We start from the raw sequence: 72089 nt of genomic DNA on the forward strand, positions 1-72089 counted from the left end.
ACCAGGGACGAGAGCAGTAGTGATAAAAACAAACTTACACTTAGAAGTCCAAATAAAAACATGAATAAAAAAGAAATTTTACTAGACAATCCTTAAGATTTCTGCCTAGCAACATGTTACTGAATATTTACTATGCAATGTAGCTGTATGATGAATTATGCTTAAATTTTAAAGACAATCTAGGGAAAGATATTTGAAGTATGCTGATGTAAATAAAACATCTGTACTCAATATCACATGTTAATTCATTATCTCTATTTTGAGACAATGTGTAACGGATGTTTATAAAGTAAAAGTAATTCCTATACTGTGYTCTCATGGAAAAACTGGCAGCTTATGGCTTAGACAGATGTACTTGTCACTAGGTAAAGAACTGGTTGGTTAACCAGGCCCAGAGAGTGGTGGTGAATGGAGTTAAATCCAGCYGGTGACCGATCAGGAGCAGTGTTCCCCCAGGGTCAGTGGGGGAACTGGTCCTCTTTAATCCAGGCTGGCTGGCTGGCTGGACTAAGTCCAAGCGTATGAGGTTGAACAAGGCCGAGTGCTGGGCCCTGCGCTTTGGTCACAACAAGCCCATGCAGCGCTACGGGCTGGGGGCAGAGCGGCTGGAGAGCCGYGGGGCAGAAAAGCCTGTGGGGGTGTTGATCAACAGGCATCTGAACATGAGGCAGCCGTGTGCCCAGGTGGGCAAGTAGGCCAACTCAGCCTGCTTTGTATCAGAAACAGAGCAGCCAGCAGGGCCGGGGAGTCCTTTTCAGAGAAAGGCAATGGAGCTGGTAAAGGGGCTGGAGCTCAGACCTTACRAGGAGCAGCTGAGAGAGCTCAGGTTATTTAATCTGGAGATGAGAAAGCTCASGGCTTAGTTTATTGCTCTCTAGAAYTACCTGAAAGGAGGATGAGTGTCAATCTCTTCTCCAGAAGAATTACTGATAGRACAAGAGGAAATCATAGAATCAGTAAGCTTGGAAGGSACCTTTGGAGATCAACCCCTCTGCACACGCAGGGTCACTTAGAACATGTGTCACAGGGCTGTGTTCAAGGGTGTTTTGAAGACCTCCAGAGGAGAAGACTCCACAACCTCTCTGGGCAGCCTGTTCCAGGGCTCTGTCACCCTCATTGTTAAGAAATTTTTCCTTAAGTTCCTGTGGAACTTTCGGTGGACGTGAAGGTGAGACCTTTACTGTAGCTACTAAACAATATTCCTGTTGAAGGCTTTACAGTTGGACTTAATGATTTTGAAGGTCTTTACCAAACATAATGATTCTATGATTCTATTCTATGATTGTGTATGGCCTTTAACTAATTTATGACTTAGCATCCTATTTTGCTGTTTCTGAAAACATGCTTTCTTTATCTGGTAAATTGTGGCAGACAGATAAGACATGAGGCCAGAGGCAAACTTTCTACTCTAAATTCTTCCAGTTAAAATGACCTTAAAGATACTTATAACAATAACAGCTTTTTTTAAAATAAGTGTTTACCTATTCTTTAAAATCTAAAGTTCATTATTTCTCATATTCTTTTTTTTTGTATGATTTTGTATGCATTCATGTAGATCATAAAGGTACAAAATAATTTACAGATGACTTGTTTTTGTGTTCCTGAAATTTGTATGTTAAAATAGGATATCTATGCAACAATTTGATACTAGCTGACCAATKCTGGTCCAAAAGAATACTGCCCTTTTAGCAAGTAGAAATAGCTCTCATCATACAAATTTAATTTACTTTGCTTACCAGGTTCATAAGTTGACTTTCTTTGTTCTGCAGTCCCTAGAATTACAGTGTGATTCTGGTTCAGATCCAAGTGGAAGTGTTGTCCCAAGCCTGCATGAATTAGAGGCCAAAATAAACCTTTTTATATTGTTAAGGTCTTGCTTGAGTCTCAGCTTCAATCTGCAAAGAGGCCCAAGCATTGTGTTAGCTCAGATCAGGAGTACCTTCCACTATCTGAGGCTCCTTGTGCTTGTAGGTAACGTGTGCTGAGGAGCACTGCACTCACTAGAAAATGTTGGACAAATTAGTCTTGCATTAGTAATGCGTAAAGCCTGTCAGGGTTTTYCTATTTGTCTGTTACTTTCCAGCCATCACCTCAGATTCTTCAATGGGTTGCTTGTGTTTCTTTTAGACTCCAGCTATAGCAAGCTTTTTCCTACAATTTGGCTTGAATTACATTTCTCATCTCCATAAAGCCTGGTCTTTCTTTAATTCAGAAAYGGAGAATATTTGACAGCTATAACCTATCATTACACTATATGAATGCTCAGCTTGAAGTTTTACTTGAGAATTCATTATCTAGGAAATTTTTGTTGCCTGGGTTTCCGATGCATTAGCTATAAACATGCAGGATGTTCCCAGCTGTAGATATTTTCTCCTGCTGCATACTGCAGCAAAACTCCATGAAGTTTTGTGGAGGTAGGACTTAACTGCAAAGTGTTGGTTTCAATCCAACATGTACATCTGGCTTGCTTGGTTAATGCACTTCTATAGCCATAAAACAATAGGCAGTGGGGGCAGGGATTGGAACTAAAAAGCAAGAGACAAATGACTGATTAGTGGTAAGAGAACTTGAAGGAAAATTCAGGGGTCTGCAAAAGGGAATTTTACTGACTAATGAGCATTTAGCCTCATGTGCATAAAGAATGCCAAGGCTACACACAGAGTAGTGTCCTGCCTTTTGTGTGTGTTGTATACCATATATTTTACTAGATACTTTTCCGGAGTCCTCCTGGCCCTCCCCATTGTTTATCTTAAAATTTAGATGCTGATTCTTTCAAAAGACAATAGTAAAATCATGTTCTGTTTTTCCGAAGGAGTTAATGTGTTGTGAAGTCATCKTTTTTTTCACTGCTGTTTTAAATGGAGCTTGGCAAGAATGGATAAATCTCAGTTGTGTGTCATTTTCAGTACTTTTTAGAGAGCAAGTTTAAATATGCTTCCTTTTCAGTGGTTCAAAAAAAAAGATTTTTATTATTATTATTTTAATGTAGGTGAATCTGCTAAATTTTGAGTGTTAGTTTAATTCTTAAAAGTCCCTCAAAGTCTATATATTAGATAAAGGCACAGAGGGCATCCTGAGCAAGTTTGCGGGCGATCCCAGGCTGGGTGGAGTGGCCGACACTCCGGAGGGCTGTGCTGCCATTCAGAGGGACCTGGACAGGCTGGAGAGTTGGGYRGWGAGGAACCTCCTGAGGTTCAACAAGGACAAGKGCACGGTCCTGTCCCTGGGGAGCAATAACCCCAGGCACCAGSACAGATTAGGGGCTGACCTGCTGGAGAGCAGCTCCGCAGAGAGGGACCTGGGAGTCCTGGTGGACACCAAGTTAYCCATGAGGCAGCAGTGCCCTGGTGGCCAAGAAGGCCAATGGGCTCCTGGCTGCATGAGGAGGATGTTGGCAGCAGGGGCAGGGAGGGGATCCTGATCCTGCCCCTCTGCTCAGCTCTGGGGAGGCCGAACTTGGGGMACTGGGGGCAGCTCTGGGCTCCCCAGGACAAGAGGGAYGTGGAGCTTCTAGAGAGRGTCCAGCGGAGAGCGACAAAGATGATTAAGGGACTGGAGCATCTATTGTATGAGGAAAGACCAAGTGACCTGGGCCTGTTTAGCCTGGAGGGGAGAAGGTTTAGAGGGGAGCTGATGAATACATATAAATATCTGAAGAGTGAATATATGAAGAAAGGGGCCAAACTCTTCTCRGTGGTGGCCAGTGACAGGACAAGGGGCAATGGGTACAAGTTGGAACACAGGAAGTTCCATCTCCATRTGAGGAAGAACTTCTTCMCTGTGAGGKTGCCAGAGGCTGCCCAGGGAGGCTGTGGAGTCTCCTTCTCTGGAGATCTTCCCAACCTGCCTGGATGCYGCCCTGTGCCCCGTGCTCTGGGTGTCCCTGCTGGAGCAGGGTGGAGCTGGATTAGAGGATCTCTAGAGGTCCCTTCCAACCTTAACTGGTGATTCTGTTAAATCAAAGGAACGATCAGGAAGTGGCATTGAATTACTTAGAGGTTGTTGTTTTTACATTGAGATTCAATGTACAAAGGCTACTTTGAGGTACCAAATGAAGTAATTTGCAGGTTTCTTTGCATGTTGCAAAACAAAACCATGGAGTTGATATAAGTGAACTCAGTCAATTTTGTAACTGACTCAGAATAGCAGCATGCAATTAATCCAAAAGGYAAAAAAATTCTGGTCTAATTATGGTAGCATGCTGTACTTATCAGTTGCTGGGAAGTCTTGAATGAATTTTATGTACACAGTGATAGGCTGTAAACTGTTGCCGCTCTGGGAATAAGATCTTGGCATTGCAATGAATGATACTAAGCAAACATCTGGTCAGTATTCAGTGGCGCCAAAAAAGTCACTGAAATTTACAGAAGAGAAAGCGTATTTTTAAATCTATGATGCTAGACACCTTTTAAATCTGGTTTAATCTGGTTCTTTTATCTAGAAAAAAAAAAAGTAGCAAAACTGACAAAAGAATGGTAAATGACAAAATATGACAGAAAGATATGAAATGGCTTTTGTGTGAGGAASAAGTACTCATACTTTATTTATTTAAACAGAAAAAGAGATGACTTGGGAAACTTGCATTAGTGACATGGAGAAGGAGAACAAGGAATGAGTCTTACTTTCCGGACAAGAGCTGTGTCAAAGGGGTGATGTCAAAGGAAATTAGTAGGAGGACATTCAAAACCAACCCCAATAATCAGACATTATTACTACAGATGYAGTACAGCTCTCTGTCACAGGACAGCATGGATGGGCTGAGTTTGCTAGAGTTCAGAAAGCAACAGGTCCTTTCAAGGGCTGGTGAATAGAAACATCCCACCTCTGGTGGTGCCAGAGGTGGAGGTCACTGAAGGCTGGGAGAGCAGACAACCTCATATCAGTGTTTGCTGACCACCTTCTTACAYCCTCATCATCAGCTGCTGTTGGAAACAGGCAAAAACCACATGAACCTTTGATATGCCATGTGGAAGCCCATATTAATATCACTACTTTTTTCCTAAGAAACAGACCAATTATGGTTACTGTGTTTTGTGCAAATGTCTCACCTCTCTCAGAATCCAAAGATGGATTTCAAATGGATAAAGAAAAGTTTCTCATTTTTATATTTGGCTGTCATTCACATGAGACACTTGAATTCCTGTTTCTGTAGAAAACAAAAGGTCAGGATGATATCCTATGCAGGGAACCCAACAGATAATTCTTCCTGTAACAGTGATTAGCCTTTTTATTTGTTCTTTCCCAAAAGGAAAAAGGTTCAGTCAGCCATTTGGTAACACACTGTGCTGACAGAAAATTACTGGAAGCAAAACACGTCAGTTTTACATGTGCATAAGATTGCTTTGGTACAAAACAAGGTAAGCAGAAAAACTGTGATATTTCACAATATTACTTAAAAGTGTGCTAAATGTGTTTTAATGCTGCTTCACAGAAGTTTTATATATGGGAAAAATTTTGAGGACTATGATCTGAATGTATATTAGAGCTGAAAGCCCATAACTTTTCCCCAAATTTTGCAATTGCAAGTATGGGAGACATCRCATAATACCTGATGGCAAATTCTATTTTAAACTTGAATTTAATGACCACTTAGTATGTGTTATCTTGAAATCTTTTGGCTGCAATTAACTTGTTACATTTTCAAAGATACTCAAAGTATTTTTACATGTATAAATTTCTTCCCAGCAGGAGCAAGCAAATGCAAAATTTCAACGCTTTTGACCAGTTGGCCTTTGGCAACAGTCTAGAAGCACTGTAGATTTCTTCTTTTTTCTTTCTCTCTTCCCATCCTTCCTGCCCACCCCAAGTATTTATTAATGCTTTTAATGMTGAGCTTTTCTATTTGTGAAAATGTTTATATGGTCTCTTATCAACTATTTAATAATGAATTAATAACGCAAACAAAACCCCACTACCCATGACCACTTGAACTGTTTTTATTGTTGTTGTTTTCTCTCTCTCTATGTAGAGTCATATGTCAGACTGCCCCTCGATCTTCAAGACAGAAAAACACCCTTTTTTTGTATGTATCTCCAGATCAGAACTGTGTTGTTTGTGCTGCTGATAGGATACTTCTCGGTACCTAAAGCAGAATCATTCTCAGTTAAGATAAAACTAAACACTAAAAGTTGCAGTGCACCAGTTTATTGCACAGAAATATAATGTGTGTGGTTTTAAAGTGATTACATTAAGCAAATTGGATGAAACACAACCATAATAGATATTCCAAATAGTCTTACTGAAGYCTGGTAAATAAACTTGTAGTAAATAATGGAGTAAGCAGTTCTCAGTTTACCTTATAGTTTGTGAAATATATTGTACGAGCTCATAATCCTTTATTTGTTTATAAAAGGAAAAAAACAGACAAATATATAAAGATCTGTACACTTCTTTCTTGAGTACACTAATCCAAACTCTCACAGGATTTATGTGGTTTATATTTGGTTCTGCTCCTTGAACAAATAAGGATAGTGCATATGGTTATGTTTCTGGTAAAAATCCTCAGTTACGCATTTAAAAATTACTTTCCTTTAACATTTCCATTAAATGAATGCCAAATTCACCATTTTATATTGCTAATAAATTCAGCATATATGTTAATCCAAACCATGCTAAAATAAGTATTAAAGAAACTTGGAAGGTGAACACCTTCTCAGGGAAAGCCTTCCCAGGAAAAATGTTTAAATAAGGAAGTCAATTGTATTACATGTTTTTAATAGCATTGAAACAAAATGTAAACACAACATGAAGATAATATCTATATTTCTTGATACAAGAGTACTCAGGGTTTTGTTTCATATGGAACTGTGACTTTGAAACTGTGTCTTAACAATTTCACTGATTCACTCTGAGTGTCTTATTACAGAGAAGAAACTCTAAAGACCACAGAAAAGTGTGCCAGTTATTCTTGCTGGATTTCAACAGTTTCTAATCTCTATTTGATTCTAAATCCTGAAATTCCAACATGTTTCTGTACTGTAAATTTCTGATAACAGCTGGAGTGAGAGGGGACAATATAAGATAGGATTTTGACAGAACTCAGTAACAGAACATTAGTCAAAAAAAGTGGTTTTGGCCTATAAATTTGTTCCTGTGGTGTGCTTATATTCAAGTAATCTTAATAATTATAAGCAGATGGAAAACATCCTTTGCCAGCTACCATGTAATACTTACCTCTCACTGACTCATGCCAGCAAACGGAACAGAGTGCAGTGTTGTGCATTTAATTAAAAAAAAATAGTGATTTGAGACTTCTATTTGTAAAGCTATGTCCTTCAAAGCTGTGAAAAGYCTTTGCATTTTGCAGTGACAGTAGATAAGTCAATATTTTACAGGTAAATTGGATTCAAGGATATTGCCACTTTAGATGTTGCAATACATTAAAAAAAAAAAAAAATCACTTTGCTAACCCCAGGAAATTGCTTGTTCAGTGATACCCCCAGCAGCTGAGTAACAAGCTGAGGATACTCTTAGCTGGCCAGCTATCCCTGTTTGCGATGTGGGGAATTTAAGCTGTGCAATTGRGGGGGATTATTATTCCTTAGGGAAAAATCTAGACTTAATACTGACCCCAAGCACAAGCATGTGAACCCCAGAAGCCCCCGGCGGGGGACACTGAGCRGTGCCAGTATCTCTGCCATGGAGAAGAGTCACTGCCACCAGCACGTGAGAGTTTGTGCCCGTGCAACAAGAACTGAGCTCCGAAAGGCAAGTGTTCGCCACTGCCGGGGACTTCTTGACTGGCTCTAAGGCTACTGATATCAATAATAGTAAATCAGGTCTCTAAAGACTTTCTTCACATTTTTTACAGACCTCTTATAAAAAAAGAAAACGGGTTGTGCGTTGCTTTGTTTTGACATATATAAGCAAAAAGGCATGCGAGCTAAGAAGTTTTGTATGGGCTAACAATTTTTCAATGAGCCAGGGAAGATTATACAAGGGGAACTGTCAGAGGGGAATGGCAAMAGATTGTGAAACAGGAAATTATGTTGAAAGAATTCTGTGCTGAAATCCGGTTAAAAATTATTCGAACATTCCTCAAAATAAGCATTTTAAACCTCTTTTTTTTTTTCTGTTCCTCGCTTTCCTCCTTCCCCCCTCCCCAGCTTTCTTTTATTTAAAACTTCTGATATGCTTTGCTAACTGTAGCCAGTTTTGGTTAAAGCTCAGTATTTTAAAATGTGAACAAGCTTAATTTCATTGAGAGGAAATCTTCCTTCAACCTAGGCAGTCTTTGTATTATTTCAAGAATTCAACTTTTCTGTGCCACCAGACATGCTAGACTCCCACAGATGTAATTAAAAATACATATGCTTGGTAAGATAATGTGAAACACAGCTACTATATGGAAAAGGTATTACCACAGAGTACCTGGGAAGTAAGCCAGAAAGTTTTAAATAAGGAAAAAAATAGGTATGTTTGTGATCTTTTTCACAATATGCCAATAGTAAGCTTTCCTGAATCACAGAGCTCTGGATAGTAATTCAGAAAATAGGCCATAATTTTGGCTAGTAACTGCTTCATACTTGCCAGTGCCCCCTAGTCTTCATTTTGTTTAGGAGTACAAAGAAAGAAAAAAAGGAAAAAAAAAAAATGTATTTCTTATTTTGACATGATCAGACTATAGCCACTGATGTCTTTTTGCTACATTTAAGGTACGYATTTAGCACAAGGATTTGTCTGTGTAGACTCTAAGCAGTATGTGTAAAGAAGTTTTACTAAATGTAATTCTTTGAAATTTCAGTTGACACAGAAATTTCGCATATTCAGGTGATCTTTAAATTAAATCTTTCACAGGCTTACAAGGTTTAGGAATTTTTTTATTCAAATGCATCTATCACTTTTAAGGTCTTGTGTTAGCTATAATTTTTCAACTTTATTAAATGACATTTCTGCTCCATAAGATACCTGACAATTTTACAGCTGTCCAGTATTTGTAATTTGCCTAGGATTAATTGGTCTGCAAATGCATGTGTGCTTGTATAGGTTACACAATAAAATATTGGACTTGCTAAGGAACAGTGGACTTGCAAACCATGCAAACCCGTGGCCAGTTCAAGATCCCATCTTAGATGGATAGTCACAGCAAAAGAACCTTCTTATGAAAATACAAGGAAATAAACAAGGATAAGCTTTCTGATAAAAATCTCTTTCAACTGCTGCTTTGTTCTGGCTGAAGTCTTGGGTGTATAGATAAATATAAATACATATATATATGAGCACACACACCCACACATCATATATATATATACACATATATATACACATATATATAGCTTCAGACTAACTTATGTACATACAAGTGCTTCTGCTCTGTTCCTCTTGGTACTCAGTGTCCACACACACAGAACCTGCCACATGCATCATGGAGATGAGCATTCTGCAGGCTTAGAACTGGGGACGATGATGATTTTATTTTGTGTTTCTTGATCTTTTATGCAGCTATAAAAAAGCAAATAATTCCTTGTGTTCATGGATCCAGAGCTTTCAAATGAAAAAACAATCATAGAATCATAGAATGCCGAAGGTTGGAAGGGACCTCAGAGGTCATTGAGTCCAACCCCCCTGCACACGCAGGGTCACCTAGAGCACGTGGCACAGGGCTGCATCCAAGCGGGTTTTAAAGATCTCCAAAGAMGGAGACTCCACAACCTCTCTGRGCAGCCTGTTCCAGGGCTCTGTCACCCTCACAGTGAAGAAATGCTTCCTTAAGTTCCTGTGGAACTTCCGATGCTTCAGTTTGAAGCCATTTCCTCTAGTCCTATCCCTGTCCACCACTGAAAAGAGGCCGCCCCCTCCTCCTCACTGCCTCCCTTGAGGTATTTATACACACTGATCAGGTCCCCCCTCAGCCTCCTCTTCTCCAGGCTGAACAGGCCCAGCTCTCTCAGCCTTTGCTCACAGGGCAGATGTTCCAGGCCTCTGATCATCCTGGTAGCCCTGCGCTGGACTCTCTCCAGCAGCTCCACATCCCTCTTGTACTGGGGAGCCCAGAACTGGACGCAGTACTCCAGATGTGGCCTCACSAGGGCTGAGTAGAGGGGGATGATCACTTCCCTCGACCTGCTGGAGACGCTYTTCTTAATGCACCCCAGGATCCCGTTGGCCTTCTTGGCCACCAGGGCACACTGCTGCCTCATGGTCAACTTGTCGTCCACCRTGACACCCAGGTCCCTCTCTGCGGGACTGCTCTCCAGCAGGTCCAYCCCTAATCTGTMCTGGTGTCCAGGGTTATTCCTCCCCAAAATATTGTCTGCTAATGAAAGGCAAAAGCATCTGAAGAAAAACATATTTTAAATTTAGTCCTAGTATATTCAGTCATTCTCTAAGAGCAGGAAGCAATCCCATCTGGCAAAGCTGGTTTTACAGATTTCTCTCTCTCTTTTTTCTTTTTTTTTTTTGGTTGAAGTGCCACATTAAGTGAAAATAATTTCTTGGAAGAAAAATTAGCCTTCTAATTATTTAATTGAAAGATTGAAAGTAGGTAGTTTCAAAAATTAAATTATGTGAGCATTGTGTGACAATGGGCATTCTTAAAGAATAAATCAATAATAATTTTTTTAAGAGGATTATATAAGAAGGATAAATGAAAGACAGGCTTGGCAAAGGAAAAAAAAAAGAAGAAAAAAAAAAAAGAATGCCCCAAATTTCAAAGGACCACACATACGTTTTTTTTTAAAAAAAGAGCGAATGCTACAGCATACACTCATTTTTTGCCCCTTTTTTTTTAAGGCATAGGAAACTAAGGCAATATTCCTATTATACTGAAGAATCTGAGCTAATAATCCATCATTCGATGGGCAAGCATTATATTACATGTGTAAATTGGATGTTAGGTTTTTTTCTTTTTCCTTTTTTTTAATAGACACTTTGTAAGCTGAAATGTTGGAATTTCACACCAAAGGAAAAAAAATTGTTTACAATTCTATTTGTTCTTCAACCTGGGTCATTCACAAAGGTATATGCAATTTGTATGTATGTATGTCAAAATGATGCAAAGATTCAGGACTTAGCCAGATTGAAAAAAAAAAMAAAAAACGGGGGAGTGAGGGGGAAGGAGGAAGAGAACACAGACACAGGACTAATGGCAGAATAAACCACTGTATTTGTGTCCATACAGACAAAATCTTGAGTGCAGCAAATACTCAGGCCTTCAGATACTCCAAGCCTTTGGCTGAAGCTGAAGCCTACAGCTTCAGTCACAACCTATGGCTCCAGGCACAGAAACATTGTGATTGGAAAAGACCTTCAAGGTTGAGTCCAAACACAAGCCCTTCAAAATCCTGCCTGCTAAATCATGTCCTCAAGTACCTCCTCTATACCTTGCTTGAACATTACTGGGGATGGTGACTCCACCACTTCCCTGGACAGCCCGTCTCAAGACTTCACTGCTCTTTCTGTGTAGAATTTCTTCCTTATGTCTGACCTGAACCTCCCTTGGTGCAACTTGAGGCCATTCCCTGTTGTTCTATCCATAGTTATTCTGGGGAAGAGACCTACCTCCCATCTCACTACAGCCTCCTTTCAGGTAGTTGTAGAGAGCGATAAGGTCTCCCCCGAACCTGCTCTTCTCCACACTAAATAACCCAGCTCTCCCCTTCACCAGCTTCATTGCCCTTCASTGGACTCACTCCARCACCTCCATGTCCTTCTCGCAGTGAGGGGCCCAAAGCTGAGCTCAGTGTTGGAGGTGCGGCCTCCCCAGCCGAGTACAGAGGGACGATGCCTTCCCTGGCCCTGCTGGCTGCTCTGTTCCTGGTCCAAGCCAGGCCTGCTTGGCCTCCTGGCCACCCGGCTGCCTCACCTTCAGCTGCCTGTCCACCAACCCCAGACCGACCCCCAGAGGCTTTTCTGCCCCGCGGCTCTCCAGCCGCTCTGCCCCCAGCCCGTAGCGCTGCAGGGGGTTGTTGTGACCRAAGTGCAGGACCCGGCACWTGGCCTTGTTCAGCCTCATACGCTTGGACTTAGGCCATCCATTCAGCCTGTCCGGATCCCCCTGCGCAGGCATCCTACCCTCAAGCAGATCTACCCTTCCTCCTAGCTTGGTGTCATTTGCGGAGGGTATATTTGCAGTCACGGGCTATAGCTGTCGTCACAGGTGCAGTCACGACCTATAGGCGCAGTCATGACCTATAGGCGCAGTCACGGCCTATAGCTGCCCGCCCGGGTGCTGCATCCCGAGCCCAATGCCCCGGCGGGTTTCCGCCCTGTGTTGCTTAGTGCAATGTGTTCCTCAGTCACTAGATGTCTCCGTCTGCTGCGCGCAAACACAGGATATGGCTCCTGGTAAACAAAGAAGAAATAGCTAGAACTGAGGTTCCGCGGGGCACTGTTTATAGGAATATAAATGAGTTATCACTTGATTCCCAGCTGCCTGGAGCACTTCCAAGGAAACAATTATGTAGGAAAATGTTGGCCGTTCTTCCCTCCAGAGCTGCTTCATTCAAAGCGCCTCGCTCGGGGCTGACGAGGGTGTTCTCCTTTCTTTTTTTTTTTTTTTTTTTTTTCCCCGGGTTTCCAGCGAGGCCGGCCCCGGCAGGGGTGGGAGGTCCCACTTTAAGAGCAGTCCATTGTCAGCGCCGCATCAAAGCGCGCGCGCGACCCGGGCGCTGCGCGGAGCGGTGCCCGCCGGAGGTAAGTCCCGCTCCGCGCCCGCGCTGCGGGGCCGCGCGCGCCCCGCTCGCTGCCAGGCCGCACACTGGCACCCTCCGGCCCCTGCCTGCATTTTAGACCGTCCTAAAGCGGACTTAAAAAAAAATACAACGTCGCAGCAGCCGGGATCGGCGTTTACAGTCGCTCCTCGCTCGCACGCGCCCGCGCTCCGGCTCTTGTAAGTAGCTCGCGCTGCATTCCGGAGGGCCCGCGCGGCGATAACCGCTTTCTACTTTCCTTCCTTCGCCTTTTTTTTTTTTTTTTCCTCTCGTTTTCCCTTCCCCTCTCGCCGGCGCTGCCTTTTCGCCGAGCTGTGCGCCCGCCGCGGAGACACGGGGCGCGCTGGGTCCTGCCTCGTCCTACGTGTCCGCGCTCCCGGGCGCAGCAGGGCAGCCCGCACCTCCCTCCGCGCACCTGCGCGCCCACTCTGTTAGTTTGTGTATATGTTTATTTTTTATTTTTTTCTCCATGCATCTGCACATCTAGCGCCGTCCGGGGCGCCCGCCGGAGGCCGCGCAGCGCAGCCTCCGCGCAGCGCAGCCTCCGCGCAGCGCAGCCTCCGCGCAGCGCAGCCTCCGCGCAGCGCAGCCTCCGCGCAGCGCAGCCTCCGCGCAGCGCAGCCNCTCCATGCATCTGCACATCTAGCGCCGTCCGGGGCGCCCGCCGGAGGCCGCGCAGCGCAGCCTCCGCGCAGCGCAGCCTCCGCGCTCCTCCCCCGCGCTGCGCGGAGCTGCGCGGCGCTGCGCGGGGCGGAGCCGGGCCGGGCTGGGCCGGGCTTGGCTGGGCAGCCGCGCTCAGCGCAGGACCCAGGTGAGCGCGCACCGCGTGGGTCCCAAAGGAGCTTTTCAGTCTAACTGAAATGCTTGAGGGCAACATTGTTATAAAAGATGCAGCAATCAACCTACCTACCTTGTGCAGTCTGGATTACTTGAAGCATTCTTTAATTGTGGATAATTTGGTTTTAATACCAAGTAGTCATTATTTGTGCATTCTCTATTTCTTTGTGTTAGAGGTGGTGGTTTTTTTTTTTTTTTTTTTTTTTTTTTTTTTTTTTTTTTTTTTTTTTAGTGCTTTGTACTTTTTTTTTTTACTGAAGAGCCATAAAGGAGGATGGGTATTAAAAGTGTCATGGATGTTGTGGAGTGAGTCAAGTATGTTTATCTGATCTGTTGAACATGAGGTAGCCTCATGCCTCTCCGCTGGCACTGAGCGGATCCCAGCTGTGCTGCCTCCTGGTGCTGCTGCCCTCCTCCCTGCAGCTCATCCCTGACTTGCGAGAGCCCTTCCAGCTTGGCCTAGCCTCCTCATTCGCACCCACATGGTGACCCATGCAGGACGGATTTTGCCGTTCCCATGGGAGAGGGGTGGCAGAACATCCCTGTCTGGCTGCTTTCCAGTGACTGCTGAGGCTTGGATGCAAGAAGGCTGCAGGAGCCTCAGCCTCTGCCATGGATTGAGGCATCTTCCCCTCCTCTGCCAGCTCAGGGGCTCCTCAGCTCAGTAGCTTGATCCTGTGTCTCTGCAGGGAAGCTTGTTCCACAGCTCTGCTCCTCACCTCTTATGTGATTAAGTCAGTGATTTAAAAACTAGTGACATAAATGGTGAGAAAATTATCAACTTGTAAGTCTTGCTCTCTGCATGCACAAAGGATATGATAGAAGCATGTGGTGTTACACTTCAGACAGCTCTCTATCTGTGAAGTTCATGCTTTACATCAGTGAAGGCAATTCCATTAAAACACAATACATTAAAAGACAACGAAGATCCATGTATATGGCTCAGCTTTTTGTTTGCTGGATCCAGTCATGATTACATATGAGGCCCATTTTAAATTGTGRTCTGAGTTTTACTGGGAAGGATTTCACTACTGATGTAGTGGCGATGTTTTTGGCAAGACAGATGGAGATGACTTGTTTATAGATGTGGTTTTATTTAAATATTTTCTGGGAATAGTAATAGTAAGACAGGAAGCTGAGGGGGAATAGAAGTCTGTGTACCTTGGCGAAAGAGGTGAAGAAGTAAGTCATGTAATTGCTGATATGGAAAGAAGATACTAAGGAGGTTGAAGAAAACCCACTTTAAAACTTGTAACTAATTTTGTTCCTCTGTTGTGAAGCAGGTTAACAAAAGGAAAGGTAATACTTATCTATCATTTTGTCACACAGAATTTAACTACACCAAAAAGCAGCAAAGTTATGAAAAATGACTAGCTGTACCTGGCAGGATAGTGCAGAGCCTGAGTGCGGAGTTCTTGGAGTAAATTCCCTAGAAAGGAATTTACCACAGTAATCCAAAATATGAGTACAGCCAACAGCTCGGCAGAATACACAGTCAATGGTGGATCTGAAGCCTTTGTTTTGCTTTTGAAGATTGAAGTGTATCTCAAAGACTGTGTGTCTGTGTGATATCCCAACACTCTGTTCTTCTTAGACATAGGAAATGTGTTTGTTTCCTACGGTTATATCAGAGTTTTCTGTGCCTGGAGTCAAATCACTGTACATTATTTACCAGGCTGTCCACTCTTCAGTATTTCTGTGACTCCAGTGACTGTGTAAAGCTACGCAGAACAAGAAGGTTTAGAAACACAGTCAAGTTACCGTGAATAAGCTGAGCTGTAACAACTATTTTTAGCAGAAACAGGTCCTTATGGTTTGGGGGCTTTGAGCTCTCATGGATTTAGATGGCAGTTGCCCTCTCCTGCTGGAGCCCTGCAGCAAATGGGGAGATGTTCCCATGCCTGTGTGTCAACCCAGGGTGTTAATTTAATTCAGCAGTTAAAGGTGTGTTTTGTGTCAAAGTTGACAGAGATTTTGGTATTTACCAAAGATTACCAGAGATATTTGGTATTTGGAGGTGGTGAGTTTGGAAAAGGATGGGCAGAAGATAATGGTAACTGGGAGTTTATGGTGCAGTACAGGAATGTTCAGAGCAAGTATCTGTCCAGACAGTTACCCATGTCTGGCAGTGGTGAGCAATAGATGTCTGGTAGGGATTGTACAATCATGATACTGCTTCCAGTCACTGGCAACTTACGGTTTTCCTAAGCTGCCAACGATGTCTAAAATGCTGCAATCTTTGTCTGACTGCTTCACTGTGACTTGGTTGCTTTTGAATCTACTTAACCCCTTAAAACCTAAAAAATCCAGTGTTATGTCAGGTTGAAAAAAAAAAAACCCTTCTCTCTCTCTTGCTCTTTTTTCTTTTTTTTTCTGTTTCTCCTTGGAAAAGACATGAACAGACATTCACCTTTTCCATGCCCTTATGACTTTATGGATCTCTGTCATATATCCTTTCAGTCGTGGGGTTTTTTTGTTTTGTTTTTTTTTGTTGTTGTTTTTTTTTGTTGTTGTTGTTTTTTTTCTTTTTCTTTTTTTTCCCCCCCCAGGATAAAGAGTCCTCTGGGAGTTCTTGGTGCGGATATCCCTGCTGTTTACTCAGTGGGTGTGACTGGGAGCTTAATCTTTTAACGCAAACTCATGTAACTTAAGAGTTGCCTTGTGTTTGTATGAGTCCAAAGAATGAGGGTGTGAAATTACAACAGGGAGAAGGTAGTTTTTCAGCCTACATTGTTTCCTACTGCACAATTACTTTTTTTTTTGAAAAAAAAAAAAAATCTCCAAGTAAGAGAAATAAGGAGTGGCATATCTTCATGTGAAATCTGAATTGAATGAGTAAACTTGTAAGAGTAACATCTGAGAGCTTTAGTAGAAAAGAAAATCACAACAAGTACAAAGAACCTATGCGGGAGAGAAAAGCATTTGCTGATATGGAGTACAGCATATCATGCTAGCGATCAGTATTTTAAGTTTTGTGGCTTAGGACTTTCTTTTTTAATATGAAGACCCATTGAATGCTTGACATTGCCAGGAACGTTTTTGCCAGGAACATTTTTGCTTATGTCCATTGACTGAAGCTAAACGTAAGACTTAAATGTGCGTGTTTATTTCCTACTGTGTGTTATGTCCTGTACTATCATATATGATTATAAGTTTTAATAAGGTCTAGCTAATCATTATATTAAACAAGAATTAGATATGTAGCTTACCAGGCTCCTCTTGGCTGCATTGCAAACCAGAATTTAGACAACCTGATGTGATCAGTCACTCAAAATGGTCTCAGAAATGGAATTTGCTTCTTTGATATATATTACCATTGCATAGAAATTATTTCAGTTTGGATTTTTGTACTTTTAAAGACTTAGTGGTATTTTTTTGGTGGCATCTTCAGATTCTTTAAGATGAATTAAGTTACATTTATTTTAAAAGACCTCTTTATTTGCTTAAAAATTGACTTGTACTTAAATGTATTGCTAAGCTGAGCGAGACCCAAGCGTCTTGTAAACTTGAGTTCCATGGCATCCTAGTGAGTCTGAGGACTGTTTCTGCTGTGTTACAGCCTTGGCACTCAATGAACTGTGACTCATGCAGCAAGCTAATGACAGATGCATGATTAAAATGCAGTCTCCACTTTTGATCTCTTATGCAAAGCTTTCCTTTCTGAAAGGGCTCAAATGGGAAGGGTAGGAAAAATTATCCCATTCAGATCACCCGTTTTAGGATGCATGCCACATTTCCTAGTGCTCTGTTTCAGATTCCCTGTACTTGAAACATGGACAAATGCAGTTGTATGGAAAGATACAACTGGTTTCTGTGCAACTTCCTCCAGCAGAACGTTCTGCTCATCTGAGAGAAGCAGAATGAACATGAATGAAGACCAGAATACAGCTCCCCAAACTGATTTTTAAAGATCAACTATGATGAAAGGAAACAAAAGGAGAGGAAAAAAAATGAAGTCACTGGGAGTGTTAAGACATTCCTTTAGCTATCAGGACCATAGGTCAGTGCTGTGGCTTCTGGCTTTTGTTTTAACGGACAAGATCTAAAGATTTCGCTCTGTTAGAGCGGTCCTGTGCCTTGGCATGGGTTAAGAGCACTTGAATGCTTGCTGTGTTTGTAAAACTTAGTATCCAAGAACTAGAAAAGGCAGACGTGTCTCGGCAATCTCCACAGTAAAGACCCTTGGAAAAGAATTACAAAAATCCCTAAATCTCATACATGAAGTTTCTGAAGAGTTAGATGCTTCATCTGCAGCTTTCAAATATTTTCCGAGTGATTATATAAGTGAAACAAAATGACTGCTGCACATCTCATTCACAAAAACTGTTGAGGGGAAAAAAAGGACAAAGATGTACCCAGTTATCTTTGAAGAGGGGATCTACTTATTTTGTCCCCAAAGTCACTTTGCCCCTGGTCTTTCAGCGGTCATCCTTAAGGGAGATACATAGGGCGCTTGGAGAAGAAACCAGGAATTAAATTTGTAATAGCTCTGCTGTGTGCTACAAGTCATAAACATGAGGCTGGTTTCACCTGACATGCCATAATTTCACACTTGTTCCCACAGTTAAACTCCTATTCCACAGGCTATAAAYTATCGGCCTCCTTCACTTGGGAAGCAATTTTATCACCCTCTTCCTCCCCAAATCTTTTCTAATCCATAGATCATAATTAAATTGCTTCCCATATCACATGATATGTATGTTATTAAACTCAGTGCAATTGTTCCCTCCTTGAATAGAGCTTTCAGATTTACTCCTGGCTTGGAGAAGGTCAGTAYGCCCAAAGTTAGAATAGGTTTAAAAAAAACCAACAACAACAAAAAAAACACCTTTTACCTACATGACTTGTCTTATATGTAAATGCTATGCAATTGTGTACATCACTGCCTTGATCTGTGGTGCTTTGGGAGCCTTGTTTTTGGAGATAAGGTATTCAGTATGGATAGTTTCCAGCATTTTCATACCATGTAATTTTGTGTGTTTTCGATGTCTCAAAAATTCAGTTAAAATGAATAGGCACTATAAGGGAGTATAGTGTGGGACAATGTGACTTTGTTGTTTTTGAAACATGTTTTTACTTATTTGTCCTGCTTACATCTCTTTTTCTCACAGACTATTGCTCTTTCCCCTCTGAGTTTCTTTTGAAACTTCCAGGCAGGAGAGAAGTGGCATGCAGCAGTATATGTGGTAGAGAATGTCTCTAGCTTTACAATTTGTAAAGTTAGTTAGGTTTTTTGTTTGTTTGTTTGTTTGTTTGTTTTCCAGACTGTTTTAAACATTGTTGTCATTTCTCCCAGTTACTTTGTTAATGCATTTTGCTGTGTACCCATTCCTCCCAGTTTTTCCATTTGTGGATAGAAAAGTAGATGCCTATAAAGATACTGTCTATTATTTTAGTAGACCTAATTTCAGTTTAGACCTGCTTTCAAAACAAAGGAGTAGAACAAAATGTGCAGCTGTTTAGGAAGGCTTATAGATACCCCATTTTTTATTGCAAACTCTTCAGTTTCTTAAAGGAAAGCTCATGCCATAGAGACTGAGCTTGAAACTTCTAAGGTATTTGAAAGATTGCTCTAAAATTCATAACTCTTGTAGTTAGTGACCAGCTTGAGTGTGGCAGCAAGAAAAGATACTTGTCAGACCAGAAATTTGCTTTACGCTGCTTTCTATCCAGTGATGTCAGCCTTCTCATATGTGTTGGTTACCCTTTTCCCCTTTCCTGGGCATCCGCATCCTGCTGCCCTTTGATTGTGTACTGGAGAAGCCCATGTGCTAAGAAAGCAGCAGGAATTGGTATGGCATTATATAAAAGGAAGAAATATCTTTTCCTGCTGTGAGTTTTTTTTTTTCCCTCTTTTCCCTCACCCTAACTCACCTCCATGCACCCCTTTTCTTATTGGGGCTTTTTTTTTTCTTTCTCTTGGATAGGTGTGTAACCAGGAACTCTTAAAYGTATTTTAAAGGAAGTGTTAATTTCTTTGCACAATAGGGAAGTAAGCTTGCATTGTTTACCAAGTGGTCAGAAGATGCAATAAGTGAGGAGTTTTACAATAAGCTTGTGTTTTCCTGCAATAATAATTTCTCTTCAGGAAAGTGTGAAGTGTCTTAGTGTTTTTTCTCTCATTTTTGGGTGGTGGCAGAAGACGTTTTGAATTGGCTCCTAAAAGGGCATAAAAAAAGTTGTGGATGCCTTTTTAGGAATTATCTCTGTGCTGAGGAGCAGAACAGGTAAGTGTGCTCCTCACTGCTTGTGGCTCGGGACGTTCAACCCTTCTCCTATCGTTTTATGGGGCATATGTTTCCAGTTTGTGCCAGTGCAGAACAACGTAGGTCTGCATGAATGTGCAGTTACTTATTGCTGTAAAGACACAACTTGGAAGTGCTGAAGGAAGATGTAAGGAAACAGGAGAATTTTCTCCCTCTTTTGCGGTTGTTTCCTCTTTCCATAGCAGTGGTTTGCTGTCCAGCTCATCTAGCCATTGGGATGAAGCTGAAAAATAATCACTGTGCTTAGTTGCAGTGCAAGATAAACTGGTTCATTTTAAGGTAGTTATTTAAGCCAAGTTGATTGGCATGATGAATTTAAGAAATGCTTCCCTGTTTGCTTAATGTTAAGGTTGGAGTATAAGGAGAAATAGTAAGGAACCGTGTGGAAGGAAATAGCATCCTTTTGCTCCTGCAAGAGGATGTCATGTGAATTTGCTTAGTATTCCAGCACAAGGATGCTAGCAAGCACCAAGTGAGCTGCGGTATCCAAAATCCTCTACCTAGATATATTCAGAGCCTTGCTAGTGTCGGTGAGTTGGAAGGAGGGACACTAATTAAAAACTCTAGTGAAAAATGGATTTGCCAAAATTGTTCAATACTTTCTCAAATTATGGGTGAAGGCCCATAATTTCTAGAGTTTTTGTGTAGCAAAAATGTGATGGTACTAGGTTTGAACCAAATTCTGTGCAGCATTCATGGCAGTGTAGGTCAGTTGAGCATTATGCAAGAACTTGGCTTTTACTAAGTAACCTCTCTGAAACAAGCTGTAAAGTGAAATACAAAGTTACTGTATTTAATTCAGTGTAATTGTAAGAGTGGACTCCTGCTTGTCTAGGACTGCGTCATCAGGAGGTAGTGAGTTTGCAGAGCTCCTCCATGAGAGCTCCAGCTTGGTGGAGATCCTGGTGACAGGACCCAGCCTCTTTGGTTTTCATAATTGCAACCATTTCCTGGAGCTTTTGTTTTATATACCTGAAAGAATATGTAACTTACTTTGGCATTTTTAAAAGAGCGTAGTGTAGGCGTGGGTCAAAGGGAAGTGGCAAACGCTGATTGTGGGTGGAGAAAGTAAAAGTATTTAACTTGAACAAACTGAGATGAATGCAAGTTTGCGCAGAAATGTGGCATTTATAAAATTCAAGTTCCTTCTTGCTCTCCCTTCCCCTCCTCCCCTCCCCAGCCAAGTAACTGCACTGTTCCCTAGGGCATTACTGGTTTTATGTATACTGCAGCATTTGTGTTTGTGTTTTGGTGCTATCCGAAAGTTTCCACATACACTGTGGAAGGGGTCAGAAAAATCAGTAATTTGAGACAGATTATCAGTAGATCTCAATTTAATAGACAAAAATAAAAGAATGAAAATATCATTCTTTCAGTTACAGAATTTCGAATGACACAAAAAGAGGAAAGAACATGTGGAAATAGCTACCCCTGTTGTAATGAAAAGCTATATGCTATTTTTTGATCATGCTAAATATCTTGTTGTGATTGAATTGCTTCATTTTTATTCTGTATTGGGAAAGATATTGGTTCTGCAGGCAGCTTTCCACCCTTCACTAGAGTTTGTGCTTGAATGGGATTCTTAGAATTGCAGTTAGCAAAATGATGCTTACAAGGGAGGTTTAATGCTTTGTAGTATATAAACCCAAATACTTTTGAAGTGTAACATGAGTGCTTTCTGTGTCTGCTCTAATGAACAACTTTCAATTACAGTTGCTTTTCCCTTTAAAGTGGCAGCAGTGTTAAGATGAAGCCTTAGTAGATAAGCAGTGGCACAGTCATTCTGGATTTAGTTTATATTGCCGGGCAATCTAAAGGCTTATTAAGTGTGTTTCACATTTTAGTCAGAGCTACATATAAAAGCTGCATCTGAAAACCTTTTAAGCAAGCCTTAGAGATTTGCCATCCATTTATGGTAAGTCTTTGACTTAGTTGAAAAGCTCCTTTTCTGTTTAAGCTTTTAACCTTGCTTCTGAAACCTAAACATTGTGTGAGATTTTACTATTGGGAGATATTTAATTGAGTTTAAGAGCATGTGGGGTGAAAATAAAATGCATGACAGTTAAGTTTGAGAGCAGAGGATTAGGTTTATGGAATGTTTTCACAAAGCACAGAAGGGAGACGGGTGAAAATTGATTTGCGGCGAGGAACAGGTGCAAGGAGCACAGGGAGCCGCAGGGGATTCGGCATAATTTTTGCAGAGGGGGCTGTCTACTCCAGTTAACATCCTGGAGCCTTTATCCACATTGTGTGTACATCTGGAGTTCCATTGTGTCCTCTGAAAAGGAGAGCCAGCCCCTTGAGCGAGGACAACAGCACTTGCCCTGAAACAGTGAAGTATCAGATTTTGCAGCATGTGAGACAAAAGGCTCCTTTGCTGCTTCTGGGAATAAGATTACAGTTGTCGTGTTTCTCCTTCACCAGTGTGCCTGGCACTTCAGAGTAGAGCTTTAGACTTCCTTTTGCTAATGGGAGAGAAAGAGGATCTTTATGGCCTTTCCTCTTTGGTAGTTCTTATTTTTGTAAATCATTTTGCTCTTTAATATGCATGATTTCTTCTTAAGCTCAGTCAGGATTTAGGTAGAAGGTCAGGTTTCTGTTAGCTGAAACTTCAGCAACCTTCTTAAAAAGCCTATCTTTAAGAAAGATTGATTTAAAAAAAAAAAAAAAAAAGGCCAAATTTGTGAGTACTCCTCAGAATACAATGTAGCTGGAACAAAGCTTGAGGAATAAGTTTATGGAGTTTTGGATTGAATTAAACCAGGGAACTGTGGTAGGTTAAAGCTGTTGGGCCAAGGGGGGTTGGGGGATAATATCTATAGCAGATTTTTCTTCATGGTGGCTCCATAAATAGATGGAGCCAGGATAGTAGAAATTGAAACAAAAATAATGCCCTATTCCAGCTGATGAGCGTGAAAATCTGGAACGGTCACGTTGCTTCCAGGCTTGGCATCTCAGCCCAGCTGTCTTGGCCAGGAGATGAGCAGTGAGGCTGCTGAGTGAGGATGCGTGTGAGCTGCTCTAAGGATCCTTCCAGACACATCTTCATTGGCAACCAAATCCTGCTGCGAGCGGTTTGGAGCTTGCGGGCTCTATCTGCCTCCTGCACTAATTAGAAATTGCATCAGAGTGGAAAAGCGAATATAAATGAAGTGGTGTCTGGTACTCCTATTACTGCTTTTCAGTACTTCCCATATGAAATGAAGACTTCTCTTTCAGCCTCTTCAATGGAAGAAAACAATGAGGAGTTTGTTCAGCTTCTGCGTGCAGAAGAAATACATTTAAGCATTCTTTGCATAGCTGTGGGCGAGAGGGGGTTGCTGGATTTCTCATTGTTCAGAGAGTCAGTTCTTAATCTCAGAATACAAATTAACTGTAAAGACACTCAATTAAAAATACCTASTGGAAATGCTGAGAAGTGGCATGTGCTCTGCTGGGTCCCTGTATCAGCTTGTTCTGATTTTAATTTGGCTAATGAAATTTCGTGTATTGTTGCTTTGCTGTCTTACACCACAGCGGATGACGAGTAGCTAGTGTGTGACTGGTGCTACGGTCTGTTGGGAGAAAGCACGTGACTTGAAATTGATTTTTTTTGTGTGTGTGTGTTGTGTGTACTGCCATGTACTCTCCATTGTGAAAACCTCATATATATATTTATTTTCTTTTCCCTCCTCTGTGTGTGTGCGTGTGTCTGCTCCAGTGACTTTGTAACATGCAAGACRCTGATCCCAGGGGGAGCTCCCCTGCTTTCCTTCGGCCCCAGAACGGCAGCAGTCACAGGTCGTCCGGGTACATGCCAGGCAGGATCGCCCCTCTTCGCCCCCCGCCGCCCTCGCAGAGCCACGTTGCCGCCGAGTTTACCTCCGCACGACAAGAAGCACGGGCCACGTTTGCATCGTCGCCAGCCGAGCRGCGCCGCCGCCGCGCAGAAGCCAGCAGGCACAAAAACACGCTCATTTGCTTCGCTGTTTCCAGCTTTTTGCTTTTTGTTGCACTGGGGATTTTTTTGGGAATAGCTTCAAAATATGCTCCAGATGGTAAGTTCTTGTGCAAACAAACTCACCCTAGAAGTTAAAGTCCCTGTGAATGTAATTCAATGGTTCAACATCAGAAGAGTGTTAAAGGTTTAGCACAAAAATTTGATAGTCGTCGTAATTTTAGCCTGCAGAAGGCAGCAGACCTTGAGTGTTTTTCAGCTACTTTTTCTGTTACTGGTGTCACTTTCTAATATGTTTTCCTTATAAATAATTTGATTTGCTTGAAGGAAAAATGTATAGCAATAAATAAAGATGATGGGGGAAGTATGTGCTTAATAGGTGTAGTTGTTTTTGTATATCAGAGAAGCTCCCTGATATTTTTTGAAAATAGGATACAGAATGAGATATGCATTATTGAGCAGTAAGTAACTAGAGAAGATGGTAAAAATATCATTCAAGTAAACAAATTGGACAGGCAGCTCTTTGTATCAGCGCAGATTTTTAGCTGAACGACCTTCAGGGAATTAGCTATATGGGGGAGATAAATGTGCCTGTGGCAAAGAAGCATGAGCAGATGATCTTACTATGTCTGGCAATTAGCTAGACATGCCTCTGGCAAAATACTGCTAAGGCTCATTATGAGGTGCATCTGGTAAAGTCTGGCAGTATATTTTGGGGAGTGGAGTGTCTTTTTTTTTTTTTTTTTTAGGTTTGGAATCACATTTCCAGAAAATTTTCTAATTTGAAACTGATTGGCAATTACTGTGTGGCACTGAAGGCTTATCCTCTTGAATGACTTCTGATATAGTAAAGCCAAATATGCTTCCAAAGTCAAGGCAATGCATACCTYTACTGGGACAGGATTTGTGGTGGGTTGCAGAGAACTCTTCTTGGGTGAAGTTAGAGGACTTGCTTGTATTTCCCTAACAGCTGGGCAGGAAAACAGGAAATTGAGGAAGTGGTAAATGGCAGGTTCTTGCTACCTTGTGACCTGGGTCACTGCTGATGTGGGTACAGGTTGGCAGCGAGTACTCCAGCACAGCCACATGCAGGAGAGCTAATGGTGGGTTAGTCAGCCGACTGAGAAAGGCCTTGGGAAGAAAATCTTCCCATTCTGATATCCAGCCATTTAGGCTTGCCTGTTGCTAGTTAAGTAAAAGTTGCAGGTATTGAGGATATTTTAGTACAAGAGGTGAGGTTCTATTATGTGTTGTGGACTACTCTAAGCAGTAGCCCCTTCATGCTTTAAAATCTGCTGAGGTGAAAGAGGTAGTTTCCCCCCGCCTTTTCTTAATATAAATGTTTTTGGCATATGTCGGCATCATTTGTAGCAGTTTATTCCTGAATTGTACAGTTCTTTTGCACTGAATGTTTAGGTAGGGTTACCACATGTTTGACGGATTGTCAAAGATACTTAGGATGTTGCAAGAAGAGTTATTGTTATTTGTCAGATAACTTATTTTTCTTYTTTTTTTTTTTTTTTTCTTTTGTCCACTGTGACTGTAAGCACTAAGGAATAATGACTGCTTTTCAATATCCCATTGCTCCCCTATGGAAATTCATCCGTTTTTCAACACTAGTAGTTATATTGTGTCTTTCTGAGTTTCCTCTGCATTATCTTTAAAAGAAAAAATATGAACTCTTTGGAAACCTTAACAAAAGAGAAAGGAGAATTTGACAGGTGGGAAATTTAATCTTGTGGTACTGCAATTGCAGTGGCTCCCCAGGAGACAGGTGGGAATTTTCATTCCCGCAGCTGAAACCCAGCAGGTGCAGTATTAAAGTTAAGGAAAACAGTTCCAAAGAGGTGAAATCTCACAGAAGAGTGATCAGAAATCCATATCCTTGATATTTTTGTGGCTATTTTGTCTAACAGGCCATAGGGTGAACATGAGGTTTGATACCAATTGCCTATAAACTCTAACCCTCAAGGCATACATTGTCAGCAGGGAGAATGATGCTTGTCTGTGTTTCTGAGCCCTCTTCTCCACTGGCTTCTTTCTTCTCTCTTGTTTCCTGCTCTTGTTTCATCTTCAAGTTGGAGACCACTGGGGGCACTGAAGACCATGGAGAGTGCTGGAGACTATATGGAGACTTTGGAAGGTGCTGGAGACCATGGGGAGTATAGGAGACCATAGAGAGTGCAGGAGATCTTGAAGGGTGCTGGAGACCATGGCAGGAGTGCTAGAGACCTTGGAGGATGCTGAAGACCCTGGAGGGCTGGGGGAAGACTGTGGGGAAGTACTGGGGACTTTGGAGAGGACTGAAGACCATGCAGAGTGCTGGAAACCATAGGGAAATGTTGGAGGGTGCTGAAGACATTGGGAAACCTGGAAGGTGCTGGAGACCATGAGGCACACAGGAGACCTTGGAGGTACTGGAGACCTTGAGGGCTGCTGAAGACAATGGGGAGCGCTGGAGACCTGCAAGGCACTGAAGACCATCTGGGGCACTGGAGACCATGGGGAGACCCTAGAGAGTGCTGGAGACCATGGGGAGTGTTAAGAGTCCTTGTATAGCACTGAAGAGTGTGGGAGGCACTGGAGACTATGGAAGTGCTGGAGACCTTGGAGGGCTCTGGGGAGGCTTTTTCTCCTCTCTAGGCCCCAGCCGGGTGTACAGCATGGCCAGGGTTGCAAGGAGGAGAGGGTGTTCTTGAGGAGAGCTCTGCTTGGATGTTGTGGGCTTGGCTGGAGCTTGCCCAGGGTAAACAGGATCCTCAGAAGACATTGCTGCCAAGTTGTGATAAACTTCTGTTGAATATAATATAACACTGATAATTTTTTCCCCGAGGCCTGGAAAACTCCAGACTTGATGGCTAAGCAGGTAGAAAGCAACTATTTAACTGCATGTTGAGAACTGTTTCCTGCCTGTTCTCCTGCCAAATTTCATATCCTTGCTCCAACATGTGGAAGGTTCTAGATTTTTTTTTTTCTTTTTGGCAATGTTAACCACTTGAAAGAAAAAGTGGTATTTTTGTCTTTTTTTTTTCCTCTTTTTTTTCTCCTAGCCGTGTTAGGAGCAACTAGCAGCTGACCCATTTTTTTTGTAAAAATTTACAGAAATGCTCCGAAGCAGAGGCTTGACCTGGAAAGTTTTCAGCCTGAGTGGTTTGGCCAGSCTGTAACTGCCTAACATTTTCCATTGTGTGTTTCTGTTTTCATTTAACCTCAACTGTGGAGGCAAAGACTTCAGACTGTAAAAATCTAATCAGTAACTGTGGAGGTAAAATATGGTGAAGTGTTAAATATATGATGTTCCACTGCAGCCCAGTGGAATTGCTAAGGAAGAATTTCAAAATGCTTTTGCTGAGCACATCCGATTTGTTTGCCAGAAAGTTGATCCRTGTGCTTTAAGAGCCCACTCACATTGCAGTAGTGTCTAGTTTTGATTCTGGTCTGACCGTGTCATCTTTGTTAAAACGCAGTGTGCAATGGAGTCTCCAGGGTGTGGGGTTTTTTTGTGTGTGTGTGTCATTGTTGCTTATTTATAGCGGTATTCCTCATCTTAATGACTCGACAGAAAAAAAGTACAGTTACTAGAACTTACGTGAATCACAATGTAGAAATCGTCGAGTTGCTGACTCATGGGCACATTTCCCTCTGCTGCTGGCCAGGAAATATGAGTTTCTTCACAGCATATGTGTGGGGTGTCTGGGGGAAGGGACTTAGCAATCCTGCATAAATCAGACCTTGAAACTTGTGTTTTCTTTCAGCGGCTGTTCAGCAGTCTTGCAGATATCAATGCTTTTTGACTTCCAGCTATTCCTTGAGTTTAATATATTTTTTAAATGATCTCCTCTGAGGATCCCTTCCCAAAGTTTTTTATTTATTTTTTGTTATGTCTGTGTTACTTCTTCAATGCCTTTTGGCTCTACTCAGTTCTGCTGTTTTTTTTCCTGTTGCCAGTCAAGGTTTGGTTTCTGTGGGTTTCCTGCACTGGAAAGGTTTTGAAATATGGAGAGTAACAGCAAAGGAAATAGCATTTCTATCAGCAAAGTTAAGGTTTGTGCTAAGTGTGTAGATTTTGCCTTCTTTAGATTTTGCAAGAAGGGGCTAGGGCAAAGAAACTAATAGCTTCTTCCACAAGTTGCATTGTATCAGATATGTGGGTATTTATTTCTTCAGAAGATAGGATGTGAAAAAACTGTTCATAGACTCCATGGATGTTTTCTGTTTTGACTGCTACTCATAGCTGGGCTGCAAACCTACTTATTTTGGCATCTCTGGTTATTTTTTACGTTAACAACAACCTTTGTGTTCCTTTTTGTTTCCTTTTTTTTTTTTTTTTTTTTTTTTTTTTTTTTTTTTTTTTTTCCTCCAGTTTGTGTCCAGTGTGTTTGTGCTGCTATATTACAGCAGCAGTTTATGCCATGCCTCTTTTTCTGGCCTTTTTGGTATGACCTTTTACAGGGCTTCAAGAGCAATGGTGGGACTCTGCTTTGCCTGCTCATAGCCTAATGTTTAAGCCAGTTAGGAGTATGAAATTACAAATTTGAACCCACAGTTTCTCACTTCCAAGGAAACCTTCCTGGAGAGTGTTATGAAATATGCCCTGTCCCTATTTCTGAGCTGAAAACCCAACTGAAGGAGTATTTGGGATGCTTAAGAGCCAGAGGGGGTCCAGTCCACCTTCTCTTGCACAGGTGCCTGTGACCTAGAGCAGAGTGGAGTTTGCCAGTGCCCTACAATCGTGCTAGTATTTCGAGTAGGTGCCCTGGGATGTCCCATGCTCAGTGTGACTGTCACAAAAGCAAGCGCTCAGCACTTACGGACCTGAGCTAGATGATCTCCACACCTGATGGATGTAATCAAGACATTCTGGAAAGGTATTAAATTTTGCACTAGGGTTGGAAAGTGTGGTGTATGACAACAGCTGAGTCTGTAATCGGGGACTGTAATTTAATGGTGACAATTACTAGCTCATGCATATTCATCGTAATACTGCCTTGACTTCTGTAGTCCTATTCGTGATGGCTTATTTTTAAAAACTGAATTTCGTTGTATTGCAGAGAATTGTCCTGATCAGAATCCCCTTCTTAGAAGCTGGAGCCCTGGACATGATCCTGAAAAGAGAATTTTTATCAAAAAGGGGGATTTGTTTCGTCTGGATTCAGATGCTACAGTACACTCTATAGTTATACATGATGGAGGTAAGTAATGGCAAGATAAACAAGAAGCTAAAATTGATTATATGCTGCTGCTTATTTTGTGATTATGTGCAAAGTGCTTTGGAATTTTATAATGCAGCTTATGTTGCAGCAGATCCTCTGCTACTAAGACAGAAGCATCAAATAGGAAAAGGATGAAAGAAAGCTCTCATACACTTTTCAGTGGGGCAATCACACAGGTTTTTTTGTAGAATGTAGTAACCAAAGGCTTTTGTAATAGCTTTGTAAATTCTGGATCTGATTATTTTTATGGTGTGTTATCATGGTTGTGAGATATATGATCCTAGGGAATTTCTATGGTGTGTTAGCAATTCTACCAAAACGGGAGGCGGTGAGGGGGGAGGATAAACTCGGCAAATTCGTAGAAAGATGAATCACAATTAGTAGGAACTACTTTCAAAGTATTCTTAAACATATTTAAAAGCTTGCTTACTTATTTCATGGGGGTGGAAATTAAATCTTTTCTAGCTTTTATGTTGATCTTTTTGAAGAACAGACTTCTCTGAGTCTACCTTGATATCACTTTGACTTACAAAAATATGTTTTCCCTTAGGGTTACTTGTTTTTGGTGATGATAAAGAAGGTTCAAAAAATATTACTTTGAGAACTCGTTTTATCCTGATAAAGGATGGTGGAATGCTTCATGTTGGAGCAGAGAAATGCCGCTATAATTCCAAAGCAACTATCATTTTGTATGGGAAGTCAAATGAAGATGCTGATGTGCCGGATTTTGGCAAAAAGTTTATCGGTGTGGGCCCTGGTGGGATGCTGGAATTGCATGGGCACCAGAAGGTATCATGGACTCTTCTCTCAAAGACTATAAATTTCTCAGGGCTGGCCTATGGTCATTATACATTTAAAAAGAATTTTTCCAGAGGACTAAATGTGAGAGTGATTGATCAGGACACAGCAGAGGTTTTGGAAATATTAAGGTTTGATACTCATCAGTTTTCAGAAGAAAGCTTGAAACTCGAGAACTTACTAAAAAAAGGAAGTCCTGGTCGCATTGTTGCTATTGCTGTAGGAGATTCAGCTGCTAAAAATCTACTGAAGGAAACTAGATTGACTATTCAAAATCTTCTGGGGAGTAAGTTTGTCACAGGACTGAGTTACAGGTAAATATTTCATTTTATGTTTTGTATCGAGTAAAGTTTAGATAGACCTTGTACCTTCTTTGGGGGATTTGTCAAAATTTAACAGTGTCTTTCCTTAAAGTCTTTTAAGAATTGATTGTCAGCGTAGTGTTTTGATACAGTTAACTACCAGTCTCTGCAATATCTGTATGACAGGCTTTTATCAAACTGCTCAGTGCTTTCTATCCGTGCTCATACATGGTTGAAAGCAAAGTGTGTTACTCTTTCACTTCATGAAAACTGGTCTACAAAAATATTTTCTTACTGAAATACATTTGTAAGGTGTTCTTATAGCTTTTCCTGTTCTTTTAATTCAGTCTCTAGAGGCTCAAATATTGAGACAAATAATAAGATAAAACACTGCAGGTATAACGAGTTATAAGTTTAATGCAAGGTCTTGAAAGACAAAGCTTAAAATTACCATGTTGTTCTCTGTTATCCTAAATGACTCCCTGCAGTGTGTGTTCTGACTGTGGCTTGCTGCTGTACAGGTTGACAATAGGTGTGAAAAGGACATCAAATTGTCCCACTGTTCACCACTCTTACAGCCTCCGTAAAAGACAGTTTTGTATAACCTCTTTTTGTTTTCCAGAAAATCAGTATCTTAGATTTTCTACTCTATTTTTACTCATTGCTATCCCTGAAATCTGGCTTCTTGTTAGTTTTCCTTCCTCTGCTTTGGCAAAGCACTATCAGAATATTAGTCACGATTACGTATTGCAACTTTGATTCTCATTAGAAACATGTTCTTAAAAATAGCTTTATAAAGATGTGTTTCTGTGGAAAGTGCTTTTGAGTCTGCCTCTTAAGAGTTTCATTTGAGATAGAGAGACCTACATGGCCCCTTCTGAGAGCTGAAAACACCATGTGAAAGTGGTTCCTTTTTCAGTACCGTGTGCAACCTGCCCTCATCTGGATGAGGAGTTCTGGTGTTCACGTAGGTCTGTGACTGCCACAGCAGTTAATCTGAAATGAGGAGCTTCCTTAACCTACTGCCATGAAGTAGATAACAACAATAATAATAATAAAGTTATCATTATTATTAATTTTCTGCTTAACTGGGTCCTGTCCAGTTTTGTTAGTATTAAGAGACTCTTTAAACACATAAAATCGTATTTTTCTGCTCTGTAGCAGAAAATGGACAAGCCACTTATTTCTTGACAGTCAGCAAGGAAGAGCAAGATAGTTTTGTTAAACGTGTAAAGCTGGTAGAGTTCAGCATGATGGTAAATACCATATGATGTCCTTCTCCACTTCTGTCTCTTCATCCAAAATAGGACAAATTAAATTATGTGTTATTTATTTTAAATGTTAATTTATGGAAAGTACAACTTGTTTACTGATACTATGGAAAAAACATGCCTAGTATGTATTATTCTCAAAATATGTAAAACCAAACAATTTAATTTGGCCTTTTAGACATAATCATTAAGAAGAATACAAGAAGACTGAAGTAAAGGTATCTAGATTGAAGATGATTTTAGTATATGCAGTGGACTAAGTCCAGCTGTCTGACCCTGTTTTCCTTTGATTCAAACCTTAATGATACTTTTTTTTCCCCATTATAGTTACAGCATATGGAGCAGTCAAAGGCAACAAAATACTGTAATTTTTCAATTTGATGGCAGCTTTCAGCACCACGCAGTCCATTTTCCATTTTCAAAAACTTGGATGCATTGAGCGGAGCTGTAGGGAAGTGGAAACACATCAAGGACAGTTCCCAGCTTCCCGCCGGCACTCAGCCAGGATAACTGTCCAGCTGAGGAAAGGAATAGGGGAGGGAAAAAGTGAAATCCCTGGCCTCAGCCTTCAAAAAACCTCTGCAATCACTCATCCAAAGACTTTTTCTTTTTTTTCTTTTTTTTTTTTTTTTTAAAGTGAGTTTCCCAAAATATTCACAAGCTATTTCCAGCTAACACCCTGCTCCCCAGCAGCTGTGCTGGGTGCATGTGTCAGTCCCAAATCCATGCAAGGAGGCCCTGGGGACTCTTGCAGGAGCGTCGCTTCCAGGCAGYGCTGACAGCACTGCCTCCGCTCTGCCCCGCTCCAGGAAACCTGGACGTTTGTAAGCAGGAGCCAGAGCTGCATCTATCTCTCATCCCTTGGGATTTGGTTTTGCTTTTCCTTAAAAGAGAAAAATGTATCTTCTTGGACAGTGTACAAAAAAACGTACCTGAAAGGCTTATTGTCTAAATGAAGAAATCTCATAGTCATCAGTCTGTATGTAGAACATCCAAGTGTTTTAAACTGTTTTTCCTGTAGGTACGTCATTTTCTTCTACTGCTTTTTAAATTGAGTCTGGGAGAGCAGACAGGAAGGTTATAAATGCCTTCTGTGTTCCTTGTCTTGTCCTGTGCCTGTTTGTGAACAGTTTGCTGGAGGATATTACATTTAAATATTTACTTTGGGTTGTATTTCTCTTCTCTCTCCCCCCCCCCCCCTTTTTTTTTTTTTTTTTTTTTTTTTTCTTCAGGCAAGCTTGGGCTTTAGTTGGTGTGATAGGTGGTGGAAACTCTTCATGTAATGAATCAGTGAGAAACTACGAAAATCACAGCACTGGTGGGAAAGCTCTTGCTCAGAAGGAGTTTTTCACAGTGGATGGTCAGAAGTTTGTTGTGAGAGCGTACAGTGAATGGAACGATGGTAGGAGACCTTTTGGTGGGCCGGGGAAAAATAAGAGTCTGTATGTGCTTTGTTTTTTTTTCATTAGAATTGTTAGGTGCAATTCTAATTTCTGATCTTCTGTGAGTTTTGCTTTTTTTGCCACACAAGTAGCCTGGCTACTAATTCTAATAAATCACTAAAATAGTTACTTTGTTTCTTTTAGCAATGTCAGTCATATATTTTAAATTTAAGCTTCTGAGATGTTAATTATGATCCTAAACAGAAAACTGTACAAGCCAAGAGTAAAGATTAATCTGTGTCATGAGTTTCTATTCTTTGTAATGGTGAACTTCAGTTGTCATCAGCTTTAAGCAACTTTTTTTCAAAGCTAATTCTATGGTATAAAGAGCCTGTAAGATCTACTCATTTTGTTTTTATCCTTTAGTTGTTTTTCAAGACCTTTGATATGAGTTTTGTTGTTTATGGTCAGTCATCTTTTTTGCTTCTGGAATTACTGAACAATATTGTTTTGGCTCCTAAGACTTTTTAAGTTATTCCAATGCATGTCTTTAAAGCAGATGAGCTATATTCACTATACTTTTTACTGTCCTTGCGTTGTTTGTTATGGCCTTATGCAGTCATATTGGCTCACATTTAAAAACAAAGCAAACCTAGCCAAAATAAATCTTCTGCTTACTGGTACTATAAAGGTAGGCTCTGTTGTAAAGATAGGCTGACTCTGATTCAGTTCTTATTTAATAAATAAAATGTTAGAAATGTTGAACTTGGGCGAATGCATCAGAACACAGTGAAATCGTGTGTGTGTGTGTGTGTGTGTGTGTATGTATGTGTCTGTGTGTGAGATGTAGCCTGCCAGACCATTTTTAGTTGTGTGTAAAATATATCTCCTTGCTTTGGTTCACCAACTCCTTGTTTACATCTGCAAAGTTTAAAAATGCAAAACCATATCAGTTTAAAAACACAGAGCTAGTTGGAACTACAAATTTTTGCTGTCTGAAATATCAAGTTTTTAACGGATTTTACTGATGCTTATTTTTACTGATACTTTAATTGATAATATTGATAGCTTTTGCTATCACAGTCAATTCCATCTCTTCCCTTCTTATTTAAGGTCCTCCAGATAAGGAGATTGTAGTGGTATTTCACATTTGTTACAAATTTCTTATTAGATAGAGTTTAACCATCTTCTTGAAGATTATTTCATATAGAGATCAATATAATGGCTTATTGAATTTACTCCCTTTTTCCCCATTCTTATCAGGTGTCCCAATCTCGGGCTTCCAGGTGGAAGCCGTGGGTGGAGTGATCCTGAATCTCCTGGATGACGTCAGTAGCTGGGAGCCTGGAGATCGGATCGTCCTTGCAAGCACAGACTATTCAATGCATCAGGCAGAGGAATTCACTCTGCTTCCCTGCCCAGAGTGCAGCAAGCACCAGGTCAAAGTCAAAGGTATGGGAATGGTCAGCATTTCCCCGCTCTTGTGAGAGATACGTGGCGTCAGTCCAAGCAGCAGGACCTCAGCAGGAGCAGCTTGCTTGCCTTGGTGCCATGTGCAGGAATGTATGCTTCCCCTCACTATAAAGTTGCTCTGTATGATGTTGGATCTGTCTCTGACCTCTTAATACTTGTCTAATAGTCTTTCTCTTGCCCTTCTTCCCACGATCAGTGAATACTTTAGTATTCATCCAAGAATGGGTTGTTGTYTTGGCTGCTTTGTGTCATTTCGCTAATCTACTTAATACGTTTGCATTGTTTTGCTGTTTTGCATTTCCTTCACCTCTAGTGCTCTTCCAATCTTCCAAAACTTGTCATTAATTTTTCTCTTTCTATGAAAGGCAGGAGGGGGACGAAGGAGAAAATGGGAGTCTTTAAATCTGTCTTGTCACTTCCTCAGTTTTCACATCTGCTTTCCTCTCCCTGCAGTTATGAGAAAAAAGGCACCACAAAGCTTGCACCCGCACAGGATATCGCAGGCTAGCTGCAGTCTGTTTTCTCTTTGGGCGTGATGCACACAGAGCGATCCTGCCTGTTTTTGCCCGTTTCCCTTTTCACTGTGACTCATGCTGCTTGACTTCATGGCAGCTCCCAGGGGATCGACTCCTCCGCTGTGTGTCTTCTCCTTCTACTACCCTGCTCACCCACCATGCAGAACCTGATGGGTTCAGAGCTTGGGCCTTACTCCCTTCTCGCGGTCTTCGCTTCCTTCTCATGGTCTTCGGGGCTAGCTACCTCTTAGCAAGCTGCTTCACCTTCTGCATCACTGCCCCTCTCCTGTCTTCCTGGAGATGTGGGTTTTCCCACACCTCTCTAATGTGCGACTTCCTCTTCTTCAAACAACTCTTATCTTCCTCTTCTGCATTTCCAGAGCTTCACTGGGTASGCCCTTGAGCTTTCCTGTTGCCCTGTGTCTTCTGGGAATGTCCGTTTATATATCCGCTTTACAGTGTTGTTTACATCTCACGGCATCCATTAGTATGGAAAGATGCCCTCTACTGCACGGTGAAGTCCTAGACAGGAAAGAAGTCATATGTGAATATACTTTATTAGATAAAACAGATTGCAAACAGGCACAAAACCACAGAGCTGATGTGTGCATGAAACACCCTCAGTTTTGTTCTTACGTTTCTCACCTCATATATGTTGTTAAATTCTGTACTTCAAGGTGCAAGCTTGCAGTATGAAGTCTGAGAAGACTTTCTTTCACTGTTCAGTAGAATATGTGCAGACTGTTTTTCTTCCTGGAAATTCTACCATAAAAAGCAGCTGCTTAAGAATCTGTATACATTTTTTTTTAACAAGATTTACAATATGATACAAAATGTAAAATTTCATGATCTGTGAAAATAAATGCTACCAGAATTGTATCTAGATAATTAAAAGATGCTTTAGGAGTTGAATAGGGCCATCATATTTTCTTCCCCCCCTTAATAATACAATATTATTAAGTCTCCTTTTTCTAAATAAGAGAAGCCATTTTAAAAGATGCAAGAACTGGAAAACTATATCTGCAATGAATTAATTTTCTGTGGAATGACAAATTTGACATAATGAAGAACTCATTATCTTTAAAACATTTTTTTTCTTTTTTTTTTCTTTTTTTTTTTGCAGGCCCTCTTGTAGTTGGGAAATAATGAGGGGATTGTTTTACAGGTGGTCTACTTGCTGTCTCCTCACTTTGATATGTGCATGCTGCTCACATAATGGGACAACAATAGCTAACACCTCAAGAAGAGGAGTATAATCCCATTTTACAGTTTTATTTTCCTACAGCTTTATTTTCCTGCCTAGTTCTTAGGCAGGAAATTCTGTATCTTAGATACAGAAATTCAGTATAATTACCTTAAGAATACTACTACCTAAGACTACTAGCTAGCCTTTTTTCTCTTTTCTTTCCCACTATCCTGAGCAGCTACAGCATTTATTTGAGGAAATAAATACTTTAGGAATGACAAAAATGAAAAGGTCTTCGTCCTTTTAATGAAATGAAAAATACCTATCCGGCACCGTGCTTTAATATAAAACATGCAGTAGTGTATTAGATCCGTAACATTAAGGTGCTGGAAAAGCAGAGTTTGCCATTTTTTTGCTTGCTTAATGTTTATCAACTGCCAGTCACAGCCTCTGTGTGTATTAGCATAAGAAAAGCTGAGACCTTTTGGAAACTTAAGGTAACAGAATGAGAGTTTTGGGGCTAAATAGTTTTTTTTTTTTAATAGTTTTTAAATTTGAAATTGTTTTTGGACAGAAAACCCTCAGTTTCCTCATATGGGAGAAATTATTGATGGAGTGGACATGAGAGCAGAAGTTGGAGTCCTTACAAGGAATATCTTAATCAAAGGAGAGACAGAAAATACATGTTACCGTGAAAAGGAGTGCCAGTTTTTCAACTATGATACATTTGGTGGGCATATTAAGGTATGAAAAAGATATAAAAATTGCTTTCTCTAACCTAAGTGCATGTTGAGGACAAAGCGCTAAACTGGAAGGATTTCAAAATGTAGATATGATTAATTTAAATAGCTACTTTGCCTCAAAGACTCTCTTCTCAGCTTTTTAAAGTCAGGTATAACTCACCAGGATTTAGATTGAAGAGCTGGGAAAAGAGGATGCCCCAGAATCATAGAATGGTTGAGGTTGGAAGGGACCTCTAGAGATTATCTAGTCCAACCCCTTGCTCCAGCAGGGGCTGGACTGATATCTAAATCCTAGAATTCTGCCTCAAGTCCTCAGGATGCCTCTAAAAGGCAGGCAGTGGAAAGGAATAATAACTAGCTATGAGTTGGAACACTTCTTCCTCTCTTCTTCTCTCCTCCCTTACTCCCCCTCTAACCCAAAGTACTAAGATTATCATATAGAAGTATATGGGCTCGTTATTCACAGTGAAGTATGAAACCTTGTATTTTAAATGCAAATTTATTTGTGATTGTTATGTGTTGGTCACAGTTTAAATCTTGAAACATTGGGATTCAGATTTTAGGTCTGGAGTTGAATATAATGTGGGAAAGCCCTTTCCCTTTTGTGGCCTCTTTTGTTTTGCAGAAGGGAAGTGGAGTGGGCTGGAAGCATGCTTTGTGTTTGAGATAATGTAATGAAAGCAGATAAGGACAAACTGTGAATCTTGCATAGCCTGACCTTGGTTGCCACAATGGGGCAAGTAAAGCAGGCATATCGGATGGCTGGAAAATGGAACAGAAAACAAACATTTTGAGTCATCAGTGGTTAAATTGTTCCCACGAGCCTATTCAAAATTGTTGGGTGTCTGTTGCCCAACCTAGACTTTAGCACTAAGGGCATTTTTTACCTTTTCTTAGTCTTATGTGCTCAGGCAGGGAATGCTAGGCATTAGCAAATATTCATGGCCTCAGGGGTTTTAATCAACCAGAGATTTCTACTAGTCATGGGGACAGTAGCATAAAGGAGATTTAGTGGCAATGAGTAATGAGACATTCGTAGCTTTACCGCTTCTTTAGTGTTCTTAAATGCTAAGAGTTGGTCTCAAAGGAATGTCTGGATTTTGACCATCCAATTGCATTTTAAGTACACAAAGCTGAGCTGTAGGGTTGAAAAATCCCAAATGTCCCTCTACTATATTACTAGCCTCTTGATTTGCTGCCTGAATATCACTGTTGCATTTGTTTTCTATTTTCTTATTAAGTCAGATGAAATGGAAACACATATTTGTGCTTTCGCCATTATTGGCACAATCTCATTATCTTAATTTCTCTATTGCTTAGTATTTTTGTTTCCTATTAGTAATTATACAGTGCATAATTCTGAAGGCAATTTCATGTTTTTCTTAGCAAAGAAGCTCCTCTTTGAGGTCAAATTCCAACATCCATTTGAATCAATATTAATATGAGTTGTCACTGAAAAGGAGTGAGATGCAGAGGCTGGTGGAGGCCTCTTCATATCATCTCTTTCAATGATGGTATGAACCATGTCTGTGTTGGTTTAAAGTGTGTATGAAATTACAGCTTATAATATGGGTTTCTTTTTCGATATTGTGTGGTGATCCCATTGTAGGAAGCTGGTTACTTCTCCGTTTTGGTATGTGAGGCAGTTTTGATGGAGAGTTCTTATTTCTTTCTTAGTTCTGTTTTAAGAGATGAATATCATGAGCCCTGCTTAAAAAAGCATCCAGATAAGCAGTCTCACCTCAGAATGTGAGCTATTTGTTAATTCTGGCTCTCCAGTTTGTAAGCATCAACACTTGGCATTCTCAACTCTGTAAGGTGGATGGAAAGTCAGGTAAGGAGTTGGGATCAAAAGGTTGTGACAGTAGTATCAAGACCAGCTAGTAGCTAGCCCCTAGTGACATCTCTGAGGATTCAGTTGTGAAGCCAGGACTGTTTAGCATCTTTGTTTAAATGGTTTGGGTGATGGTGTGAGGTGTGTCTTCAGCAAGCTCACAGATGATACTGAGTTCAAAGAAATACTTGGCCCAGTGCTTGGAGCTGCTTTTCAGAGGGGCCTGTCTTGGCTGGAGAAAAGGGCTGACAGGAACCTCAAGAAGTTCACCAAAGGCAAATGAGAGGTCCTGCATCAGGGATGGAGTAATACGATGCAAAGGCATGGAGGGTGGCAGAGCCTTTTGTGCGAGAAGTTGACCATGAGACAGCAATGTGCCCTTGTGGCATAGGCCAGCAACGTCTTGCATGCTGTGTTAGCACAAATGCAGCCAGCAGGACCAGGGAAGAACTCTTCACCTCTGTTTGTTGTTTGAGATACCACCTCTGGAGTATCATGTCTGGTTTTGGACTCCTCTGGCCAAAGGAGACTTGGATATGCTTTGTGAAAGTGCACAGTGATGGGACATCACCGTCCCATCAGCTGGAACCAAAGGGTAACGAGGCAATTTCTTGTTAGCAATCAGGAAAATAAGAGAGAGGAACCAGTTGATGTCATGTGAAAATCTGTGTCATCAGAGTTCTCCCTTGTTAGTGCGGTGAGCAAGCTTCTGTAAACTGACCTCTGTTGAGCCAGTGATAGGACGAGGTGGCACTGAGAGGCTTCTTTAGTCTGTGTTATTCTGTGATTCTGTTCAACTAAGCCTGTTCCAGACTGATTTAGGAACACTGGTATAGCTTCATGGTGGATGAGCCTTAAGTGTGTGCATTATGTGCACACACACAAGTGTGTGCTTAAGTGTCTGCTTATGTGCATGAAACATCATTTTACATGAAGAATATTGAACATATCAGCTGGTGAAGGCCAAACAGTGTAATATCTGGGAAGATTTGGCCTGTTTTAGCTGTACATGAATTTTGCTTTTACTCTTGATCATGATGGGTACCGATTCATAAATTGGGATTTAGAACAAGAAACTCATGATTGTTACAGCTAGTCCTGCTGGTGTTGCCCCATGATACCTGTCCATATCTGGCAGAAGCATCATGCATCAGCTGAAAATTCCACTGATTAAAATGTAAGTATTTCGTTACTCATTCTGGACATCTCATTATGCTTTTAGATTCTGAAGAATTTTACATCTGTTCATCTCTCTTATGTGGAGCTGAAGCAAATGGGGCAGCAAGAGATTGGAAGTTACCCTGTTCACTTTCACCTATGTGGCGATGTGGATGAAAAAGGAGGTTACAATTTTAAGACTTATCTGGAAGGTCTTTCCATTCATCACTGTTTCTCCAGATGTGTGACTATTCATGCAACTAATGGCTTGCTGGTAGGTGCCAGTATAATAAAGCTATACCATGTTGAGGTAAATACTAAAAAGAGTATTTAGAGCAAAAAAGTCTTCTTCCTTCTTCTAGTTGAAATGCTCAGCAGTGTGTATTTTACGGCAGTGAATAAACAAACAAGTGCCAACAGTAACTTTCTTTCTAACAGATCTTGCTGTTCTGGTGTTTTTTTTTTTTTTTTTTTTTTTTCCTCCCCTCCATATCCTTGCAGGCAGCTAAGCTCTCCACACGTAGTGGTATATTTGTAAGGAATAAATAAAACTTCATGTTTGAATCATCTGAACTGCTGATCCTGAAGCTTTGTTTGCAGCTGTGCCAACATAGTAAAACTAAATGGCCCTTGTCAAATAAATCCCAGTCAATGCTATTGCTAATGACATAATGAACTTGTATTTCTGCAGATAAAGGACACCATTGGCTATGACACACTAGGTCACTGTTTCTTCATAGAAGATGGCATTGAACAGAGGAATACTCTGTTCCACAACCTTGGACTAGTCACCAAGCCAGGCACTCTTCTTCCTACAGATAGAAACAGCAGCATGTGTATTGCCATTAGAGATAAAGTGTATGGAAGTTATGTCCCCGTGCCAGCCACAGACTGCATGTGAGTATTTCCTGGTGAAAAAGAAAACAGAGCCAAACTGTTTGTGGTAGTTAAAGTAAGACTTTTTTATGCATAAACTTCCCTAAGTGTAATTCACATAGCACTGTTTAGAAAAAATTTAATCTTGTAGAAAGCTTGTTATTTCTTGTGATAGAGGTTCAAAAGACTTCTATCTTAAATGCAGTCTTATGCAGTCAATAATAAAGACTGCATCTTTATTTCTGTGCAAAGGGCTCCACTTTCTCGTATTGTTCCCACTAGTTTTTCTTCATAGTGTTAATCGCTTTTAGAGGGCCGCTGAACAGTTTACCACTGCACTGAGAATTTTAGATGTTTTAAAATACTGTGTATTGAACTAAAAAAGAAGCATTTCCATGACTACTTTTAATGACTATGCATGTGGCATTTTTCTTCATATGTAAACTAGTGAACTTAGATATCAGATTAACTTTTTTTTTAATGTGTTTGATATTTCAGTAAGGGACCTAGAGCTTCTAAATAATAGTTTGTTTTCGAATAATATTTTAGGGCAGTCTCAACCTACTGGATTTCTCATCCGAACAATCATCTCATAAATAATGCGGCTGCAGGTTCACAGGTGAGACAAATGGATGTACTTCAGCACAAACAACCCATTGCCCTGATGTTCACAAAATGTGCACAAAAAAAATAGATATGAACCTCTTCGTATGTGTGGTAGCACAGTATCATTATAAGTGCTGATTTTTAATTTTGTCTAAATATTCATTCACTTTGGAGATGTCTTCATCTTTGTGGTTTCTAGTCCTTATAATAGTGCATAGGTCTATATATGCACATGTGTGTGTGCGTGTGTGTGTGCTTGTTATATGTGGATATATGCATATATACATAAGTGTAACTTCTTTTATTCTGAAGAATTTAGTGCACTGCATTTTAACACTAAGGCTTCTATATATTCTGTAATTTCTGTCATGATTTTACCATCTGAATACTTTTAAAAGTTTGGCTTTATAGCTTCAGTCTTTAGACCAAAAGAAGTCCATGATACAATAACCAGTGTAGTTAAGACATGTTTTTMTTATTATTGACTTTGTCGTTAGTTATTTGGTTCTCAGCAGTGATTCTCCTGGTGCATTTCTAACTGCTGTGAACATAATTGTATATCTTTTGGCACATTACAGGTCATAGAATAGGGGTTGGAGTTTGTTAAGCTTTTAGATTGGATAAGAGAAAGATCATAGGATCATAGAATCATTATAGTTGGAAAAGACTGTTAAGATCATAGAGTCAAACTGTAAAGCCATCACCACCATGCCTGCTAAATTATGCCCCTGAGTGCCTCATCTACACGTTGCTTGAACATTGTCAGGGATGGTGACTTCCTGTCCCAAGGCTTCACCACTCTTTCTGTGCAGAAATTCTTCCTAATGTCTGACCTGAACCTCCCCTGGTGCAACTTGMTAGACATTTCCTACCAGTTTCCAACCAGGACCATTTCCTCTGGTCCTGTCAGTAGGTCCTCTGGTCCTCTGGTCCTGGAGCCTGATTCCTGCCTCCAACCTCTATAAATACAACCTCCTTTCAGCAATAAAGTCTCTGCTGAGCCTGCTTTTCTCCCGATTAAATAATCGGGAACAGCTCCCTCAGCTGTTCCTTTTATGGACTGAGCTCCAGCCCCCTCACCAGCTTTGTTGCCCTTCTGTGGACACACTCCAGCATCTCCATGTCCTTCCTGTAGTGAGGGGCTAAAAACCAAACCTAGCATTCAAGATGCAGACTCACCAGCTGAGTACACGGAAACGATGCCTTCTCTGGCCCTGCTGACCACACCGTTCCTGATAGAAGCAAGGAGGCCATTGGCCTTCTTGGCCACTTGGGAGCTCTGCTGGCTCATGTTCAGCCACCTGCCGACCAACACTTGCAGGATATACGTACCTTGATTTGAGTAGATTGTTTTGAAGCAATCAGTGTGAACAGAATAAAAGAAGGACTTTGTGGCGCAAACACTCATGTATAGAAGACAAAATATATGTGTTACTGTGGTGTTATGATTTAGGCATAGAATACATAAAAACGGAATTAATGGCGTAGGATTTGAAATATTGAAATGAGTTGAAATATCTGCAGTATAAAAAAAACTTACAAAGTTCTTATTTGGCTTCTGGTGAGTCCTTGTTTTCTATGGAGAAACTGTTTTTTTGGTTAACTGTCTACTGTTAGGAAGGATCTGGACAAACTTACAGAATCAAACCATTCATGTCTTTCCTACTCTTTTGTTGGCTTTGTGTAACATTCCTTTACTTGTTTCAATACTGCAAGGCAAGCACAGGAAACCGCTTGCATGCCTAAATCTTGCAAGGTCTTTTTATATCCTTGTGTCCTAGGGACTGTCACTTCCTTTTGTTATCTTGGTGTGTATGGGTTGAGTGAGCACTTGTGTAGGGTACAAAGTTTAGCAGTTCTGATGGTCATGCAGGTTAAGTTCACAAACCAGCCTTGGATGGACATAATTGCATTAGTATAAAAGGGCTACAGCTTGTTATGTTTCAGAAACAGAATATTGCTATAAAATGTTGCAAATTACATCGTTGGTCTGTAAATTAAACAGTAAAGCCTATTGTAAGGCTTTATCAGCAGAAAATACCATTCTTTTATTTGAGCTATATACGAGATACATTTCTGTTTCTTAAAAATAACATTCATTTTTCAGAATACTTGTGCATACTTAAGGAACTTTTTGGTTTCCGCATTAACTTTATTTATTTATTTATTTTTAACAAGCAGCAAGTTATGTTTTGGGTGGAAAGCAGCTTACTTTGGCCAAGCACGGAACTGTGTTTAATTATCTATGAAGTAAGATTTTGGTATTTTACTAGTGAAACATCCACATTTTCCTTGCATTGTTTACAATCAGAAATTTTGAGTTGTGCCATCATTATAGATGGGAAGCAGAGTATCTCGGTGTGTTTAGAGAACGAGTACGGTCTGTCAGAATGAAATTTACCAGTTATTTTTTAGCAAGACTAAGATTTAAAAGTGATTTGTTTTTTTTTTTTTTTCAGTGTTTCTTCAACAGTGGTGAGGATGAAACGTCTCTCCCTATCCTATAGAGTACTCAATATACACCTTTTTGTATATTGAGTATATTTCTGTAACCTTCTAGTACTCCCTATTTTAAGTTTTACCTTTAAATTTATAAGAGTACAGAGCAGGTAGCTGTGCAATATCTTTTCATCCTTGTAGATGTTTGCTGTACTGGCACAGTCCCCGTGACACTTCTAGTAAGCCCACGTGTAACAATCCCACGTCTCTTTGGTCTTAGCAGATAAAGTAGCCTCTTCAGGAGCTGAAGTGTTGAGAAAGTGGAGAATATGAGCAGACATTGAAATTGTTATTGCATATTATTGGCACAGTGCTCTGAACTGGCCAGACTACTCAACTACTCAAGATGCTTTTTTTTTTTTTTTTTTTTTTTTTTTCTCTTTTCCCTAAAAATTCTTGTGTTCTTTTTTTTTTCCTCCCTTTTTGGCCATGTCACTAAATTCTGATGTGAGCAGAAATGAACAAACCTTAGTCAGACTATATTAGTAAGAGGAAAGAAGGGGAATTTTGAATATTACATAGTAACTTGCATCATTTATTAGTAACAAAAGGAAACCATGTAGAAGTGTAATTCAAATGCAAAAATTACACAAACTCCTAATACTTTTTTTTAGTTTTACTTTTCTTGTAATCTGATATATTAGAGGGTGTGTGTGTGTGTGTGTGTGTGTGTGTATATGTATATATATAGTGCTGTCTAGTTTCACTGAAAAGCAAAACATTTCTTATAAAACATTGTTCTCTACAATACAGACTTATTTGAAAATTTTTACTTTCTTATCAAACAGTTGTTCAGAGAATTTATTTTGAAGACTGCCTTCCACTGTGAAAAGTTAATTTTGTCTTTGTTTGTATATGCGGCCTTACTTAAAGTATCCCAACTCAATTTAATACACAATTTGCTTGTGTTTAGAAGTACTGTGGTATCAGACTCTCTTATAAGGGATGCTATTCTCTCCTTATTTGCAGGATGCCGGAATATGGTATTTGTTTCACAAGATTGCTACAGGAGATTCTTATGGTTCAGCTGTTGAAACTAAGTCAGAACTTACACCTCTAGGAATCTTCTACAACAACAGAGTTCATTCTAATTTTAAGGTAATGCACTATATCATAAATAAAGAACTTTATTGACCTGCACGTTTCCATTTAGATATTGCTGGACAATTTACAAAAGTATGTGAGTGATTTCTTCCAGTGTTTTACTTCAAATGCTTACTGTTTTAAATATTCTCTTTGAGCAGTAACATCTAAAGTCAACTAATCCTTATAGTGAAATACACTCTATCTGCAATAGCATTTTCAGATTATACTCAGTTTTCTTGGTGGCATTGTTTCCTGCTTTGGAGAAAGCTGATCCCTGAGGAGGTTTATTACAGTTGTGATTCATAGAACAGCTGTGACGTGTTTTCCTGGAATCTTTCCCATACACTAACTCAGGTGTTTCTATGTGGTGACACAGCTTGGCTAGAGATTACCCTTCCGGTTGACTTTGCAAATTCACCTATTGGCAATAATTATGTTAGAGGTTTCTCACTCTAGGTACAAGCTTTCCCTGTTAATTCATTAAAGTTATATCTTTCCTACATTCTGCTAGAGGAGTTAGTTCAAATCCTTTAACTGCTGCTTTCACTTGGAAGATAGCTGCTACTTATATATATATCAAAAAGACTGATTTGACTCGTTACCTCAGCCATGTAATTGTCAAAACTGTAGTTGCACTGTTTTATGGAAGTTAAGCACTCTCTCTGCGTGAGACTCTAGAGCTGTTTCTTACACTGGAATTAAAATGTATTGAAGGCAAAAGTGCATTCCAAAGGGAAAATTATTTCATATTAAATTACTGAGCTTCAACTTGATGATTATGATTACCTGAGTGAAAGTAAGGTCTAGTAGTGAAGGTGACAGAGTTTTACACTAAAGACAGAACAATCATGCACAGTCAGTTTTCTGTTTCTTTGTTTGTGATTTTTTGCTTGTTTGTTTTCGCTTTCATTGATGACACTTGTGAAAATATTTTGAATTCACCCCAAGATTGCTTTCCATATTGTCCAAAAAAGCATGTGGAAGAAAATGAAAATCCTCAGTCAGATGATGTGAAAGGAATTTAGGGTGAAATTTAATGATTTTTCAGGAATAGGGTGTGTGGGTTTTTTGGTTTATTTGTTTTAGTTTTTTAATGCCATCAAGTTTCTCTCTTCCTCTAYCTTTAGCACCGATAATATATTCGTTTTTAGAAAATTCTAGCTAAGTCCATTGGAAGGTCAGAGAGTATGCCATACAGTGTATTGAATACTTTGTAACTTTTTAATTTTAAGAATCTAATGCTTATATGTTCTGCTGAAGATAACTAGGTAAAAGCCTTCAGTACTTGATTACATTAAATATTTATCCTTGTTTCTTTCAGGCTGGTTTGTTCATTGATAAGGGTGTTAAAACAACTAATGCTAGTGTAGATGATCCCAGAGAATACCTGTGCTTGGACAACAATGCAAGGTAAAGGAGATTCTCTGTCAAATCTGTTTAAAAAAAGAAAATTGTACATTCACGTGAGGAAAAACATTTTCTAAATATTATAAATAATAATAGAAAAATAAGGTCACACAACAAAGCATGATGAGCTTTAAAGAGATGACAGTTTCTGCTTGGCCCTTGACCAAGATGGTTTTCAGTCTTTTTAGAAATTCATTTTAACCATGCTCTGTTTCAAGGTCAAAGTATTTTCAGGTAGTGCTGCTAAATGTAAAGGTTTATTTTAAAACCTATTTTTCTGGTTTATGGTGCAGTCTTAAAAACTTATTTTTAAAAAAGGCTTAAAAGTAGTAAGTAGGACACACACGTTCCTATTGTATGTTCCCGACATACCTCCTAGAGCTGTAGTTCATAGTTCAGTGTGAGTTTTTACTGGAAATTGAAATAGTGTAAATCAAAAACATTGAGAAATGATGAGACAGGGAGAAACAACAGTGAGAGGTCTAGGAAATTTCAAATTTACCTTGTGTTTGATTAGTCTTCTCCTGAACTTCAAGTAAAATATCTTTCATATGTGAGCAGATGTCAAATTAAGAGACTTAAAACTAAAAATATAGCTTAGGAAGATGACTGTATTGGTTGCTGTACTCCTTGCTTGGATGTAATGACATGAGGCCACAAATCATTGTACATGGAGTCATAGTGGAGGAATTTAAATATTAATTAAGGATCTGGACACCGTCAACATTCCCTACTTCTTCCCTACTGCTTCCAGAGACAGAGATCATGGTAGAGCAGATCCYAGACGGAATGCGAAATGAATAGGTCTCAGTCATAAATTGCCCTTTGAGACCATGTTATTGACTCTATGGGGTACTCAACTGAAATACAGGACTGTTTCAGATGTGCTTACAGGAGAAGCACTCCTCAAGACCACATGAGTTTGAAGGAAGAGTCTGACAGACCATCCAGTCTTTCCTTACCTAGCACATGACAACCTTGTGCAGCTTGCTGAGGAGTTTTAATTCCGTCTGTCAGACTCATGTTAATGCTGTAATAATATTAAGTAGAAGTGGGGAAGGGAGAAAAAGCAGAGGCTAAAAGGAAGGTGAGGTGCAGCCGAAGAAATGGAGGGAGGTTGAGCCAAGGGGCTGAAGAGTTCTGAGGAAAAGAAGCATTCACTTAGGGAGGTCTACATGAACACTCTTCTAGAAATGGAGAGCTATGCGTGCGCTTGGTTTTGGTGTTTCTCACCTCCACACATGCAGTCGATTTTACCTCTCAGATCACTGTATGTATGTATGTATGTATGTATGTTTAGCTTTCAGGCTTTCTCAGCCCTAGAGATACAACACAAATAAAACAAACAGAACTTTTATTCTAAGCATTTGGCTTTTCTGCCCCAGGTTCCGACCTCACCAGGATGCAGACCCTGAAAAGCCGCGAGTTGCTGCCTTGATTGATAGATTGATCTCTTTCAAAAACAACGATCACGGGGCCTGGGTCAGGGGAGGCGATATCCTCATTCAGAACTCAGGGTGGGTAGTCACTAATAAACACCTGCATTTGGGTAAACAGTTTCTCCAAATTTCTCCAGTTATGACAATGTTTTATTGCAACAGCATTGTAAGTGAGGACTGGTGCTTAACTCTGGGAACTTYTCAGTATCCTCCACTACTTTCACAATATCCTACTACTTTAGATGAAACAAGCTGTACATGGTTAAATGCAAACCTGCCTTAAATGGAAGCAAAACATTTCCATAGTAGAAAAGGAGGAGTCCAAAAAGTTGATTAAGAACATATGTTTTTACTGAGATTTTTATGGCTTCTCTGAAGCTATTGTATTTCCACTTAAATATATATAAAAGATTACCTGATATTTTTTAACATCAGCATTTTTGTAAGAGTTATTTATAAATGTGGGAGGTTTCTAAATTTCATTAGTAGAAGAACTCAAGCTTTCTGCCATTCAAAACAGAATGTGCTATTACATTAGTTTATGGAAGTATAATTCATAAAATATTACTTGAAGCTTGATTTGAAAAACTTTCTTTTAGGTTTGCAGACAATGGAATAGGCTTGACATTTGCTAGGTGAGTATTTTGTATTTCTCACTTGTGTTTTACTTTTTTAAAAGTTTAGAAAATACAAATCTTTCTATCAAAAGTAATAGGTATATCASCATAAAGATGTAGTTTCATTTTTGGGCCCAGGTCTATTTCCAGTGGTGCAAAATATTGTTAAGGCTGTAAGTTGACTTGTTCTTTAATTCAACATATGCTGACTTTAGATCACTATTTGCTGTGTTTTCCCCAAAGAAGTTATTATTATCCCAGTGTTTCTGGTGTAGCATGTCTTCTTAGGCAGATTTGATCTTCTCCCTGAAGAACTGAGTATCTAAAAAGGAAGGGGATTATTTCTTCACATGAGCAGAATCATTTTAGTACAAGAAAATTAAGTGACTTTGGTAGAATGCCAAAATTATTGTCAGTTTGAGTAATAACAAATAGGGTCTAGAATTGTGGCTGTGGGTTCTGAAAGCACATGACTACAAGACTGGACAAGAAAATGCCCAGCTCTTTGTGCATGTATTTAACCATTTAAATAATTGGTCTACAATATTCTTATTAATAAAATTAATGCTTTATGTATTGTAAAGGAAGTGTATTATATTTTGCTTTATGAAAACCATTGTAAAAAAAGAAATAGTACTGTGGCTTGGTGTTTCCATCTGCTGGAGGACATTAACTAAAAGCTCATCTCTGAAATTACTTTGATAGTGATGGGAGCTTCCCAAATGATGAAGGTGCCAGCCAGGAGGTATCTGAGTCTCTGTTTGTAGGTGAGAGCAAGAATTATGGGGTTCCTGGTGGCCAAAATAAATACTGGGGAACTGGAGGAATAGACAATAAAACACGTACTCTGCCAAGGAATCGGTAAGTATTTTATGACTGAAATAAGTAATGCCTCAGAAATTATCTTTGTATAAGATATAAGCACTTTTCTTGCATGGTCTGTAGGATATAACGTCTGTTTAGGTGACAAAATGTTTAATACTTTGCATGAGAGGTGTGTCTCTCTTGTCCCTTTACAAACTGTTTCGATTTTCTGCCACYAGAAGATTTTCTTAAAAATGTAAGATATTCTAGTAATGAAAGCCTAGTCTTTTAAAACATTTGGGTCTGGAAGAAAGGAAGAACAAACTTGAGCTGAAGGGAATTCTAGGAACATTTAGTGACTATAGACTAAATCTGTCTGTGACAGTGATACTTTTTTTTCCTCTAGCTGATGCGATGCTTGCTTAAGATAATGCCAAGTCCTAACCATTGCCCTGGAGGTGAAAACTAGGTCTAAAAACAGACTTATCCATTTGTGATGGCTTACTAATGAGAGAAATGAATGGTGGTTCATGCAGTACTTGGGCTCATCAAGCAAGTGGTAGTATTTTCACGTGATGTTTGACCTCTGGGAAAAGAATGRATTTGCAGATGGACTGTAACTGCTCTGTCTTCTAAAAAGAAGATTCAGAGAGTCGAGTCTTGGGAGTGAGAGTTTTATAGATAGTCTAGAAATAGATTTTCCTTCACAAAGACTCGATCTATGAGTCATTGTCTTCATGTTGCTTTCTTGATGCTTGAGTGGGAGAAAACCTATTTCTGACACCAGCTGAACCTTGTCCTGTTGTTACAGGATCCTACTTAATACAAGTGATATTTAATGTACTTTTAACAGGACATTTCCAATCAGAGGTTTTCAGATTTATGATGGACCTATTCATCTAACCAAATGCACATTCAAAAACTTTGTGCCAACTCCAGACAGATTTACCAGTGCGGTTGGTTTCTTGATGAAGAACACATGGCAGATGACACCTAAAAACAATATTTCTCTGGTGAAGTTTGGTTCAAATGTAAGTTTTTCACAAGTTGTCTTTTATTACTAAAAGAGATAAAACTTTCTTCTCATGTATATTTGTCATCTAAGATCTCCAAGTCACCTTTTCCTTAAATCCTATTCTGGAATTTATATCTTTTGATACTCCAGGTGTCATTTGTTCCTTGAACAAAAGTGTGGTTTTTTTGAGATGGAGAGTGTGTTGCAATAAAGATGATCTGAACAAAAGACCTGACTTGAGCTTACTACTTAAAAAAGATTAAAATCTCCTTGCAAGATTGTACTACCTTTGCCAGAAAGTTTTTAATCATCTCTGTAAAATTCCCCAATTTCTGGAATTGTGCAAGTGTTTGTTTGTGCCTCACCTAGCAATAATTTAATTATCTGAATTTTTATTACCAGGTTTCTCTGAAGGTCTTCTTTGGAAGACCTGGTCCATGGTTTGAAGATGGAGACCTGGATGGTGACAAGACATCAATATTCCATGATCTAGATGGTTCAGTGACTGATTACAAGGATACCTATGTTGGCAGAATGGATAATTACCTGATTCAGCACCCCAAATGTATTAATAATACAGAATGGAATGGGGTTATTTGCAGTGGGACGTATGCTCAGGCTAGTATTGTGGCAACTTTCTACTTAAATCTATCTTTAGATTTTTARAAAATCTACAGGTATCTTTAAAGTATTTCAACTACTTTTTATGTGTATTATGTGTTTTTAGGCAAGTTCTGTAGTTTGCATAACTCTCACTATGTTAACCAAGTACAATACTAAGTACAGCAAGGTAAAGACAAATGTTTATGCTGTGAGTTTACTTGCTGTAAGTTCCATGTTGTAGTCCTATCTGCTAAGACATGTTTTATTGGAGACTTTCTTCCACTGGAGTACAGTCTTCATCTTATTTTTTTTTCTTGATTTTGCTTTTTTTTTTTTTTTTTTTTTTTGCTTCACATTAGGTATTAATTTGGCTGAGCACTTTAATTGATTCTATACCTTTTTTTTCCCCATCCCCTTTTTTAGTCTGTAAAATGGACAAAGTCTATGGTCTTTTTACAAACAGTTCTTAAAAGAAGAGTTCTGTTTTGGTCCTGTATGGCTGAGAACCTAAAAATATAGCAGCTTTATGTGAAATCCTTCACATTTCTACTTTTTTTTCTTTTTAAATACTGATTAGAAGATTGTGTCCAAATCCTTCCTCTTTTCTTCTCCTTTAATATCCTATAGGTGTATGTCCAAACATGGAACGGGCAGAACCTGTCAATGACCATTGTGCGAGATGAATACCCATCCAATCCAATGGTTCTCAGAGGCATCAACCAGAGAGCAGTCTACCAACAATACCAGCCAGTAGTGATGCTTCAAAAGGGCTACACAATACATTGGAATGGGAAGGCTCCAAATGTCACTTACCTTTATCTCATTAACTTCAACAAGTATGTTTCTTTTGTTTATTATTGTCATTTTGTAAAGCAACGTTGAAGTAATGCAGGAAATTTGTCAGCCATAAGGGAAAATGCATATAAGCTTTTGCTACATATATTAAAATGTGAAAAGCCTGAGTTTAAACAGCAGACTTGCACCTAAGACTCAATAGTGTCTCTAACGAAAATCTTTTGGAGACGAAAAAGTATCAAGTACTGCAGTTGCATGGAGCAGGAGGTGACTGGTTTACTACTATTTATACTAATATAACATAAATATATATATTTAAGTATCTGAAGTTTAAAATCAAATGTATTTTAAGGCTATCAAATGTACTATAGTATTTAATGAAATAATTTGTGCAGAGAGGAAGAAAGATCTGGTTTGAAGATATGGGGGGAATTTCTGTATCCCCGTTGCTTAGTTTTAAGTCATCCGTTTGCTGCACATTTGCATCTGATCCATTCCTATGGTGAGTCATATGTTTGATTTTTAATTTCAGGAATGATTGGATTCGTGTTGGCCTTTGTTATCAACCAAATATGGATTTTATAATATCATTAGAAACCTTTCATAGACAGTCATCTGCTCTGTGGAACAAGACAGACCATTATACACCCACATCTTCAATGATGGAGCTGGAGAAGAACCGCTCGGACAAGAAGTTTTATTTTGACAGCAGTACAGGGTAACTCCTAGTAGCTTGCCCCTATAGGAAGGCATGTTGTTTAACCTTAAAGTGGTCAGTTTGATACTATTAAAATTAATTCTAAGATATCCACGTAACTGGAAAGAGATTTTCAAAAGAGCCCAAATTATATGTGAAAGAATATTTTCCATGACTTCTAATTTCCAAAATACAGTGGTTGTCATTAAAATATTTTTCGGGGAATATGACAGTTGTCCAGCTATTTCCTGTCCCAAGTCTGGGGAAAACATGCAGGGTTCTGCAAAGCAGTGTCTTTCAGGAAGAAATTCACTTACTTAACAGAATGTTTGTTTCCTCCTTTTAAATTTTCTAGAATTTTTCAGAAATGCTTGATTCCACAGACATTTTAAAGATAATATGTACTCATTTCTGAAAACAACACTTATTTTTAAGACTAATCTGAAGTACTTTAAAGCCTTAGTAACCCCTTCAGAAGAATTGGCTCTTGACACTTCTCAGAAAGGTATCAAAAGATTACTAGAAAATTTATACATGCATCACTTTAGTTCATAAAAATTAACACAGAGCTTTTTTTTCTCTTGCACATTTCTCTGTGCATCTGTGGCATGTGTCCTGGTGACTGCAGCTCTTTGAAAGTCATTAACGTTTCCTGTGTCTAAAAGCTTCCGTGATAACAATTAAACAAATAGTTACCAGTCTCCATGCTATGGGAACAATAATGACCACTTTCCCCAAAAGCCAGTTTTCAGGCATTTGCTTAACATGCAAAAATACAGTGACATTTTGCAGTGACAGTGAACATCCAAACAGTTGCTGAAGGGTATCTGCTGAGATCTGTGATCAAAGAAAACATTTGTGCTCTGCAGTTTGTTTTTTTTGTTTCTAGCAAGCCTGTTCGTGGAAGTGTCTCTTCTTTTCAGAACAGGTCTATTTGTAATAATGTCACTTATAGTTGTTGSGTTTTTCAGACATGGCCATAGAGTTTTCCTAATTCTAATAAAAACTGCAAATTAAATTTGAAATAACTTAAATAATTAAAGAGAAGTAAATGCTGATGTAAATACTGTTGTTTCCTACTTCTTAAAATCACGTAAGGTAGCTATTAAATGCTATGCACATGTAGCTTTCTAATAAATGATCTACTCTTTCTTCTTTTTTTTTTCCCCCCTTCTCCATCTTTGCATAGATTACTGTTTTTATTTCTTCAAGCCAAATATAATAGAGATGGTCACAGTTATTGCTCATCTCAGGGATGTGAAAGGATCAAGATTGTGACCAAAAATTCAGCAAAAGAGATCAGTAACTGCATGGCAAAAGCTTATCCAAAGTACTACCAAGGGCCAACTGCCATAAAGCAAATGCCAGTAAAAACTACTGTACCATGTACGAAGTGTGGTGCGACTCAGGTAAAATATATCTTTGGATTTACTTCCATGGCCAGAAACAAAAATAACAGCCTTGCTGATGATTAAGTGAATGCATTGTCTTTGAGCACAGATTATTTGAACAAGTTAAGCCTGATGTGATAAAGTGTTAGTGACATTTGCATCACATGTATGCTTAATTTTTTTCTTTTTTTTTTTTTTAAATCCAGAAGTTATTCACCAGTGATCCTCACAAAAACTACCTCCTCGTGCAGATTAATTCACCTGGTAAAACAGAGTTAAATGGAGGTCAGCGAGCATTTATTTTTGTAAGTAAGCACTAATGATTTTCTTCTAAAAAGTCTTTTCTTCAGCAGTATATATTACAGGAGTTCAGCTTGCATAATGCTGAGCTCACTTCACTCAGGTAATTGTTGGTTCGTAGTTTAGGAATATTTTTTTAAAGATTCTGAATTCCTCAATTACACCTTCAAATCCTTTGCTGATGAAAATAAAATTGTACTAGTATAGATGAGTTTAAAATCTGCGTGTTCCTCCTAAACACTGACTTGTTATGATCTTTTGCATGGCTACTTTTTCAAAAAAAGTTGGTTAAATTTTTGTGCTGACAAATTACTGACTTTAATGGGACAAATCCAAATGAGAAATATTAATTTTTGTTACACTTATTCAAAACTACAATTACAAAAGAATCCATAGAGATTTCTATATTTGTTCTGATGCTGTACTGCTGCACATATTGCTGTAGTATTGCACAAAACCTGTTTTACATTGTATTTTTTGTTTGTTTGGAAGCTGAAGGGAGCTTGTAAATGATGTTGAAAATAGAATTATCTTGGTTATTGTCTGTTATCCTCATACCACAAAGCTTGTGATTTACATCTTGCAATTAAATGTATTGTCTCAATTGAAGTAGTAAAACTTTGAATTATCTAGACAGAAATATTGATCATGTTAGCACAGCAATCTTGACACAGAAGTTACAAACTTAGAGGTCTTTTTTTTCACAATTTCGTAAGAAATAAGAGCTTTTCATGAGAAAAAAATAGGGCTAACACTGGGACTGCCTCAGAGACAGATCAGTTGAGCTTTTGCAAGAAGTGCAGGCAGTTCAGTACCTGAATATTAGCATCCCCAAACACGTGAACTTAGATCAGGCAGCAACACACCTGAAACATATGGTCTCCACATAAAAGCAGGGGATGCAGGACTCCCATGCAATTTCAGAAGTCCCACCATAAGTCTCTTCTCCAAGGGAAAATGAGAAGATGCTGTTGAGAAGCAAATGTTTTGAGGGGAGAATTGTATACCATTGCRTCTGAATGAGATAGCTTTGACTACAGTAGAATAGCAGTTGTATTCATAGGTAACTTTTTTAAAATTTATTTTTCCATCTCATTTTTCTCTCCTCCCATTCAGGTCAATGACACTATATTTTCTCTCAAGGATAACGGTATACTTGTTGTTGTAGTTGATGCCTGCATTGGCACAGTATCAGGAAATAAATTATTTTCTGAAGTAGATGCTAAGCATGTAGRTGGATATTTAAAATCTGGAATTCCACAAAGGTACGTGTAATTATCATTTATCTATATAGTGTGTCCTGCAAGAAATCCTTGCTCCCTAACAAGAATTTAATTGAACATATTTATGTGGAAGAACTAAAAATTAACCAAACATATATRCATCGAGGGGAAAAAGAGAAAGACAGAAGCATTTTAACAGTGCTTCTGACTGTTTAACAGACTTAAATCTAACAGACTTAAGTCTAAAAGACTTAAATGACCTTATTAAGCTATTTTTTTAAGCTAAGAAGTGTTACTGTATGACATTTAATTAAATTTGCTCTTGATGTTGAGGATGAGCCACACATGAAAATTCTATGTGTTTCAGTTTAACTCCTTTATTTGAGAAAATCTGAAACTAACTAAAGCTCTGAACAATGTCACAAGATGTTATAGTGTTAGTGAGGGACTGGTCTCTGTCATCCAGGGGAAAAAAACTACTTATCATTAAACCCTTTTTAAACAAAGACAAAAAACTGACATCAGAAATTTAAGCTTTCTAATATTTTACTCTTGTTAATGTTTTCATGCTTTTTTTTTCATTAGGCAGACTAATCATGCATGCAAATGGTTTTGAAATTAATGTAAAAAATCAGTTTAGTTTTTTTAATAACTATTATTTCATAAAATAGATTATTTTCTAGGAATGCCTTTCCAGGGAATGTTATCTATATTCATGTATACTATTACCATGAGTATTATTAAGCAAGTCAATTACTAGGCCAACTAACTGTGAAAATATGCAATAAAGTGTTCAGAAAACCTAGTATCTTTACCACTGCCATATCTGCATTATTTCTGATGCAGGTCTATAGTTCTACTGAGCACAAGAGGTGACATAGACAGTCCTAATATATCAGGAGCCTTAATGTCCCTGGGGACAGCCAAACCACCTTACCTGCAGAGAAACGGTTAGTGAAGTTTTGCACATTTCTCTTCTCCTTAGACTTCCCCCAAAATGCCCAGATCCTCTGATTTTGTGCTTCAYCCAGCAGATTTGAAGGGTTTTGGCTCTATTGTTAAAAACTTCCTTGTGCCAATCCAGCACTTCCCATTCTAACAAAATTTGAATGTTGTGATTAAAAGCTGTTGATGTTTTAAGGCATGATTAGCTTTACAGACCACATGGGCTTGACCGTGCTCTGCTCAGGGTCCTGGCACAAATCCTGTATTGAGACAGCAAGCTCATAACTGTCATGCATGAAAAATGATTTTTTTAAAAATAGTATTTCCTAGTGTATTTCACGGGAAGCAGAGACTGGATTAGTGCACTAAGGAGTCCTGGGGGCAGAACATCACCGCAGCACATTACTTTCTTCCTGAGCTGTGTGTTGCACTTGCGTGGACTTGTCTGCTCTGTAATACCACACAGTGGTGGTTTTTTTTTTTTTTTTTTTTGGTCACAGGAAGCATGGCCTTTCTGGGCTTCAAAGGAAACTTTAAGCCATCCTGGGTTAAGCTGTTTACCAGTCCTGCTGGGCAAGGGCTAGTTCAGATAGAGAAGTATATCCCTTTGCAACTGGAAGAGTATGGCTGTGCCAGAGCTATGAAAAGCCGACGGAAAGACCTGGAGCTTCTAAAGAAGGCTACAAGAGCTCATTAAAGACTAGGATGTACATAAGTGCTGGGGGGAAAAAATGTGAACTAACTTATTTTTAATTTATGGCATTTTAAACTATATTTTTATCCAAGTAAATCATGTTATTGTTTGACAGACATTTGCCAACATTGACCGCTTGAATGCCAGTCTGTGCACCTTCTAGTTGTACAAAATGTTAAAGAGTTTATTAGTATGTGTATAAACAGGTTTCAGAGACTTTTTCAGATGTTTGTATTTACTGTAAACAAGTTTCTTCTGTTTAATACTTCTTTGTATTTAAGAGGGTGTTCAAAAAGCCTTAAAAGTTTTGATAACAGATATCAGAGTGCATCTTGGATTACTTGAAAGAGTAACATTAAAATCTGTCATTCTAACAGCTCAAATTGGTCATCTTAACTTAATCTGCCTTTTTTTCCTGCTACTTAAATGTTTTAAGAGGTCATTTAGCAATTGGCTCAGTTACATTCTTTACCTGCTTACCAAAATTAAAAAGCAGCTCCTTTTCTGCATGCTGCACAGGCTCAAARGGCTATAACTGTAGTAACACTCGTGCTTTGCTGAAGGAAAGATGGAGACGAGGGATATCCAGCCCAGGGCAGGGGTATGGAGTGTGCAGCAGAGATTACCAGGCCGTTTGCACCAGCACAGCATACGGAGTGAGGAAAGTCTGCAGCTCTCTAGGATCACTGCTTGCCACTCACCCCAAAACGTGCAGGAGCTTAAGAGTTACTCCGCAATTAGGCTGAGTATAAGGCTCAAATTTTRGGTACAGATTCATTTCAGCATTTTCTTTTTAAGCTTTTAAGCAGCAGGGCAAGGCCGAGAAAACATTTGTTATTTTCAGTTGTTATAAAGCTGAACTTCAGTGATTTTTTTTTTTCTAACTTTAAGTGAAGAGAGTACAAAGTGCTCCCATTCATTCAGTTAGTCATGTTATATATTTTACATTAACTTTGACTCTCTTAATATACTTAAATTGATATTCCTTGTAGGTTTTATATTAGAACTGTTTGGTTGTTTGGTTGTTTGACCTTTCTGGGTCAAACACATTTAGAAGAACTGAGGCAGAACTGCCTTTATATATGGGGATATAATCTTTGAAATTAAATTTCAGAGACTGTAAAGGTGCATTTCATAATAGGGTGCAATAGAGCTAATATGTAGCTATGGTTCTAACACAACTGACATAGTTCCTTTTCCTTACTTACTCTTCAGAGTTGCTTTGTCGTATGAATTTATGGAGTGGCTGTTGGAAATGAACTATACACTTCTCCAAAGAAATTGAAAACTTTTTTTTTAATTTACTTTTAAAGGGGATAATGCACAATAGCAAACCTATTATTGTGTTCAACTAAAATATGCTACCTCAGTGCTACAAATAAACTGCCTGTTTTAATATCTTTGTTCTTAAATGGGAGTTTAGGGGAAAGGAGCGCAACGTAAGGGTGAAGCTAAACAGATGACTGATTGACTGATGTTTTTTATTGTAAAACAAGCCAAATGGATGATTATGTATCTTGCAGTGGTTCTGATGCACAGTTCTGTTTCAATGTAAAAAAAAGCATTTTGTTAGAGAAGTGTGTGGTAAATCTTTAAGACTAGGTATAATATTTGTTAATCATGCAGGGCAATGGGATTTACTAATGGTCTGAATACAGTAGTGAAAGTATTTGTGAATTACAATGGTCTTAAGATTTCTGCTGTTATCTGCGAGTTGTGCTCAGTACAGAAGCTCAAAACACAAAATGGTCTTGGGCTTGTGAGGTAGGCCATTAGGTATGAGATGCAGCTATTTTAAGCCATCTTGCAAAAAATGTACTTTGAAATATCAAGATTATTCCTGTGTAAGAAATACTGAGATAAACAATTGGATATTCAGTTGAAATGTTATCTTTTGTGTAAATCTGAACACTTGATAAATAAATTTTTACATCTGACAAGGCAATAGAAGCTTCAACTAGTCTCTTCTTTTATTAAGTAGTTTTGGAATACGTATTTTTCTGAAGATTACAAGCCACTTTATTGCAAGCCACCAGCTACTTTTAACTGTGAATTTTATAGCCCAATTCTACTTAAATTTTGCCTTCAAATCACGCTGGGAGAAGAGCGCTTGGAAATGTTGATACAAATGCTTTGTACCATTTGAATGAGATGACATCTGGATATCATGATTTAGACATAGTTTCTCAGTAAATGTTCTTAGAACATGTAATGACTTCTTTTTWAAGTATAATTTATGATTTAGTGGCTTAAAAACTAAGTATTTCTTTTTGTGTGTGCAAGTTTTTAAGTAATAATGCTGTTATAGAACTGCTTGGAACAATTAGCAATTTAACTCTCTCATGCAGCATCTCCAGTGAAATTTCAACAGGAACGCTAGGATGGGTTCAGTTTTGTATATTTTGAGCAATTACCAGTCTTTGGATCTCAGAAGATTACATGCTGTCCATTAAATATCTGTGAACTTTAGCAGAAGATGGTGGTTTATTCCATCTGCAGGGTGTGAACTATGATTTAATAGTTTTCTTCCATTGCTAGTGCAAATGATGTGTGGCACATGTTTTCAGTAATAGTAGAAAACATCACAGTCTCTCATTATTTCTATTTCTGAGAAATGAGTCTATGATGAGCATCACTCACTAGCCTATACTGCACATTTCTGATTTTTAATGATCTTCTATAAATTTCCATATGGCAGTATGATTAATTTTTCTCTTCAGTACCCCTATATTGATAACAGATTCTTTTCTGTCCTGCACAGCAGTGAAACACAGAGAATGASAAGGTACCATTGTACATACTTATAAGAACCATAGCAGCATGAACACTTTACATTTGTTTTTTTTGTAACACCTAGCAAACAACCATAACGAACTCATGTCACAATCCAACAGATGGACGTGGATGGAACAAAACAAGCAAGGCTTCAAGAAAAACTTACTTGTAGTCTCTCCTTCCTAGGAGCCACCCATGCATTTTTCCTTTCCCCATTGCTTCCCTTTCTGGCCRTAAAGGCTGACAAGCTGCTCCAGTGAATTGTCTTATTCCATTAGGAAATTTTTTCCCTATGCTTTGCTGTCCATGGATTTTTTTTTTCTGATTATTTGTTCATCCTTCTCTATTAACTCTGTTTCCAAAAGATACTGGGGATTGGATTGTATCTCATGTTTTCCCACTTTTCCTGTCTGCTGTGCCAGACGTGGGTGTCCAAGTGAAATTCATCTCTTTTAACGAAGTCATTACCCAAAGTAGACTTCCTCCTTTAAAATTATGGTGTTCCAGTGACTCAGACTATAACAACATGTTCATCATGGGATAAATGCATGGAAATTGCTTTTGCAAATAAACATGCGGCATAGGGACCCTGCCCATATCAGACCAAAGTAATTAAAGGCACATAACGTTTATACAAATACTAATCTCCACTGCTGCCACTTGTTGAGTAACAGAGGGCCTTTTTTAACCAAACTTGAACTCAGAGGATGAGCTTAAGTTCTTTGATAGCTATTTTATTGAACAAACTTTATATGAACAAACTTACATGCTTTGCAGTCCAGGATATGTGATTAGAACAAATACTGATTTGAAGCTTAGAAATGTCAATACCCTCTCTTTATACAAATAAGCACCTGGGGGCTTGGGAGGTCCCTGTTCTTGTCCAGTTTCTTTTTTATTTTCCACAGTTAAGTCACCCTGTGTACTCTGTTTTTCTTTTCCCTAGGGCAGTCTTACGCAGACCCCATGACATCACTGTTAGTAATAACATAAAARGCATTTTCTAAAACCAGGCTAATAAATTAAATTCACGCTAATAAGCATATACCTTGCAATTACTGCTTATGCAAGTATTAAAACAGTCTGTTAAATGAACTGCGAAGTTTCTAGACATACATGTGTATAATATGTGGATGTGTAAATGACTATATTACATGCCATCTCTAAAGTAAAATATAAAATTACAAAAACAATTTTTGCATACAAATAGTTTCTCTGTTAGCCCATGGAAAAGCCCGATGGAGTAAAAGGCAATGTAAACTGCTAGGGATCCCTGAAGCTGTTCAAGTAGGTTGCATTTGGAGGACACCAGGACATGCAGAATTCAATGCTAGGCTCACTAGGGAGGCAAATGCTGTTTCGGGAAGCAGAGCACAATGCAAGCATGRGCCAAAATCGTCTTTTCTCACTGGCAAGTGGATCCTTTAAATGCTAAAAGCAAAACATGGACTCCCACCTGCAACTAACCAATTTCTAACCATCCAACTCTTAAAAAGACCCTCCGACATTCCATGTGTTGATTATAAATGTCAAGTGTCATTAGTGTTATCAAAAGGCTGAGAGAGCTGGGCCTGTTCAGCCTGGAGAAGAGGAGGCTGAGGGGGGACCTGATCAGCGTGTATAAAYACCTCAAGGGAGGCAGTGAGGAGGAGGGGSGCRGCCTCYTTTCAGTGGTGGRCAGSGAYAGGACTAGAGGAAATGGCTTCAAACTGAAGCATCGGAAGTTCCACAGGAACTTAAGGAAGCATTTCTTCACTGTGAGGGTGACAAAGCACTGGCACAGGCTGCCCAGGGAGGTTGTGGAGTCTCCTTCTTTGSATATCTTTAAAACCCGCTTGGATGCAGCCCTGTGCCACGTGCTCTAGGTGACCCTGCATGAGCAGGGGGCTTGGACTCRATGACCTCTRARGTCCCTTCCAACCTTCGGCATTCTATGATTCTATGATTCTATGAAAAGCTTTAAGCTATCAGAAACATGCTATTTGATAGGATATACTTGCTATATAAAAATATAAGGTCAGATGGAGTTTCTCATCAGGAACAGTTCAGGTGCAGGCAAATGTTTGGGCTGTGAGAAAAGTTCTGACAAGATACGTGTCTTCACACTTTTTAAAGACTTGTCATCCCACAAATGCGTAAGTCTGTGAGTAATCAGCTGCAAGAGTTTATGTTTACCAGAAGAGTGACTGAATGTTTCAAATTTTTCCTGAAAATTGTTGTAGAAATAATTCTGTAATTTTCTGTTTAAAGAGTATTTAATTCTTCTTTTCTCTTTCTAGTCTGTTAACTCTCAATTTAACTCTACTTTTTGTAAATCAARTTCCTTCTTAACAATCCAGAAACACAAGTAGATGCAAGGAACCACCACAGAAATTTTTCGAACATACACAAAACAACACCCTCTCTCATCAAAGTGGTAGGAAAGTGTGTTTTGCGTGTGTTCACTGCCCCTTTAACATGTTTATCATGGTAGCTGGCCTAGCATTGATACACTTTCAGTTTAATTTTACTCTGGTAGACAAATGAATCAGCTGTGCAGCTCCTGTCTACCAGACAGGGAGAAGCCAATTTTTTGTTAGAAAAACAATTCAGTCCAGATGCATATATATGTAGTACATCAAGAGCAAGATACCTAGATCTTCAGGGCTTTTTTTTTTTTTTTTTTAAATCTAAGACAGTAATCAAATATATAAATAGTTTCATTTCCAGTCAATCACAAAAGAGCTTAGGAAAGGAATTGCTGGGTATGCTGGCATGATTTTTTAAATAAAGTATGTCACAAACAGGAATTGGGTCTGGTGCAGGAAACAGTTCTTCCGTAAGAGGGGCAGGGAACAGAGTGTATTAGGCCAAGGCAGTGGCCAAGCAAACAAAACAAACAAGCAGCTACTGATTTCCTTCCTCTGTCATGCCACACCATAATTTATTGCAGAGCAGGGTTAGTCCAGCTCTCAGTACGTCTGTCACCTCTGATCCAGAGGTGTGCTCCTCCAAGCACCTCCTTCATGTTGGACACATAGACCAAAAGGTACCAGCTTTGGAGAAAGAAATGCTGAAACAATAGCTGAATGTATGTGCTATGAAAATATAGCCCCCTGGGTTACTAGCAGAAAAAGGGAAATTCTCTTATTAAGGAAATTGTTCAAGGAGAGGTTATCATGAGGCTGCAGAGTGCAGCGACGGAAGGAAGTGCTGTTTCCATACCTCCAGCTAGCTAGTGTCCGTGAAGCCAGAAGTGGATGATACATGCAGAGGAAAACAGGCTCCCTACCCATTCCACAGGCAGTGCTGGTGGATGTGGAAGAAGGCCTCAAGCACATATCACGGCCTCCACACACCATGGCCTCCCACATGGTGCTTAGCACCAGCCCATCACCGAGTAGCTTCTCTCAAATAGAGCTCCCTGATGAATAATAAAAGTGGGGTCACTTTAATTAAGGGGTTAATGTGAGCCTTGAGATTGAATCTCTGGCAGAGGGAATTAGAATAACCTCTGGGTGAATTGAGCTAGTGCTACTCGTCATGCTTCTCATAAGGAAATGCAAAGCAGGGGCTGCTGCGAGCACAGGGGTGCGGGAAGGATTGTGAGAGGCACGGTGAAGTGCTTTGACTGAAGAAGAGATTTTTTCTGTTCTCTCAGCTCTCACACCACATTGAGGATTAATTTTCCAGGTATTCCCTAGTGAACATCTCCAGCAGATATCCATCCTCAAACCAAATCCTGTGAGTTAGTCGTTGAGTAAAATCTGAGACTTGTCTGAGCAGGTTCTGTGTGTGACCAAGGACTGTATTTTAATCATCTTCAAACAGCTTTGAAGGCATGAGGTCTCTTGACATTATAGCTAGTAATTAAAAACACCAAAACAGCAAAACCTGCTAATACCTGAATAAACTGTGGCAATAGTGCACTGGAGGCTGGGAGAAATCATCATCTGTGGGGAGGCAGGTGTCTACGTTTCACTCCTAGTTAGGTCTTTCATTGTAAAGCTGTGCTCTTAGGAAAGTAACAGCTATTAGTCCGTGGGCTTTAAAGAGTACATGTGCACATCTGTGCCTGACCAAAAAGCACAGGCAGAGACAAGTAATGCCTCTGGAGTATTTGGGTCAGCTTTTGATCACAATAACAACTGACTCCAGACGTGTGGCGACAGGCCCTTGGCCTCTGCCTGCAGAGCTGTTTGCTCCTGACCCCGTGTTCATGGAGTGTCTTTAGATACTGCATTCACATCCCACGCGTTTCCTGGCACAGCCTATCTGAAGAGGCACTTTCCACATACGTCACATTTGTCCTCTCTTCCTTGCTGGTTCCAGAGGTCTTCCTCCCTGTTCAGTTTCTTTTCATATGTCAAATGTCTAGTGCTCATTAGTCAACTTGAGCTCAGCCCTAAACATCCTTTTAGATGTGTTTCTTTCTCCCAGTCTTAGTCACTGTGGTTTCCTATAACCTCTAAGGAAAAAGACAGTCAGCAAAAACACAATTATTATTAACCCTTCCTCTTCCAGTAGAAGGATGAAATTAAATCCTAATACTGTACAGATATCTTGAGGACACTGATAAAAATCAAGTTTTCCATTATTTGCATTGGCTGGATTAGATAGACTGCCACCAATTTGCAGTTTTTTTCCTTTGTCTGTATAAGAGAAAGATGTTTGATGGCTTTTGTGTGGGCATAGGTAGCGTCAGCAAAGTTGTCTGAGGCTTTTTTTGTGGAACATGCTGAACACATAAACCATGAACAAGCAGCCAAGGTAGAACGAGATAGAAATGGTTTCCTTTCCATTACTGTAAAGGGAAAGCTAAGGCCCTTAAGGACATTTTCAAGGTACTTTTATTCTTTACATTTTATTATTTTATTTTATTTTATTTTATTTTATTTTATTTTATTTTATTTTATTTTATTTTATTTTATTTTATTTTATTTTATTTTATATATTTTGCTCAGGGCTTTCAATTTCAGCAGAGGGCACTGTGACTTTACTTAGAATTCAATCTTCTAATGAAGACACTTAGAGATAGAAAAAATTATAGCTTTTCAGCCCTTCAATCACAGGGTTACACACACAGAATTATTTATTCTCCATTCAAATCAATCCCTCATCATCCTGGCTAAGAGACTGGAAACAACCAATAAAAAACACTTCTTGGAGTTAATGGATTTAAAAAAAAATAAATGAATAAGCAAGCATTTTCCTGTTTTATAGGGGAAAATTCACTAAATAAAGGCTTGGACTCTCTTCTTCTAGGGCAACATAGTTTCCAACTGTACAGTCCTCACTGGAGGGATTTTAAGAAAACCCTTCCAGCAGCTGCTATATTAGAAGATTTAAAAAGGAAAACCCTCTGCAAGCCCCCAGGCCTGGCTGGGTGCAGGCCACCAGATGCACAACCTGCTTAAGTCCCTGCATTACCCTGCATTATCACCCACACAGGGCAAGGCTCTGGGCAGTGATAAAATCAGGAGGTGCCATCAGGAAATGTGGGAGCTGAGCCCAAGCCAGCACTTGGATTCTCCTTAGTCTCAACTTCTTCTGCCTTTTAGCACCCACCTGTTTGCTCTGTAGTGAGTTTCTGTACAAGTAGATGCCAGGGCCAGGCCTCCACCTGAAATTCAGTGCTGCCCTGAAACCAGGTGCCACCCGCAGCAGGGCTGTTGGGCCACGGAGGGAGCCTGTGGCCCCTGAGATGAGAGGCGCGAGGCATGAGGCCTCACAGGGGTTGGGGGCCAAGCTGTGTCCACGTGCCGAGCCTGGAGGGTTTATCCGGGCTGCCRGCTCCAAGGTATGACTAGAGCCATGGATTTGTGCCTCCATGTAGTAGTCCTCAGTGTCCTGTGCTGGATGGGTGCCTTCCTAGCGGAGATCCGAGCTCCGTCTGGCAGAGGGTCCCAGGGAAGGAATTGGGAGGGACAGACAGAGCTGTCTGCTGTGCGACATATGGAAGTGCCGAACTCTGAGAGAGGTAGCCCAAAATCCTGGCAGTTTGTTGAAGATTACAAAGCTTTTGCGGGAAAGGAGAGGCCCAGATCATCATGAAACTGTTACAGTATAAACATGTTTTTAATATGGGGAAGAACTACGACTCATAACCCAAAAAAATCTCATGTATAGTTTTTAAAGATGAATTGGTGGCACTGTTGTTGGTTCTTTGCAGAAAGGAACCATTTGCTTTTTGGAACAATACTTTTAGTAGACGTGACTCTAGCTGGAAGCATAGTCCTAGCCACGTCTGACATCAGCTAGCTCTGATGCAGCAATGTGGTTTCCTCTTTGCAATGTGGTGTAAGATGAGCAACGTCCTAGTGTACAGGAAGCAAAGATGTTGCCACTAAGTGCCCTTTGCTGATTGCACGTGTTCCCCTCTGCAGATGGGCAGAAGATGCTACGAAAGAAAAGAGTGGTAATGCAAAGAGATCTGGCAGGTGAAGCAGTTTGATGGCTGTTTATATTCCCTGTGGAACAAATCATCCACCTCACTAGATGTGTGTGTGTATATATGTAGCTGTTAGCAATGAAAAGATTAAGTAAAGGGAAAAGTGTAAAATAGGCTAGTAACTCCATCCTTTGAATCTTGTGCACTATTCCAGTGGATTAAATCCACAACTTTCAGGTGTTACTTCATCCAAAGGGGGCATCTGTATGCCTCGCAGATCATATGTTCCTTGGCAGGAGATACACTGGTTGCTTGGAACTCCCCAGCCAGTAAAGTTTATTTAAGATTTCTCCATTGGTTTTATCCTCTCTGAGGAAAATCAGTTCACTTTTTATTCTCTTTTTTTTATTTTTTTTCCTCTCTTCTCTCTGGCATTAAGTATACTGTTATTACAAAGCAGAAATGTGGCCATCGGTGTCTTGTGCTTTAAGCTGCAGGTTTATATGCTAGGGCAGTAAGTGGTTTAGTTACACCATATGCTTCTTAGTTGTCATTTTAGGGACCTGTGACTTCTTCTTTGTAGTTGACCACCTGGTGTTGATTATGATCCATTTAAATCCTGTGTGTACCAAAGGCATCTGGGAATGATAGGKGGATTGCAAGTAGTTGCAGCCTGTGTTTGAGCTTTTCTTCAGGAGAGCTGGTAGAGTCCTGCAGTTTGGGGCTTAGTCCTGGGGGTTGTTTAAAGCCCCACCGGCCTGTAAAGCACCTGACATTGCTTATAGCCAAAAGTTTAAGGTGGCATTATCCACCACCTCRCTGACAAGCTGTCCTGGTAATAACTGTCAGAAGCATCCCTCTGAAGAGAGAGATATGACATAATAAATAGCAGACCCACCTGCAGGTGCCATATGCCACTCCATGAGTGACTTCTGGCTAATTGCTGCTCCTACTCCATCCACACTACCCACTGCAAGAGGTAGATCAGTTCAGCTTCTCTGACCTTTCCTRTGACTTTGATTTGGAGAATAACATGACAGCTGAAGCAAGCAGAGCCTATCTATGACAATGTGAGAACAATGTGTTGTTCTTCAGTTCTGCTTTTGATCTTCTGTGGTGTTACCACTCGTGCTGTTTTCAGGAGACTGGCTCTGTGTGCCTGGTGCAGTTCCTGGTGCAGTTCCTGGTGCAACCACCTCTGTAGAGCAGGGTAGCTGGGAGGGTAAAATCAAACAACTTCCTCAATCAATTGCATTCATTCTGACATGTGGTAGGGTAGACTGTCTGAAACACACTTGCATGCAGAAAAGAGTCTTAGGGAAACTTTGATTTGAAATAACTAATACTTTATTTGGATTAGGGCCTATCATAAGATTTTGAATTTCTACACAATAAAAGCAATTTAAGTTATCACCCATAAATATTTATTGTTTTAAGGGCCTGATCTATGCAGTGGCTTAATCATTCAACCCACGCCTCTCCCTTCCCACCTCTGCAAGCCAAGGAAGAGAGATAAAGTATTTTAAAACCCAAACTCCACACACAGAATTTGATCCATGTTAATAACTAGGTGCTGAAAAACAAATGCTTTATTTTAATTCATGTCAGTAGCTCTGCTGTTACTTGATTTTAAATTATGCCTTTCCAAACCCCATCATGTTTAAGTGTCTCTGCTGTGTCTTATTTTGAACCTGCAGATAGTGCTGGTTCCTAAGAAAGGAGTCTTCCCTCTACGGAGCAAATACTTATGATATACCTATCATGTGCTCTTTTAGTCATTTCTCTTTTGTGAAATAGGCAAGGAAATCCTACCTGACATACTATGCTTTGTTATCCACTATCATACACATGTAAAATGGAAAGACATGGAAAACACAGCTGGATATTTAATTTTTAAGAAAGATTTACATGGTTTGGTATGCTGCTAAGGAGAAGGGTGAAAGAGACATAGTGCACATTTGCACTGACTCACAAAGGAAGAGGGGGTGATAGCAGTGATGTGCTTGAACTGTAGCATGACTGGTGTAAATTCCTCTCTTGATGTGGACTTTATGGAAGTGATTCATGATTTCTGCCTGTGGAGTTTCTTGGAGAAAAAAAATATTTGTGTATATTTTATTTTATTTTATTTTATTTTATTTTATTTTATTTTATTTTATTTTATTTTATTTTATTTTATTTTATTTTATTTTATTTTAGTGAGTGTATGTTGAGTTTTAGTCATTTGTGGCAAATCATTGAGATAGAAATAAGCTACAACTTCATTCTGATGGGGTAAATATCACTTCTATCATCTAAGATCATCGCCTTGCATTTCCTGTGTGCCCATGGAAGAACAGCACTGCCCTCTTTGGCTTCAGTCTTCAGCAGACTGGAGAGAAGTGTGCAGTGCCGTTTCACAGAGGTGCTTCTGAGAGGAAAGGGTCATCTGAGGAAGGGATCTGTGTCACTGAGCAGTTCTAGCACAGAGCAGAGCCCAGAGAGAGGGTTGCCTTTCTGGGGAAGTGAGCAGAGAGAGGAATGGGGAGGAACTGAGGGTCAACTTGAGCAGCTGAGCACTTTTTGCTAAGGAAACCACCTAACTCCTCAAAACTGAGCTTTGGCAGAGTTGTCCAAAAACTCTTGCTTTGGCAGAGAAATCTTACACACTCGGAGTGAGGAGCATGCAAGAGCCATGATACAGGCAACTAGAGCATGATCCCCATACAGTACAATATGCTGGGTGTAACAGGGGTAACCTCGACATCTGAGCACATAGCTCTTGTGTAGCTGGTCAGAGATGATGACGAGGGCAGCATTGGCCTTATGCCCGGTATGGTGGCACCACTGGCAGTAGGAGGAACATGGGGTATCATCCAACCCCATGGGGAGCAATGATGCCCACAGAGCATTCCCCACATGACCTGCCATCATCCATGTGCCCCTGCCCTCAGCAGCAAGTCACTGATGTTTGTATACTTATTTTATAACCACTTTTGTCTAATTTATGTTTGGTAGCTTTGAAAGCAGTTACACCACACAACACATTTCCTGTTATAATCCATGAACAGATCCATTGATCCTTGCTGACTTCTTTTTGTTCTCTCCCTTTTTCCTTCCCCCAAGCTTTAATACAGTTTTGCAGATTTTTGGTTAGCCCACATAGCAGTATTTTTCATAACAGATTTTTGTAGCATCTGTTGCTGTCTGTGCAAACTAGGTCTAGCTATTAGAAACTCTTTGAATGTTAACACTTACATTTCATTGTGTGATACAAAGCAGGCAGGCTGGAAATTGCATATCCATTTTCTCAGTTCTTAATTCTGATATTAGTTCTTAATTCTTTCTTAACTCTGAGGCACAAGCAAATGTTTGCAGATCCTGGATATTGACTTAATGACACAATGCATCTTCTCCCATCAAAGTGACAGAAAGCAACATAAATGTCTCACTTCCTTGATGTCGATTGATTGCCATGGTAATGCCAATAGAGCCACTATATCTTTTTCAGTGGGCATCCTAAGTTTGAGGAATAAGGCAGTCAGCTCTTAGAGCATATGCACGAAAGCAAAATCAGTGCCTCCATGGCCCTGCTTTCAATTTTGCAGCAGAAAAGAAATTGGGCTATTGATGCATGGCTGATGTTCCAGGCAGAGCATTACTCATCTTAGCCAAGCAGTGAACGAAGCACTTTAGACTGTATGGACCTATAGACACTGGTTAAAGAAGAGAGTGTTCCCTGTGATCAGATTAGAGAACCTTGCCCCGAAAAGAGTGACATGATAAGAGGAAAAAAGTCTTGAGTCAGCCCTGTAGAGGCTAATTACAAAAGTACGTCCTTCAAACCTGTTAGTTTACCATCTGAGCACATGTTTAACACAGCAGGCAACGCTGTATTATAAACTATCTCAAAAACTCTTTAGAGCCAAGAGCAGCAGACCATGTTTACCTCAAGACCTAGCTTTGCTACCCTGCGACGCTGATGGCACGAAGATCTCCAGGCATGTTTGCCTGATTAAGATGACCAGCACCTGATGAAATTAAGGCATTTCGAAAAAGCCGTGCTATGGGAAATACATGTATTTTGAAATGTGTTGTTTTGTAACAATACTATTCGTAAATTAAAGTTTCTTGCTTTTCAATTACAACATTTGTATTTGCTGCAGCAATTGTTTTGATGGTTGCTCTTCCCAGGAAATAACTGTCAAGTAAGTAATTACTATATTATAAACATTTTTAAATGTATTCCATACAGAAGGAAAAAGGAATTGCTCAGATGCAAGAAAAAGAAAAATGTTTGGTTCTATTTCATAGAAAATAGACAAAATCTTTCTTTTTGCAAACTAGGGGCAAATTCAAAGAAAAGAAATTTATGCAAATGTATAAATATTTAAGGATACAAATATGAAGGTCTATCACATGTCGGTGCTGACCTTGTGATACAAATTGTATTCAAATATTGCTCTGATAGTGTCCTGGTGTTAAACCACAGGAGTATGCAACTTTTTCACACATGCTTTTCCCACATGGATTCTTAAAATCCAACAGGAATGAGCCAATCAATTTCTTCATAAATATCCCTTGCTTTTGATGACTTGAATGTTATCAGCTCTGCCATCCCAACTCCTCACAGACACAGGATCCATGACTGCCCACACCTGTGCGCAGCAGCACTTGGCTTGTTTTCTCCTGTGTGATCCCCCAAAGCTCCAAACTTCTCCTATCTTTCTGATTTCTGGAGCTGTTTTTCTTCATTCACTTATAACCTGATGACTGCTGCCCAGACCCACTCCTGGTGGGGCCCAGCCTGCTCAGAGGCTTTGTCTCAATTTGCCAGCTTTCCTCACAGAAATCTGGAATCCTGGTGGGAGCGTGGATAGTGATACTGACACTCACTGTCTTCTACAGTGCTCTTTTGGGCTCTCATTCCCTCAAGCTGACATCCATGAAGTTATTTCCCAATGTCTTTGGTATTCAAACTCCAATTTCACTCTCCTCATGGTGCAGAAGGCTTTTCTCTGTCCAGTTCAGTCCTCATTTATCTTGTGGACTATTGGTGATGAAAAAGAACGAGCTGCTGAGTATCTTTTCTTTGAAAATAAACTTTTCTTTCATATATTTTGTATCAAGTGAAAAAAAGATTAAAGGGGAAATGCTTTGAAGCAAGATTTATTTTATCATCAGATTACTTCAAGCTATACCGGTTAACCATGCATGCCACTGTCTAACCTCTGTTTATATTGGATTTCACAATTAATTGAATGTTCCTTATCAAGATTTAATTCTGTGGGACTTAGGGAACAAATAATCTTTTCTTCTTCCCTCTTTTGTTTTGTTTCTTGTCTCTCTRTTCTTTTTTTTTCCCCCTCTTGTTTTACAAAAGCAAGACTTACACACAAAATAACTTTGAACATAAGGGTGTATTCAATATCTAAAATTCGAACCTAGAGAAAACAATTTGGGATCAGAGACTGTTCAAGTGATTGCAACAGCTAAATATTTGCTACCAGCAAGCCTCAGGAGCTCCAGCATGCCAACAGACCTCTAATCAGCTCCCATAACTGACAGAAGCCTCAGCTTAGGCACCTGGATAAAAGGAAGAAGGATGAGGCTCAAGCAAGAAGTGATCTAAAGGCCCTCTTTCTTCATCCATGACTTCCATAGACACAAGAGACAGAGCAACCTGTCTCTTTGTAGACACCTGTAGACTTTGGTGGCAGCACTCCTACAACTAACTTTTTTCCTTATAGCTTGGTGGTACTTTGTTGCATCGAGCGTTAGGTCACATAACTTCTGGTACCAAGATACTGTGTACCTGCCTTTTTGAACCAGGGTTTAAAACCAAATTAATTTCCATTACTGAGGACATTATGGGCTTTACCACAAGTGACTAGATTTAATAGGCTAGTCTTGTAATAAAGCTTCTGTTTTCTGTCTTATCACAGCCATGTTTACAGCTCTCTTATCCTCCTATTAAAGGAGTTCCATCTATCTCTTAGAGTATTTTTAACCTATTCTTAATCAGTGATGAAAGAACAAAGATATTATGCAACATTTCATTAATGACCACAATGGAAAATGTTTTTTCCTTTGTGTTTTCTACTAAAGAGGCCAATATATTTCTCTCTAATCATATTCTGCTCTTCCCTCTCATCACTGGCTACATTCAATAAAAAAAACGTGCTCCATGTAAGCTGTATCCTCCACTTCAACATCTCTTTCAGCACAATCATTTTCCTATATGTCACATAGCATATCACACATTTATAAACCAACCTTAAAAAAACAAAAAATACAACATATTAATGAACTTCAAGATGTTCTGTAATGGTGCATGTCACACTCTTGTAAGAGTAATGTTTAGTGTAGAATGCAAAAATATTGTTAGAAATATAGCTGTTAC

The 72089-nt window shown here is 39.6% G+C and overlaps 1 protein-coding gene across 1 annotated transcript; it reads left to right on the forward strand.

Moving 5' to 3' along the window:
- The first annotated feature begins 12739 nt into the window (after positions 1-12739).
- On the forward strand, positions 12740-57353 carry CEMIP2 (cell migration inducing hyaluronidase 2). The gene is made up of 24 exons (XM_026035832.1): positions 12740-12829; positions 23454-23790; positions 28742-28882; positions 29454-30015; positions 32507-32676; positions 33920-34108; positions 36405-36574; positions 39630-39839; positions 40257-40462; positions 40991-41060; positions 44516-44644; positions 45954-46042; positions 47425-47556; positions 48078-48113; positions 48801-48956; positions 49753-49930; positions 50317-50532; positions 51145-51353; positions 51845-52030; positions 53199-53418; positions 53607-53705; positions 54817-54965; positions 55770-55873; positions 56369-57353. The coding sequence occupies exons 2-24, from the start codon at positions 23466-23468 to the stop codon at positions 56563-56565; spliced, it is 4143 nt and encodes a 1380-aa protein (XP_025891617.1). The 5' UTR covers positions 12740-12829; positions 23454-23465; the 3' UTR covers positions 56566-57353.
- Positions 57354-72089: the final 14736 nt, after the last annotated feature.

Source organism: Nothoprocta perdicaria, unplaced genomic scaffold, assembly GCF_003342845.1.
Source record: "Nothoprocta perdicaria isolate Ctin4 unplaced genomic scaffold, notPer1 scaffold_168, whole genome shotgun sequence".
Classification (NCBI taxonomy): Eukaryota; Metazoa; Chordata; class Aves; order Tinamiformes; family Tinamidae; genus Nothoprocta; species Nothoprocta perdicaria.